Source organism: Danaus plexippus, chromosome 14 (genome assembly GCF_018135715.1).
Source record: "Danaus plexippus chromosome 14, MEX_DaPlex, whole genome shotgun sequence".
Classification (NCBI taxonomy): domain Eukaryota; kingdom Metazoa; phylum Arthropoda; class Insecta; order Lepidoptera; family Nymphalidae; genus Danaus; species Danaus plexippus.
In genome coordinates, this window is record NC_083546.1 from 3,264,412 (window position 1) to 3,336,500 (window position 72,089).

The window sequence follows — 72,089 nt, forward strand, 5'->3', positions numbered from 1 at the left end:
TTGAATGCATTACAATATCAGTTTATGATACTTTTATATATTAGCAGTTGAGTTCAAAACTGGAAATACTGATCTTATTCTCGCATAAAGAAACCTAAAGCAAAAAAACATTATACCATAAAAAAATATCATACGATTAATGTTTATGTTAATGTTAATAAAAACATTAATAAATAATCTTTTAATTGTTTTATATATTTCATACACTCATAAAATATATACAATACTTCGATATGAAGTGAACGATATTAGTGTTTAATTAATATCTAATATAAAGTATTAGTAAAATATGAGAGCGGTATAAAGTATGCGAGCGGTAATTGCTAATTTTAAACAAACATTTGTATCCAGTTAGGGAAAGACTTCCAGCTTGTCAACATTCATAGAATAGCGTATAAATATTTATGCATCGGTATTATTATTTTAAGCAAAAATTGTGTATCAGGAAATTAAAATAAAATTTGGATAGCTTCTCTTCGCACATTGTAAGTTCTTACACATGTCATGGACAATTTTTTTAATATTTATTTCAGTTACGTATAATCACATTGATATGAGACGATAAAGCTTGGACCCGAAAGCAATGGGTAGTTAGAAAACCTATTGTATTACTTCATATTCAAACAATACAATATTCAATACAGCGAAATACGTAAGAAATTAGGTATCAGATATAGTGTTGAGGTCTTTTAAGTAGCTATTAGTTCTTTCTCTTGACGGATTGACGGATTTTAAATTTCAAGATTTTACGTCAATATGAGTTTGTCATAATCTTCGAAATATTCTATAACTGAGTCGTGAAATTTGTATTCAAATTATAATATAATATACTGTGTATTTTATATTTTATGTTACTTGACATAAGAGACCGTTTTCCTTTTTATCATATAAGTAAGAAGAGTAAATTTAACATCTAACTTAATATGTTTTCTGTGACTTGCATTTTAGAGTACATAAATTCGAAAATGTATTTTTTTTTGTTAGAATACTGTGTAAACATCTGTCGCTATGTGTATCTGATAGTTTGTAACAGTCAGTTCTATTTTATTTTTTTAATTTAGTTGAACTTCAGTTATGAAAATTTTAAAAATATTGTGGACAATAAAAAATAAATTGAAACGCAATAAAAATGGTTTCGTAATATAGCTGGATTAGACGCTTAGGTTCATTTCATAGATACTGAGGCAAATAAAAATGTACATAATGGAATATACTCGTATTTAAATGTAATAATTACATAACTAATAAGGACCTGACCTTTCCTTGTGTCTTATCTAAATTCTATTGAGTTTTTGGCCCACTTCAGTTTTTTACTAAATGTTACATAATTCCAACTCTACCGGTTAATAGCGCTCATTTTCAACATTATTATAATGAATAAAAAGTCATTACTAAATGTTTCTTACCTCAAGAGTCGTACGAGAAATCCCCTTGGACCACTTTGATTAATGTCAGAAACGCAAACCACATATATGTTAACCGTCTAGAATATAAATGTTTGTACAGATTGAGGACTTTGAGCTATAAAAATAAGATTTTATCATAATTGAATAATGTTTTATATATAAGACCATATTATGATATGTTCATGACTTTTTATATAAAGTAGTGATTGTATTGTATGTTTTTACCACAGGTCTTACTAAAATATGTTTAAATATGTAAATAATTTAAGGACAATCCTACATTCGCTTTAATTTCATTATTTACGTAACCTGATTTACAAAATAAGTTAGTCACTTTAATGGTCATTACAATCTATAGCAAACAGTTAATTTTAGGTATTACGCAAATAAATTACCAGCTTTTTGATTTTTATGTTAATAATATATTGATTTTGATAACACTTCATCAATATTAAAAGTCAATAACCAAGAAATATTTTGTATACTTTGTATTTGTGCATAAAATCTGTCAGTTAATGTCTGATAAACATAGTACTCGTTTCTCATAACAACGTTCTTCCAACTATTATAGTTTGAATATAATTAAAAGGAGACATTGAATTCTGTTCTTAAGATCACTTGATATCAGAGATTCATAACTGAAATTTATATTGTTGTTCTCAATTAACAATTCGTATTTAATTTAATGTTAAGCATTTTAATTAACATTTGAAATTGTTTTCAAAGTTTAAGTTCAAGTTTTATTTTTATGTATTATATAAATGTTTATAAATTTATGAAGGTATTATTTACACAAACTTATGTCATGTATTGATATTTAGAAGAGTAAAGTGGTTTTTATTGTGCTTATGCATCATGTAAATTTGTCAATACAAAATCGAATATTTAATTTTTTTTCCTTTACTTGTTTAAATGTAATTAATTAAGGCCTTTATATAGGTATAGGCCAATAGATAAAAAAAATTGACCTGAAAACGAAAAAAAATCTGTAATGATAATAAATTTAATATACGTCTATTAAAAAAATACAGAACGCAAAATATTCGTGAAATTAAGTAAACGCTCAGTAATAACAATACATAGTATATTTCACATTTTAATTTACAAAGAAACAGTTTTTAGTGCTTTTAATTTAAACATTTATCCTAATTTCAAGATTAAGCTTTTTTGGTAATGGAATACTCACAAGAAATGTTTTACAGACGGCGCATGCGTGAGAAGTATTTCGTGTCTCTGTTTCAGTTTAGTCTGAGACTTTAAGGTTAACAGTCCTGGTCTAACGATTTGAATATGTGACGATTACCGCTACGACCATAGCTTTCGTAATAATATAATAGCTGTATTAAAGAATTTAAAACGTAAAAATTTCCTCAAGCCTTTGTTGACCAAAAGTTATCGTTGATTTTTAAACTCTAGTTTGGAGAAAATCGAGTGTTTGTGTCAAAACTTTTTGCTAAGTGTATTTAAGTGAAGATAATATTTAAAAGAGTGTTAGAGATTAAATCATTTTCATATATATAAATAGTTTTCAAAAGAACTTGCTATCGTCGTTGTGTTGGTAAGAAAATATTACTTCAATATTAAAAAAAGTTTTAACTATAAATTGGTTTTATAATAATAAGTTTTCAATATATTCAGTACTTACATATATATAAAAATTTTAAATTCGCTTCTTAAAATTTACATTTGACATGTTTTAGACTTCTAAATATTTTTTTAATGCTGTTCATGGATTTTTAAATGACTTATGTTTTAAATCAGAATTTGTTTTATTTATATCTTTCCATATAGATAAATATTTTATTTACACTTTTAAAGGAATGTGTTGTAATTAGATTTTATAAGAAACAATTTTTACGATATTTCTATCATTATAAGGTGTTAGTATATGCGAAGAGCTGGAAATAAGATCTTGTGACAACAACCTTGTTGTAAGTTTGACATAATTTGAAAAGATTTAGCTTAAGCTACAATAACAGAATTTAAAAATAAAGTTAGCGTTAAAATTAGACAGGAATCTCTTTTAAAAGAATCATTACTAAAACTTTTTCCCTATCAGTAGTACACATCGAGGCTTTGAAGCATGCAGTTATGAACTTATCTGTTCTAGTTTTCCATGGCCTATTGAAAAGCAATCGGCAAATGGACTGGTTTCCGTATGAATAGTTTATTGCCCAATATAAAATCCAGTCGTATTAGTTGTATAAGACTTTTGATATTCTACATCAACCGACATGATAATGAGAATTATCGTGACCTGCATTACAACATTTACTATCTTCGTTTCATAAAAAAAACACAGGTCTCTTGTGTATTATTAAAAAATACTTGTATTATTAAAAAAAAATGTATATTTTTATGACAGTTTTACTGTATAAACAACATGAAAAGCCTTATTTATGTAGTACACGCGATGTTATAGTTACCAGCGATATTTTAATAAATGCTATCAAATAACGATTTCAAAATTACAAGGATCGATTACTTCAGTCCAAGGTTATTTATTAAAGTAGAAATATTATAACGATTTTATTAAAATGTTTATTTACATTTTTTTTTATTATGGTTAGGTTTTAAATCACTTACACTTTTAAGTTAACAAAAATATCAGAGATGAAAATATTATATCTCTATAACTTTGATATGAAATTTATTTCTAAATACACATATTTATTATATCTAAATGTTATTATTTTGTCTGAAAAGCAGGTGAGTTGGCGTAATTACTGGCCTTAGGTTATCAATCTTAAAGAAAAGAGGTAGAACAATATGCCCACTTATACTTAGACGAATTTCTTGTCTATATTGCTGAAGTAAATACTTAAACGAATAATATTTAGACAAATATAAATATTAGTACTATAAATATTCTTTTAAAATTGATTTCTATTCTCTAAAGTTTGATGAAATAAAAAAAAACCTTTACAATTTATTGTCATGTATCAATTCTACTGACGTAGGAGTCATTTTTTTGAGTAATGTAGAGTAGGCCAAAAATGTCTTACATAGTTTTGAAACAAAGCTGATATATCACTGGACCGAAATTTACCCAACACAGTTTGAAACCATCGCAAGAAATGTTGCTTTTAAATGTAAAAAATCTTTTCTGAAACAGATACACTCACACTTACATAAACACGCACGAGCACAAGCACACGCGCACGCACACACACTTATCGACGTCTAATTTGTAACACCTTTTTTCTTGCCTCGGGGGTTTAATGTAAGCTACTTATATATGGCTACGGTAGTAACAGTTCCTAAAAGATTTTATGGCTAATCATCCACTGAAAAGAAGAAATCTCACCAAAAAGGAAAAATGTGTTTTGTATGAATCGTATAGATTAAGAATTCTATACCACCTAATTTTAATGTTGTATACGCAAAACATGAGCAGCTAAAAGGGCTGATCATTTGTTATAATCTTTCACCAAAATTAAGAAATAATTAATAAAATAAATAATTTCATGAAAGAACAATTAGAACAACATATATTTAATTTTATCAAATAAAATTCAATCTCTCTGTTCTATGTAACATTGCATATTTTATTTTAATGTTAATTTATTGTATCAATTATAAAAATAGGTATCATCTCTATACCTCGTTTTTATCGTACCACTAAATTAATGAACTTTGTATAAGGAAAAAAAGGGGAAAAATTTAATTAGACAAGTTTTTGTCAGATTTTTAGGTTATTTAATTGTAAATTATTGAATTTTTTTGTTGTTTTCTCAAAGCAATATAAAGTAATAAAATTTTTATAGTCTTAAAATATCTTAAATAAACATATAATACTCAAGGTAATTCTCACGTTTACTTATTTTAATTTAACCCTGTTGTGAGACACGCAACCTTAACGAGGTTGATAGTTTCTAATTAATTTAATCTTTTTGAAACTTAAAATAAGAGCAGGTTTGCAAATAATCGATTTGCATGTTTTCATATTTTGATCAATATGCTTACAGTCGACTTCGTCATTAATTTTTAATAAGTAATCCCACCGACTGCTAATATACTTGTTTCTTAAGTAAGATGCGATATTTATTGTAGATTCATATGGTAACATTATTTTCCTAACAGACCTATATCTAAAATCACTTAAATTTTTAGAGAAAATTTTAACAATTCAACCTACGATATTAAGTCAATAACATATATTTTAGTTCAGGACTTTATGATTCTTTCGTGGCTGAAAAGTAATACAATTATAATGGTTAATTTGTTTTGACAAGAGTAAATGAGTATTTATATCCAGAGACACGTAAGTGAAGGAAGGGTGTGCTATACCCATTTATTTTAGTGTTCGGTATATTGACAGCAGTATTATAGAACAGTATACTTACTACTTGCTTCCATAATGTTCATTGTTCCTTGTCACACAATTTATCACATTATGGAATATAACATAATATGGTGACGCGTGTTTGCCCCTTCAATGACTCCTTTGTTTTTATAGACAGACACGATAGGACAGTTTTGCCACTCGTTTAGGTAAATTGTTTTCTTGACTTCTTCTGACAACTTGATAAGGCATAAAAGCATCCAATAAGCATTCCTTTTCAAATTTATAAGAAGTATAATTTTCATACTTTTTTTATGTTTCATTGCAAATTATTAGATATGACTAAAACGACAAAGACACGGATTAATAAAAGTCACATAGTCTTTGCTTTAATTTAATTAAAATACTGAAATAAATAGAGCTTAATTGCTTTAGTATTCGATATCTACTAGAATCTGTAGGTATTAAGGAAAAAATACTGCATATGATAATTTGATAAGCTTCATAAATTCTCTGTCATTAATAGAGAATTATTGATATCCATAGAGTGATTATTTGTGAAAACATTTACAATTGTGAAATTTAATAATAATAAATGTTTTTGCTACTAGTAAGCGAAAACATAAAAAGAAATATTTTTGATACAGCAAGCTCTTCGGGACGTGTATATGTTAGATCCCGTTAACTTTTTAAGAAAAAACTGATGTACTCGTTGAGACATTATGATAAAATGTACTATATTTTTCATATGAGGATAATTGAAACGAACTACTATTTTTATCTACGAAACTCATCGAGTAAGACAACAGAGAAAATGGGTTAGCGATTGGTAACAATGAAAAATCAGGAACATCGGGTTTAGACGTCAATTTTAAAATTTAATAACAATAATAAAAGTTGACTAAAAAGTTCATATTATCGATATAATTTAAAATTAAAAATCCTACTTAAAAACACTCTAAATAAAAGGATAGAATCCAGATGAAATAGAATTAGCAGTTGAAGGCGAAGGCAAAAAAAAATTAAAGTAAAACATTACTTAAAATAAAATAAGGCTTATCTGGGCTTTTCTCAAATGTAGATGTAAAAAGAACCTTTGCGTTGGAAAAGGGGAGCCTGGTGATCATATTATACATATGTAATTTGTTTGTAAAATAAGTTATTTATATATGAAAGAAGAATTATATTGTAAATATAACGATTATATCGTTACTCATTAACAGACTCCAAATTGAGAATGACTTCTAAAAGACCTAATTGAAATTTTTTTTTTTTAAATAAAAATATTTTTTAAGCATTCTTTAATATAAAGACGGACTAACAGTTTCAATTATACAGTTATGGAATTTAGGGAACACCCAGATTAATATCAATTATTTACCAATCTATAGAGGACATTATTTACAAGTATAATACTTTTGGAGTAAGTAATCACAAAAAAGCAAATTTTATTTATGTTTACACTGATAAAAAGCCAATGTATGAAAATGTACCATTGTAATTTGACTTTATTGCGAAGCTTAAAGTGCATAAAATATGCAGTATACTTCTAGGTTTTTTCGTATTGTTTTTAAAATATATATTTTTTAAATTTTTCTGGAGTAAGATTTAGGGAACATTAATTATTACACTATATATATTTTGTTTGTTTATAATGTTTACTCCCATCAGCATCTAATTAAGATTTATCAGATTAGCATTTTTATTAGACAAATGTCTAACTTCACCCTTTTATTCAGTTTTAGTGAGATAACTGCACACTTGGTACTTCCCGAGTTTATATTCAGCCCATGAACTCATTAAATTTGAAATGCCGGATATTTGCTTTGATAGCTTTTAGCAACAAAAGCTCTGGTATGTCATTTTCTTTACCCTTGACGGTATAAATTGATTTTTTTGCCTAACTGCGAAAGTAGGAGGGTCATTTTCCAGTGTGTTTTTATTGGCTTTTGTATTTTTATATTCTTCTTAGTCATAAGAGTGGTGTTGGGCACATGAAAATCTAGAAGAAATAAAATTAAGTTGAAAGTCAAAAAAATATATGTTTTCGGAAATACATACATCGGGCTTGGTAATAAAAAAAAACAATTTGTAACAGGTAAGAAATTTTATATATTTTTTTAACTTATATTATGTTTAACTATTGTTTTGCTATGGATATAATGGGAATGCAGTGTGCAAATAAGAATTAATGTAAACTTCCTGCAAACAATTGAAACAAGAAGTTTGTTTTTCTATATTTACATTCTTCGACGTATGTATATAATAAATATGGAATATATTGTTGCCTTTGGCAGCAATAGATCATTCGATATTAATTAATTTACAAAATGAAATATTTCAAAGGGCTGTTAATACCCTTACTATCACAATAGTTTATAAACGTAGAACACTTATGTATGTCATAAATGGCGTATATTGTCAATAACTTAAAAATATTATAATAAATGTTGCCATTTACTACATCTACCCTGTGTTGTTTTGTGGCTTTCAAGGGACACTATCAATGAATAAAAATAAGAATATATACACAAACCATTTTGCTATATTACATTTGGTTTTAATAAATTATAAATATGTTTTAAGTGAAGCTCTTGATTGATTTGATATAGAATTAATCTTAAATATCACGGAACAAATTTATAAATACTAAGATAAAGGTCAAGGCGTAAAAGCCAAGTATTCGATCATAATCTCTATTGAAGGATTTTGCTCGGAGGCAGATGATAAAGACGTCGTCGGTATTTATCGCAGCTAACTTTGGTCTCAAACAAGTGACAGGAACAGAAGGATTTATTGCGCTGTGTTTATTCATTGTGAAAGTTAACGTTTTGAGAATTTGTATTTTATCTGAAAGTCAAATTCTTCAAAAATTTATAGACTTCTTTTGTAAAATTTATTATAAAGGGGTAAAATATGACGGCTTTTCACGGTTACTCATGTGTGGACCGATAAACACTCCCGATATTTACTTCAAATTTTATCATCATTAAAATCTTCTTAATAAATTTCTATGTAAATAGAAACTCTAATTTTTTGGTAAAAATTAGTGATGTTTTGTTTTCTATTCTACCACTCATGTTAACAAATTAAAGGATATGTTCAAATACTATAAGAAAAATATTGAAGAGTTTTTATTAAGTTAATTAATTAAAATAATATTTTATAATAACTTTCTATTATGTTCACATTATTCCCGTTATACCAACATACACACAAACCAATGTGGTATTTTTCTTTAATCTTTATAGATAGAAATTACAAAAATCCATTCCGCATTGTTTGCAGGATTTAATAGGGTAGGGGAATATTGCACAGTCATCCGTAAGAAAGGACCATATCTATCACGATAAAAATGATAAAATAGCAATTTTCGTATCTATTAACAACAATAATTTCCCTATATACGACTAGAATTATATCCAAGAAAAATATTTTTTTTTAATGAAGATTCTTGTTTTATTAACTTGAGGTTAATTTTACTTTTCTTGTAGTAATATAGAAATACAATATATTTCTGTCATGATCTCAAAACTATATTATTCAAACTAAATGAAAAAAAAAACAAACTTTTCCTTTGACGGACATAAAAATTATACGTTTTAATTATTAAATACATTTACAAATACATACACCATCTATGGTGTTTAATAGTAGTTTAAACTAGGGCGTCTCTTGCAATAAAATAAAAATCTGTTTTCATTTGCACAACAACAACACTACAACAGTTTTACAAGATTTTTTTTTATTTATCAATGATACTAGCAGAGGTTTTTATAACATCTTAGTAATATTTCAGCACGTTCATTATTGAGAAGATCTCATAGAGGATTAGCATACAAATATTCATATTTGTTTTTTTAGATTTAAATACCCTTTAGGACATAAAAAAGTTTAAAAAATTGTTGCTGCTTTACTTGACGTTATAGAACGTCGACCTATATACCGCGTTCTCTTTCATGACTCACTATCGTGTAAGGTTGCCTATTATATCCGTGACGTGGGGGAGCTTTATCTATTATATAAAACTGGCTTTAAAAATATAACAAATAAAGGCTTATTACGCGCATGTTATGCTTTGATTTATTCTTATTTTAAGAAGCTTAAAAATTATGAAAACCCTTCTAAACGAACAAATTAATTCTGGTATGTAGATATTTTTTATAATATTTTGTTTTTGGGGCTTCAATAATAACTAGTAATAAAGTTCTTTCAACCACTAAGTATAATCAAAGACATAAGCTTATATAGTACTGTCACAAAAAGGAAAAAACCGTCACTCTAATGCACATAATTTATCGAAGGGGATTCTTTTTATTGCCTTTTCGTAGGTTTTAATCACAAAGATTCTCTTGAACCAATTTATCTTTCTTGTTCAATGTTGGCATGAAGCTTGGGAATTTTTTCTTCATAATACTTAGCATATATATATGTATATATATATATATGTATATAAAAATGTTCTTAATACATTTTACTATTACCTATTTTATTTTATTTTATCAAGTTAATTCTGGTAAATCGCTTGCACTTAAGATGCAGCATTTATCAATATTTTCTCCCATGGCCGAATTTTTTGTGACTGACCTATTATTTTTATAACCATAAAGTATATTATGATGGATGAAATTGTTTTCTATGGAAACAGTTTTTCTCAGTTAGAGTCATAGTAAAATGCTATTAGAGGTTGTTCTGTAGGTTACATTCCCGATATGGGCGAATATTTGTTTTTCTATTATACTTCAAAATTATAGAATAAGAAAAGCTCAAACTACTGATAAACAAACTTCTGATAAATTCTATATTTTCGATAAAGGTTGTCAAATATAGTAATATCTTGTTTATTTTCTTAAGCAGATTATCCCCATCTCATCAAGGTAATGGACTTAAAAATCTATAAGTTGTGTAATGTTAAAATGTTTGTTTTCAAAATATATTAATTGTTAATGTTTTTTGCTATTTAGTACCTTTGTGCAATATTTTGTTTGTATGTATACTGCTGTATAGGTATTTGTAAAATTTCTGAAATATAAATAAATCAAAATATATTCGTTTATAAAAATCTCAATAGTATTCTACAAATGTAATTTAAATTAAATATTTGACAAACTATTAACTGACCGAGTTGTTATATATATGTTTAATGTGTATTATGTAGGTACGTCATTATTATGTAATTTTGAAGTATCAATTTGTCATTTTGATGCATATGTGGCCTTTTTTTTCTCGGGGAGAAATCCTCTTACAGACTGCTCACTGCCCTGGCTCGACAGTGAGTTTTGTGTGGGGGTCGCCCAGCGCCTCATGGTATTGGCACTGGTAATACCCACTAAAACTCCCTGGCTTCCCTTCCTGCCCGTATTTAGGGTGATTTGGGACCTGCTGTAGCAATTCACCAATTATGCATATGTGGCCTAAATATAATGTTATTATACAAATAGCACAATAATTTAAAAAATTCGAAGTCGGTCCTACTGTCAAAGACAGTTAACGAACAGTGGAATATTTTTAAAAATTTTATGCCATAGTCGCATATGAACTGTATTAAGAGATTATGGTTAAAAACGAACAGCATTATTTTCAATTAAGATAAAAGGAATTTAAAAATTGTTATGTGAGTGCCAGTTTAATAAAAGATATTAAAATATATTTTTTAATGTGATAAATCATTTTAAACAAAGGTTAAATTATAATATCTTTTTATTACTGTCTCTTAAATAATCTAGCCTTAAAAAGTTAAGTTATTTAGTTTTCACAATTATAATATTTATTATAACTGAAACTGTTTGTCTTAAAGCTACAGCAATTAACTTTAAAAGTTATAATTAATTTTGTTTTTTGCATATAGTTGAAGAGAAAGTATAATATTAAGTTTGATTCTGTGTAGATGTACTCTCTTTTTTATTTAACGTTGGATAAAATGCATTACTGCACACCATCCGGCCAGACGCGATGTCAGATCGATGAATGGATGGATGGAATGATGTGGGCCTCCCGATAAGCAAGCCAGACAACTTAGTCCTTCCTGCATACATGCCGATTTGTCCATTAAAAAAAAACAAACGGTTACCCTCAGCGCTATAGTCGGACATGACCGGATCGTTTTTAAATTCCCCGAGCTGCCACAGTGGGATAACCAACCTTATGAAAGCTTATCGGGAAAGGAAAACGCCCTAACAAGGTAGCTCTCGGTCGATGGAAGGGCTCGTGGCAATCCTCCGAACGGACCTAAGCCTGGTAGAAGAGGCGGTAAATTCACTCCCGCCACCTTCTTCCGAGCTTGTCCCTACTAAACGGGTCAGCGGACGAAACCGACTCCCTGAGCCGCTTCACGGTCTACTTTTGCGGCAATTACCTGCTTTTACATGGAAATTACAGCGTAGCAATTCACCCACTTTCTGCCCATGTAGCGGATTCCTAAAGGATGTGGGGAGAGGTCACAATGATGGCAGGCGGGATTCTCCTCTCTTCTAGCAGTCTTGTGTAGGTAACTGTCGAAGTATCCATGTTTCATACTTACACAAGTTGGAATGTCAGCAATGTAATGTCATGTAGCTTCCCAAGGAATGTTCACCCAGGGGTGTGATTGGAGTAAAGCTGAAAATGTGATATCCTTTGATCACCCTCATCGCAATGGATCTCTGCGTTTTGAAAACGCTATCTTTGAAACTGTGATATAGCTGTGAGAGCTCCCAGCCATGTAGAGGCCGCCTAGATGTTCATATTCGAGGTTTGAAAAGATGGGCTCCAAAACAGAGACCAGTAAAAAATAACAGGTAGCTGTGCGATGTTGGACCGCTCTCCGCTTGCCGAATGCCCACAGTATCTCTCTGTTCCATAGGTAGACCTCCTACAGTTGACAGAGATATCGAGATATTCCATGGTACTGTAACACCTCGACAGGCTGTTGAAGGCGGTGGCAATGTTCAGAGATAGCTCCAGTAAGACATTCCTCATAGGTACAGCCACCTGAGTTAGAAATTTTTTGAACTGTGGCGTTCATCGTCGATCTAACGGCTCTGCAGATGTACTGAGAGTCTTAGAGACCAGGAAACACCTATTTGAAATGTTGAGTGAGATGGGCTGTTAGTATTCACTCGAGGAGATAACCCGTCTCATCCTGCAGTAAGATTGACCTGTATCTGTAATGAAAGTTGGAAGATTGATCCACCTTTTACAGCAGACACAATCTGCATTCAATGCAGACACTGTCATGTCTTTGGCTTCCTGAGCCCCCTCGGAAAGGACTCGCAAGACAACTTTCACTTAGGCAAAATCATATCTAGGTTTCATAGATTTTGGGAAGCGTCCGTAAAGAGAAGTGCTGCATTTCGTAGTATCAAACAGCTGAGGTTCAACCTCAAACGCATCATGTGAGATTAAAATGGACAGAAAAATGCCATTTCCTGGTCACCGCGACTTCCTAATCAGATCCGACCTTTTCTGAATTGGAGTCAATCATCAACCTGCCTCGTTCTTCAACTCTATAATTAAGCAGCTTTTAGGGCTCCCAAAATCTTTGTAGAAAGCCCTCCACGGACGTGTCCGCCACCGCTTTTCAAATGCCACTTCTATTTTTAGGTTTAATATTATAAGATTCTTAATCCGGGTGACGCTCATTTCTTTATGGTTCTTAATGGTATCATTACTACTCAACATACCACTCTAAGGGATTCGTTGAAGCAGAAAAGTAAAAACCACGAGGGAGAAGGCTCACAGGCCCAGGGATACCCTGTAGGACAACACTTAAAAATATATATCTCCAGAGATCCTTGAAATACGTAAGCCCTCCACCACGACAAGATGATAACCCCCCCCCCTAACTATATTATACTTACATATTTTATATCTTTAAGAGAAAATTTAATATAAAAAAATTAATATACCAAAACAAGGAAACTTAAGGCTTTCGTATTAAAATTTTTATTATTAACTTATTCTGGTGCCCTTCCATAGATAATCTTAAGGTTTAATTAGGTACTGTTTAAGAAGCAATAATAAATTCCATTAATTTTCCATCATTGTTTTACTTGCGATTAATTTTATTGATATGCAAAAATTTGAAAATAAATTAAAAATAATTAATATTAATAAGGGTCTTGGAGAAAATTAAACCACACTGATTTGAGTATTTTAGAAAAGTTAAATGTTACTAAGAAAACTAAAGATTATCTTTCTTCAGCTCGTAAAAGAAATCGGTAATATTCGTAAGTGAAAAGGGTATGGAGAGTTATTTTACAGTTTTACATAGTAAGGTGATCTAAAAAGAAACTGAATTTAAAGCAAATTATTATAAGTCTTTTGTCTTTTGCAATGTATTTCTTTTATATAATAATAACAGATAGAAAATTTTACTCCAAAAGAATTTACTAAAGTCAAAATATGATATTTACTCTGTTGAGGTGTTTATATTGTATTCTATAAACGCTTCAAATTTATTCTTCAATATGATCAATGTCATTACGTTTTATTCATAATCGATCGTCAAAATGATTTGCGGGTTTCATCATTGTATGCAGTAATCGTAAAATAGAAGATGAGGCTTCTTTTCCAGCTAGTATATATGTGTAGGTGAGAATATAAACTTTTTATGTCACGTCTTGTTATACGTGACATAAAAAGTTTATATTATGATAATGTTTGTTTACAAGTCGTTCTATTTACAGAAAAATAATTTTCGTGATTTCTAACATTTTTCTCATAAATGTCACAACCACAGTAAACGAAATCAAATATAATTTTAAATTAAGTCACACTATAATCCCTTAGTATATTTAGTCGTTGTTCGAAACTAAATCTATAGTTATACTAACGAACTTCTCTAAACTAATCCTATTATGTGATAAGATATACCGTAAACGAAATTCATCTTGAAGAGTCGTTAATGAAATACTATATGCTACTGCCACCAGTCAAATACACAATTAATTATTTAATGTTATTAAATAACTATACTTGTACTCTAACATGTGTGTAACTGTAGGTATGGTTTTAAAAGTTTTTTATGTAATAAGAGGCTTATAAGTCACATGTACCTCTAAACTATACGTTATTAGTTTATATGATAATGTGTAATTCATTCGAATACACTAATATGTAAACATCGGTTTGATTTCTAATTCTATTGTGTTATTCAATTTCAAACATTATAATTATGTAAATAACAAATTTCAGAAAATTAAGCTTATGTTTACTAGAATACACTGTTTTATATAATACATATATGTATATATAATTTACTCTAAAACTTTTATATATCTATTACGAGCCTGTTCTATTCATTGCCGGTAATTCCAAGTAATACTCAAGCGAAATCGCTAACAGTATGAAGATGCAATAAAGAAAAAAATACGAAAATAGTTTCCACTATAAAGATGTGTTCATTATTCCTTGAAAAAACATATTACTGGCAGTTCTAGATAAGAACATTAATCAGTAGAGAAGTTGAACCATAGATATGCATAAAAAGTAAATGTAGGGATAATATATATCATTTCAATTTTAATTTTGAAATTAATTTCTTAAGTCAAGTATTGTTATATTAAAACATACTCCTATATTGGGTAATAAAGATGATTGTAGTAAAGTTTCATTCCTGTAGTCATTTAAAAATTAAAAATCTGACATACTATCATAACTGGCTTTAGTTTTTTTTACTTTACCTACCTTTGTTTTCATGTTTTTATAATAAGAAAGGTGTTCTAATATTTATATGAACGCAATCCAAAAATCGTAAATTATGTACACTCTCCAGATTTTATTTTTTAAATCGTTTTGTTTCCTTTCAACCCATTTTCTCGGAAAAAGCTGGCGGTATTTATCTTTAAATTATATCAAATGTCTTTATAGTCCTGAAAAATAAGAGCTTTCTACAGAATTTCTGCACAATAAAAAGGACGCCGAAGATATGGCTTTTTTGTAATTCTGGAGGATAATGAAGTCATTTCCAACATCACGTTTATTGTAATGTAATTTATTTGTCAAGTGTAATTTAATAAACAGATCGAACATAAAGAATAAAAATATGTCATTGTAATATATTTGACGGCTCATTTGTAATTTTAGAGACTAAATTGATTATTTTTACAATACATTGAGGGTAGTTTTAGCGATTTAGTGAATTGAATGTCACTGACGGAAGGATGGACGCCTTCAAATGATAGTCCGCTTAACGTAATTCGGGGGACTGGCGATATCGTGCTTGAATCGGTGAATGAGTCCGGTCGTATGAGGCGCATAGGCCACGTTGTCCGCGAAACGTCGTGTGATTTCGATTAAAATTGAGTCCGAACTTTGTAATTGAATCTTGGTTATTGTGTTTAGATAATTTTAGTGTGTGTTAATTAATTATTTAAATTATAACGTCTTTTACCTATACGTCAAGTGTTAATTATTTTCTTCTCGCAAGATAACCTACGCCACTATCGAACAAAGAAATAATTCTGATAAATGTCAAGTTCCTATATATTAAAATGTTGTGTATTGTCATTTATGCAAATACATTATTATTGTATAACACAGTTACTCAATCGAGTTTGTATTTATGTTTACTTTTGAAGTACTTATTAGCTAATCCACATTAGCTAATAAGACTAAGTAACACAACATCCCATCTAACATATTAGTTTAACAGAGTTTCATGATTACAGTTGAAGAATATAACTTTTAACGTATAATATTAATAGATGATTACAAATATATCCCGTATCGTAATTAGCATTTCGTTTGATTAATAGCGTTATGTATTAACAGAGGCTATATAGAAAGCGCATATATTTTAGCAATCATTGTTGGAATTAAAAGCAAACATTACTCGGACATAAATTATACTGTTTGATAAATGAGAGTTCATTTTTAATTCATAAGGAGGCTTTTAGAACATCTGTTTGTGTAGGCATTTAACGTATATTTTTAGGGTTAGTTGTAAAAAGTGGTGTTTGTTTAAGTATTTTGTATGCGGGTATCTGTCCAGATTAAATTGTAGGAAAACCGACAATGCCGCTCGAAATGCTTTGTCTCATCTGCTTTCTTATTTACATAATAAATATATTTATGTGAGATGAATTTAATTTAAGATACCTTTTTGTAACATATAGTTGTAATTTAGATTTTTCAATAATTTATCACAATATCGTTAAACAAAGCTCAATATAGAATGATGGCCTCAATTTACTCATTATTATAATAGATTTACGTTCCTTTACAAAACCGATATCAACTATTGGTAAATATATTTTTTCATAAGAAAAAAAATATATATTAAAATTTGGACTTATAAATAGGGTATGGTATAGTGAACTCTCAATTTTAATGATGAAATTTCTAATAATTTGTTACTTTCAATATAGTTGTACCGTATCTCTACAATGAGAAGTTTGGCGAGGGTAGTGAAAAGCAACAATCATACTATATAATGCTGTAGCTATATTTCCACAAAACCTGTTAAATAACTTTAGTAATTATCTTTCATCACCTTGTAAATCTATAAAGAAACTTTATTGGATTTTATCCAGAAAAGCTTTGTAATATTTCAGTTTTAAAATTTAAGGATACTATTATGAAATTATGCATCTGTGTAATTCTACGGAGAATTATAGGTGCAATAGTTTAATTTTACTAACTTACATATAATAAAGGATTATTAAAAAAAAAATGCATTTACTGATACACATCTGAATAATTATCAAGTTATAATCTTTACTCTATAAGTGTACAATTATATCGTATCCAATTTAATTTTATCTTATCTAAAACACTTCTATGAAAAAAGCTGGGAGGATGAAAGTAGGTGTTAAAGATAGCTTTGATTTTCTATTTTTAGAAAATGTTGATGACACTAGTGCTACCCAGGAATGAAATAAGGTCAAGTCTAATTTAATGTGACGTGAGCCGTAAAAAAGAGAGCTTATTGGAATAGCTTAGCACTAATTTAAAAGTATGATTTTGACGATTCATATCTAATTTAATAATAAAGTATTAAGTTGTAGAAAATAATCATAAGCATTAGGAGAAATATAAATGTATTTAAAAAAAAATGTATTATATTTTATCATGGTAGTTTACTGTATACATGAAATTTTGAGATTTCAATTAACTTTTCTTTAACTTTATGCCGCAGATGAATAGAGAAAAATATTTTTTTATATTGTTTAAGGATTGTTACGTATGTTTTATTGTAAATAATACAAATAAAGAAATTTTATTTAATTACTTAGGATCGAATGGTTTAGTATAAAACTTTTGGTTTCAGTGGTGTCAAGTGATAGAGTAATTAATTTATTTTATTGTTCATAAGTGTTATCATACAAGCCTGTGGATGACGAACTTTCTGTTTGACATGTTTGAAATAAGAGAAAGGACAACTCTTCGATTTAGACCCATAGTTAACTAATTTGATTAGGGCGTATTTACTCAAACTTCACTGGTGAACTTGCAATGCAACTTAATGCAAAGCAACTAATGTTAACGCATGTGTTTATTCTTTAAAAAAATCATCATAAGGAATTTTAAACAGCAACCCTTTAAGATTTTTCTCTGTTTTTTATTTCATTAAGTAGAAAGTACATAAAGAAATTTGTAAAGCATACAGTTGTGCTTCAAAAATTAGTCAAAGAAAGTTTGTGGTGATTATATTACGGAGAATAAGTTTAATTCTTAATTAAAAGTTAAAATAGATTAAACTCGTTAAGTTTATGAACATTGGAAAACTATATTCCTTTAGATTTGTTCTAACAGGACACCAGGACTTTAATTATATAAAATGGATGGTTCCTTAACATTATGGTCCTCATAATAAGTCCTCCAGGGAGCAGGGGTTATGCTTGAAGCCTTTTGATTAGAACACCGCTTTCCTTAATTTCCTTTCAGAGAATTAGTAGCCCTTTATAACGTTTTGGGTATATACAAATTTGGTGAAAGTTTAATATTTATATCATTATACATCCACCGTTTGTGACTATAAATTGTAATTAATATATTAAACCGTTTGAAAATAGATAAGTTTAAATGTAAGTTATACCATATTCCCTTAAATTAAATTTTATATTTATAAAAATATTTCGTAACTACACCCGATCTCGTTAACTGACCGCTTATCTTGGCTCTTAATAGGAATGGGTTTTTCATGAATGATCGTCACAAGTACGGAAAGAAGCTACAAAAGTATAAGAGTATGATAATTTTTAATTCCGTAAGTATATTTTTCTGTCTTACTTTCGATTTTGTTCTTGGAAAGATACATTTAAATATATATGTAAGTGAGGCGGCTGATGCTTAGCTTCCATTTTTCACATTCTTGGCACGAAGCACCGAAATGGAGTACGCTAGTTGTGTTTACAGTCAAAATCTTTGTTGAAATCCAGTTAAATCCTATTTTACATTTAAATTAAGATAGAATAATTTATCACTGTCCAACTTTATAAGGCGTTTTCTCTGTTTTTCTGTTTAAGTTTTTTTTTAACCTATCTTCTATAATTAAGAAAACTTCAAAAATGTTTGTTACTAATAAAATAAAACTATACTAAAGTACAAAGAATATTAAAAACTATCATTCGAATATTTTTTGGATATTCTTAATAAATACTTTAAAGATCACGTTACACCAATTAGTGTATTATCCTTTGTTACTAATATATATTTGATAAGAGTCTACTAGCAGTAAAATAAAATAAACTTTACGATTTTCTAAAACAGCTACTAGTCGTTGTTGAAAAACATAAAATAAATAAATTAATAATAGGGGGTTCAAACTTTTCTCAGAAACCAGCCGCCCGTTTTTATTTTAAAAACTTTAACAAAACAACACAACTCTTTAAGCAAACCAGGGAGTCTTAGATAAATGAGAAGTGTATAGTAATAATTTTTTTAAACTCAAAAAAAAAAACAATTTGCATAAAATTTCTGTTTGAAATAAATATGTTTAAACTAAAATGACGAAACGTTTATATAAATTATACCAGATATTCTTGTCTCACAATAGTTTTACTTTTATGGATACATGGATTGCTTTCAAACACTTTCAACAAACAGATCCTATACTTAAATTAGTTGTTAAATCGTATGTACATTTATTTAAATATCTGTACATTGAAGGTTATTCCCTATATGTAAAAGATTAACATTCAATTGATACTTTGACAATGAATCAGTTCGTTTCAATATAATAAAGAAGAATGTAATAAAACTAAAATTTGATGATTAATAAAAGAAAATATGATCGTACTCTTTATAAGTAGCATAGAAGCTAAGAGACTATAATACGCAGCTGCGTTAATGACGTTAGTACACATTATCCTCAGCGACACTCCTGAGAGGGTAATATCTTGTATAAACAGGTCTAAGATGTTTGGTTTTATAACATGAAAATATATTAACTTTATTCATTTATTTCATACCTTCAGCGTTTTAATGTTGTTTATTTTATGTATGTTTTAATGTTGTTTATTGTTTTTATCATAAAAAAAATCTTTATTATTTTAATTCAGTATGCTGTATAAGTCAAATAGAAATAATAAAAAAATACGAGTTTAAATTAATGAAATATTTTAAATACCATACAATTATTTTGAATGAAAACCATAAATTAAGATAGTAATCTTTGGCATGGAAGACTTATGTTTTATTTAAATGCGATATTTGTTTTAGGGTGGTTATTTAGTAAAATAGATAAAATACAAAATCTTTATATCATTTGTAGAATGTTTGATTGAAATTTTGTAACTCTTGGGTATATTTTTGAAGTTTTAGTATTTAAGTTGAAGAATATTTATTGACTAAGGTCCAAATGAGGACAAAGCTTTTAATGTTGGAATTGAGGGAGTAAATCAAAGTTTGAGTTCGTTTCTTATTTGCTTATTATACCTGTTTCTTACAAAAGGCTAAGTAAAACTTTTTACTCATCTTATTCCTTCACAGCCTTTGAAAAGTCGAATCCATCCTAAATTCAAGCGCTCGATCAAAGGTAACAACGAATTATTCAAAATCCTGCGTGTAGACGAATCTTATCTTTTATCAAAGGAAATAACGCAATCCCATTTAGGATGAATGTATAGGATTTGCGTGTAAACATATTTTATTACCTCGTAAAAAATCTACCAGAATCGTTGATTTTAGTAAACATTTAAAATTTTTTGATCTTAAAGTAAATTTAAATACAAAAATACTTTTAAATATTACGAGCGCATCAAATCGATACAAAATCATTATTTTATTGCAAAACACTATCATTAGCTATAATATGTTAGACTCTGACGTGGATTTATGAGGGTATGCCTTTATTGCTATGGTGATAAATGATCTGAAATCCAGATACTGAAATAACGTTCACCCAAGACCTTAAACCCTATCTCAAGTAGACGGTGAGAAATTTTGGGAAATAAAATTTAAATCAATTGTTTTATTTCCATTCATTAATTGTCTTACCATTTCATGATTAGCACAGTAACTTGGAGTCGATTCAATGTTTTTATTTTTAACGACAACTACAGCGTTCTTTGATCATTGCAAAAGTGACAATTTTGCACAAATTCTTTTATTTCACGAAGTACCTCAGTATTACTTATGGGAAAGAAATTCATTTTCTAGAAGAAAATGTGGGCAAGATGTTGAAGGATATCCTGATATAAAAAAAGACAATACTTTAGGCCGTGTCTACAACATTCATCCAACTCAAACTTAATGTATTTCTTTAAGAATGTTACTGCAAAATGTTCGCGGTCCAATATCATTTGAGTATCTAAAGACCTTAAATGGTGTTATTTACTAAACTTATCAAGGACCTTGCAAGGAGTAAGGTTTACTGGAGGGAGATGAACATTGGAAAAACACAATGTCAGATGCTGTGATGTCCGAGGCAGCCACAAAATTAAGATTTTTTTTTTACCATTATCCTTATATTTTGCCAACCATCTGATCCCTTAGAGTTATTGTAAAAGTTTCGTAATGCTTCATGTGAAGATATTATATTAAACAGAATGAGAATCAGGATATGACATTAGCATATAATGATATTATATACAATGATGGACTAATCATAATTGAAGATAAAATTCATGAGATTTACAATAAATCACTAGCCGATTTTGGGCTTCCTGTGTCAAAAGAATTCATTTACTTAATCATCTGGATCCATTAGAAGTAGCGTTGCGTAAACCGTATGATCTAAATGAATTAAATTATTTAATGACCAGGTGCCCGTGTACAATTGTGTTATGCGAAGCGTTCGTTTTTGTTTCTTATATTAGCAAAAGTAAGGTCCCAGGGAAAGCTAGCTTTGGCAGTAGCGCCGTCAGGTATCGCTGCAACTTTATTAGCAGGTGGACGCACAGCTCATTCCACTTCTAAACTGCCCCTAACTGTTTCTCTACATAAAGATAGTGAGTGCTCTATACGTAAAAATAGCCCTTTGCGAAAAGTTTTACAAGATGTCAGTTTAATAATCTGAGACGAATTTACCATGATCCATAGAGCTCATGAGAGATATATAATAAGAGAATTTATCCATCTGAATCTAAATTATCATAAACTTCTGCCATGTCTTGTTCTTCTTCTCTTTCTGTTGTCTTGGTCTTCTTTCTTCTTCTTGTATATCTTCTTCATCCTGGGTGTTAGTAAAATGATCCAATAATGATACTTCGCATGTCTCTTCGTCAACATGAAATGAATCTTCAATTGTTGGCAATTCAACAATGGAGCATGACCGGTCTTGACAGTTTGTATATGCTACAGAATGAAACAGTCCAACTTTTATGTTACCATATTTAAAACTATATACCTATTTATAGTTGCAAAAAATGGTATTACCAAGCCACACTTGAACTTGGTAATATATCCGAAAAAGATGTTGCTGAGCAGCCGCTGAGGTTGGAGGAAGACATGCTAACTGCACTTGTTTTTAATTTCCAGTATTTTTAACGAAACGTGCATATCTGCACTTATCTAAGCTCGTAATTTTTAAGGGCTTAAGAAATTGTCATATTTTATATGTGTGGGTTACACTGACCGATAGAACGATATTTTTGCTTGAATTTCGGCTTAACTGATGTATAAGATACGTAGAGTCTTTATATATATTATGACGATTAGAACTCTTTCAACTTTTTGAACGGTTATATCTCAAAAACACTAGCTCTTAGGAAAAAAGTGTTACGACATTTTTTATAGATAATTTGATCTAAATTTTTGTCTAAACTAACTTTATGATAAAACCGTTATGCTGAAAATTGAAAAAAAAAACATTTTGTGACCTTTGAACCCAAGTAAGTTTTATTGCACGTACCGGATCTCTGAGGACTTTTGACATTTCTTTTATGATAGTGTTTTGAAAAATCCTACCAATATTCAGCCAAGTCGGAATTTTTGTAACCTCAAACCTATTTTTTAGTCTAATTTGACCGCATTATTTGTAGAAAATAAAAAATATGAAACTTAGGTATTGCAAAAACCACTAAAGTTGGCCAACGGTTTCACAGTTATAAAGTGAAGTAGTTCATTTTTTATACCAAATTTAAAACTTATAATAACAAGCTTTAATTTTAGCTTGAAACAGTACCCTAATTAAGGCTTAACAAGTTTCTGAATGGCAGACTAGCGGTCAGAGGTAACTGGGACGAAGTTCAATGAATTGACTACCATCTGAGGTTTATAAGTGAACCCTTAAGTGACATATATTTAGAAACATATTATTTCCAAGAAATTTTGTTTCCTTTTTTTTCAAAAAGTAGTAAATATTATAAAACTGTGTTTGTAGTTTACTTCTAATGTTGTCTTAATTCAATCCTGTATTTTATTTGTTTTATGAGGGTAAATATTGTTGATTAGTAAGCTAGAGCTTTCATAGGGTTGATGGCTAAAACAAATATTACACACCAATAAAAAAAAAAAACATCATCATAAAAAAACAACATCAAAAAAAAAAAACAATCATTTTTGGTTACTGAAAATAAATTAAAGTTTACGGAAAATACATAATATATATTATTATTTAGGAAATTTATGTTATTCAAGTATCACTAAGTAAGGATTTTAGATAAAAATTTAGAATATTTTATCCGGTACATAAACATCACTTGATCTATATATCAAGATATTTTAAGTTAATTAAAAATGAAATCTTATATACAAAAACATATAAAAAAATATAAGACCATATTTTTATTTACCATCTATTTATTTGACGAGTTACAAACAAACTTACTACTCTCTAAGAATAATTTATTGAAAATTTATGTTGTTTTTTGCAAGAGTGGCTTTCATACGATGTATCCCATATCCGTGAGTAAATTGCTTCTTTTTACAATAGCCAAAATCTGAATAAGAAAAAGGTTCATAAGAAAATACATAGCAATAAACTTTTCGGATAATGGTTTTTTGTTCCTTTATAAATATTTGTACTATCTTGGAAAATAAAGTTTTAAATGTGATTGACAAGCTAATAAATAATTTTGCATTTTTACTGTATTATGAAAAACAAGTGAACTAACTTAATGTCTTTAAATATTCCTATAAGCATACATATTTTTTACTTTTTTTAATAATTAAAGATAATATTTTTTCTTTTGGTTATTTTGGTAGAGCATTAATAAAAAATATATTAAAATGTAATTGAAAAAGCAAATTTTATTATTAAAATCATACAGATACTAACAATAATTATTTAATTAACAACTGAAAATGTGTACATATATATAGAATACAAAAGGAAGTTGAATTTGTCGATAACACTGTAATAGTACATTTCATGTGATCAGGTTGTAAAGTGTAAAATAATAGATTGGCAGAATTATGACGTAATTTAATTAGTAATTTAACTTAAAATCAATTAGCTTCCACTAGTATGATACTAGCGCTAACATTTCATACTTACTAAACCTTTCGTTTCTCAACATCATTGACCCTTTTACCAATTTTATTTTATTATATATATATGAATAAGTAAAATAATGAGAATAAAAAATATAATTACCACATTTATATTTTGACAAATTTAAATTAAAGTTTCATTTTATTTCTATCTTATATCTATTTTTATATAATTGTGTAATTATAATGAAACTAATATTTTCGTATTGCTTCGCGTATTTTATTATTTTTAAAAACTACATACTTCCGACGTTTCGGTTACTTTGCAGTAACCGCGATCACGGGCAGAAGAGACGTGAATGCCGGTTAGTTGGTCTTGTTATTTATCATCTAACGCCAACGATTTCTTAATTTTCTGGGATGCTTCGCTACAAGAGTGAAGGAACATGTCTCAGACATTAGAAATAGGCGCGTGTCGAATTCAACAGTGTGTGAACATTCGAAGGCATCCGAAGTATACGGAGTCATACTACTTCAACACAATAGACAAACCAGATTTACATTCGAATTGATAAACGACAGATCTTTACCCGTGAAGACAAACACATAACGAGGTTAATCCGCAAGGCTATTGAAATTAAAAAAAAAACAATTTCAATAGAGAAGATGGCTGGAATCTATCGAACATCTAGGACCCCATCAATAAAAATATAAAATCCCATGTCCGTGACTACATCACAGGACTTCGTGACACCGTAGGTGCATTCTGCCGGCATCCAGAGCCGTTCGCCAGAAAATTAAGAAATCGTTGGCTGTAGATAATAAATAATAAGACCAACTGACAAACATTCATATCTCGTCTGCCCGTGATCACGATTACTGTACAGTAACCGAAAAATCGGGAGTATATAGTTTTTAAAAATAATTAAATACGTGAAATAATCCGAGAATATTAGATTCATTTAAATGAATACTCGCGAAAGTCTTAGATCTCATTACTGTGTAATTAATTAATTATAAAATTAATTATAATTTTTGATGCTTCTTTACTTTTATAGCCGTTGCACCCTCGTTACTTGTATATGAAATAACAATTTCCAAAAAACAGCAAATCAGTTGTGACCGTTTTATAAAGCGTCAAAATATAATTAAAATTAACGATGCTTTATTATAAATATCGTGGTACTGCTTGTCACCTCCAGAGATATGTGAAAGCAAGACGGGAAAAGGAAACAAGACAATTATCTTCTCAGTGACTGACAATATGGGTTTCACTGAAATCGGTAAACTGGAGATCATATGGTAAACGTAAAAATTTATAGGGTCAAGCATAGCATATAGCATATTCCCTGGTCTAGCTACCTAGATTTCTGATCTTCTGGGGTACCGTGACTTCGAGCTCGAACTCGAGTAGTTGTTATTGGTTGCTCGTCTCAGCCAATTGCGGTAAGTGCTAGGGTTCCTTAGGGGTCTGTTCTCTCCGTAACTCTATTTTTGATGTACATTGACGATCTGTACCTTTACCAGGGGTTTTTGGTTAGGTAGATGGCTGCATAGATGTGGAGTGATATCAAACTAATCACTCCACATCAGTCAGGATCAATTGGAGTCAAAAAGAGGCCATGGTAGAGCGTGTTAATTTCACACTTCAGGTAGGTTCCGAATGGGCCGATGCCAATTTGTATAATTTATCTCCACCAAAATGCAAGCGTGTGTTTTTACCTAAAGGAGGGTCCCTTCACCTTGACTCTAACTTTTGAAATATATCCTTGGATAACTCTGACTGTCTTTAGATATTACGTATTGAGGTATACTCAAACATTAACTTTGGGCATTTCTTTGAGTCCAAAGCTAAGGCAGCTCCTTGGTGAGGACAAGGAAACTCCTTGGTCTTCGTAAAAGTGCAGCAGTACTTCACTGTATGCCACAACCCCTTTTCTGGCATCGAAGAACCAGACGCACGATGGGTCTCTGTCTTCATCCCATCCTGACGAAGCAATACGCTTCTTCATTCCTCATGCAGACAGCACGGGATTGAAACAGTTGGCCTTCGTTTGTGTTTCCACACGTACGAGATGTTGTGTCCACACGTACAACTTCATTTCCACCTTCCAACTTTTTGAATGACAGTAAAGCACTATCCAGTCGAAGTAAAAAATGAACAATTCTTAATATAAATCACACTGCCGTCGATCACCCGATTTAATATGATTTGTAATAATTGCGATGGTTGAGTAAAAAAATATTCATTTATCTTTATTGTTTTATTAAGCTCTATGGTTGATAATATATATTCATTTCAGCGCAATTTTTATTCGGGCCGATCGTCGCTCTTGAAGCCGCAGTAAATTGTACGTAAAGTCATCAATTGTACAAGACAACAATAGCTTCTATTAATGTATGCATGACTTCAAAGTTGCCAGATTTATGCTTTGGTAACTACAAGAGTAATTCTAAAAATGTAGTCAAATTGAAACATCCCTTTGCTTTAAACTCAGAATGGGTAAAAGTACGTTTTACCTAAATTTAAAATTGTGATTATGTCGTGTCCGAGTTCAACAAACCAAACAATTATTTTCAAATGTATTATTTATGAAGACGTCTTTGAAAAGTACTTTAAAGAAAAGATGTAAAAGATTTTTATTGTCTGTCTTGCTTTCAGAAATAACAAAACCTTTACGGAAAATGAAATAACAATAGCAATTGTTGGTTACTTCATGTTATGGCTAATGGAGACCTGTTTGTTGCACAATGTATTAGAACTTACACAATTATGTTCGTTTAAGAAATCTTGTTGACTTTTATTTTTTTTATGACCAACATTACATTTTTTTCTTAATACTTGCAACAACTTTGTAACAAGCTATAAAAGCTTTAATCAATTTGCCATTGAAATGTGACCCATTTGTAATATGTCTGATATACCCCAAAATAAATGTTAAAAATATATTGTTCTAATACTTGACCGGTAAAAAGATGTAATGTTTTGCTATGACGTGGTATTTATCTAATTTTATAAAAAAAATATTTCTTTTTATTTACATGAAACATTATTTTAGAAAAGTCCCATTTTCAAAATATTTAAAATAGAACTGAACTTAAAGAAAAAAAAAATCTCGTACCAAATTTGAAAAACGTTGTATGTTGTGAATTCTTTCATAAATTTGATTTGAAAACTGACACTAACGGTTTCCATATAATTTTGGGGATTTGCATAAGGAATTTAACTTCTTTAGAGTTTAAAATTTATTCAGAAATTAAGAAAAAGTTTATAAAGACTTTCCTATAGTTAAACGAAAGCTTGAACGTAAAGAATGCTGCAACGATATGCAACAAAACAGAAACGATTAAGGCTCTGAGAGTCTAGTACTGTTTGAAGTTGAATTGAGCAGGCTTTATTGCAGTCTCTTTTGATAATCGTTAGACGATTTAAACGAAAAAGTCAGCAAACAATAGATACTTTTTTATTCAAATATGTGCCTAATTATGTTCTTATCTCTTTATGTTTATACCTATCCGCTCAAGAGTATCGCTGGATATTAATCTTCCACCTTTATAGATTTCTTCAATATTTATAAGTGAACCTTTTATAGAAAATAAATAAAAGTCTGGCCCTTTAAAGTATGCCAAACTTTGCTCAACAACGTCTGAATCATTTTTCATAACCCTATTCAAATCTATAATGGTGTGAAGAATTAGGTTTGAATGAATTTCCATGTAAGTTAAGTCACCATACTAATTTAGCTTACAAAATATACGAATAAAAACATAATGCTGTATAGTATATAATGTATATATATACTTGTGTGATTTTGTCTATTCGTCTTAAATATTAATTTTCTGAGAATTGTAACAAAATGTGAAGTCAATGTCTAAGAGTAAGTATGACAATAATTTAATGTTATATAAGAAATTAAACACACTATATATTTTATCTTAATTTTCTACTTTAAATTTGTCATCGCAATTCTATTCTTCGAATATTAACAAAAATGTTGTTAGTATTTTAGAATGAGCATGAGGGAGCCATCTAATTAATACATAATATAGAGTTTCCTTGAAAAAGCTTTAAACTCTATTTAGCTAACAAGAAACTGCAACCTCAATTTTTTTTATTGCTTTAAATAATTATATCATTATTCTTATACTTACTAATGATATAACGCCTGTGCACAGTTTTACGAGTTGAATTGAATTCGTTAGAAGCATTGGTTTTGAGCTAAATATTTAAACAAATCAAAATAATGTTTTATGTACATATTCTTTAAACTATTCGACATATTTTCTGAACTACTAATGTCAGAGGAAAAATGTTTATAATTTAATTCTATTCCATCACTCATAATTACAAAGTTATACACTATCAAATACTACATCTAGAATGAACTTATTTTTAGACATTTTTTTTCACATAAAAATCAAACTAGTCGCGTTTGTTCAATGTATATTAGAACAGACCGTTACGGTTGCTTGTATAAATTCAATGAATTCCATAAACGCACAGATTAATTTTTTGTCGGATAATTATTGTTTTTGTCATTGTAGAAATATATATTGCATTTATTTATTTCTTCATTCATTTGTTCCTGCGTTCGTCTCATACATTTGCTGTGAAAACTTAAATTAATATTAATTTATAATCGCGAAGATTCCTTACAAATGCTACTTCTTTTTGTTTTTATAATTCAATCTTTCCGAATTATAAACACATCGTATTTCTCGAGTTATATATTTAGTATGTAAATAATTAATTTCGATTTTCATACGTTGCTCCTATTTTATAGATTTTGTAAGGGATAATAATATTATTACTTTTAAAATGAAATTTCAACCATATATATTAAAAATTGAAGGGTGGGAATAGTTATACAGTCTTAAGGCTGGTCGCAATTTCGAATTGGATTTCATATAGGTACATGTCAGTACAGAATGTTTGTCGGCGCGGACGCGAAACTAAATAGAAATTTCCGAACGTGTGCGCCGGCACAAACAAAATGTATACAAGTGCTGAGTTCCGCATGACGTCATTAGTTTTTTCGAATAGGTTTCTCCAAAATGACGACGTGTACACGAAACGTACGTGCGGAATTTAATCCGTTCAAAAAAAACGAAAGTGTGCGTCAGTTACTGTATTTTTACTGATTTCATGCATTCAGATGTCCGAATACGGAAAACGAATTCAGAAATCAAATGCGGAAGACGTATGTATGCGGTCAGCCTGAAAATGTATAACCAAGAATTAAAAACAAAAATTTGATCATAATTTTATGTATGATAAATAAGAAAAAATGAAATTAAAATCATAAAATATAAATGTCCATCATTCACGAATAGTATTATTTGAATACTATTATTTGACTGTATTATTTGAATTGTCATCAGTATCGTTTGATTATAAATGATACTGATATAAAAAATAAGTGGCGTCAATGAAAAAACATTCAATGCGTATGGATTAGAGGAATATTTAACAATGAAATTCCTACACAAAACGTTATACAAACTATCAATATTTGTATATCTCATACAACAAGCAAGCTGTTCTGCGCAATGGTGCCTTAAAACCCTTTGGGCCACGCGCATGAGAATCAAATAAAAAATACGTAAAATAAATATAACGTGAGGTTAGCGGTTATAGCAAACCACACAAATGTTCATAAAAAAATATATAACCAGCATTCTTAAATCTGGGGAAAGAATTTTTGCTGTCGTCATTAACTAAATGACCATTATAAATAGGTTGCTTGTTACCGCTAATGTTAACCTGTTTTCTATTATATGTTATACATAGATCGATCATCGATGTTAGGTGCCGGTCGAGTTGATATGCAATCACAATAATATTTGTCACCTATGATGAAAATGTAGTCAATATCACTTTGGCACAATGAGTTTGGGTGTATTAGATGAAAAGAAAAGCAAGTAACTGTTGCAATAGCAGTACATTGTCTGCCCTGAGATTCGGAACTGAATCTTGCATCACCTTGATGATATGAACCATGCAAAATACTTGTATTGTTATTTAAGTGCTTAAAATTTTTAATAGTTCTAATTGTTCTCGTTATTGTCTCTGTTTCTTCTTCATGATCAGGTAGTTCACCGGCTACCTATATTGAATCCGGAGTATCAATTGCATTGCTAAAATAAGGTAAAACATTGCTAGACATTAACCAACTTAATGCATTTTTTTAATTTATCAATATCAACCATGAATTCTTTAAAACGTTGAAGATTTTATAGACTTTCTATCATAAGTATTAGTCCAGCCTGGATTGGGTGAAGTTGTAGTTGTTCAGCTAACTCTAGGACATCTTTGGCAAATAAGACTACTTGGCCTTTACACCAATCTTGGCTAAATCAAATCTGTAATTTTATTATTTTAATAAGTGGGATGACTCTGCATAGAAATCTTTTTTCAATTTCGTTTCAATCGTTTAATTCTTGTGGCACATTATCAACAACTATATTATTCCAATAAGCTTGAGATAGAATTTTTCGTTTTTTTAAAGTGTTAGGGCAACGAGAACACGTTATTATTCTAACAACTGCGATTAACTCTTGAGCACGGGCTTCTTCAGTTTCATTTGCTAATTGCTCACGAATCAAACTGAGCTGGTGATCACGGGCTTCTTGGGTTTCATTTGATAATCGCTCATGAATCTAAGAATAGCGATGGTCACGATCTTGACTTTTGTTAGTCAATCTATTCGATAGCTCTCATAGCCAACAATCTATTTCTGCGCTCCTCTGGCGTTTCATTTGTTCTGTTCTTATAAGCTTTTTCTTTAATTTTATTTAATCGTTTCATTCTTTTATTTTCCGTCTCAAGTCATCTTCTCATTTGAGAAGCGTCCTTGCTCGATCTACTCATTACTTAGAATTGTGAAACAAAATAATTTTTACACAAAAAAAAACCGACTCAAAGCAGTGAACTAAAAGCAAAAAATTTTTTTACTTCGTACAAAGTAATACGTATTTTCATTTAATTAAATAGCAAATAATATTAAATAATTATTATATTATTTTTGCTATTTCTTATAGTATGGTAAAGCATTGGTATTACATGTGCTAAATTTTATGCAAATAAAATATACTGAGTCATCCTTACTTGTTTTAAAAAAAATCTTTACGTAACTGAATCTCAAGAATGGCACCTTGGGACTGAGCTGTTGCAAGACTCTAATCTTATTACCTTTTGGATTCTCCGTAAGTTGACTAGAATTAAAATATTTTTTTAAAATTTTAATACTAATTTTATAAACTATGTATTATATATTTACACATAGCCTTGACAACCCACTTATTCATTTAAGAATATAATTGTGACCAATTTTTTATACCTAACAGCTTGATCGAAAGTTGGAATTAAGTAAATGTTATAGTAATACATCAGAAACAATAATACATAAGTGTTTCCTGCTTTAATGGGAGCAAGCATTGTATTGTGTGATTTGTAAGCATTTGCAAAACTATTTAGCATTTACAATATAATTTAAAAATAAGTCTTAAAGAGTTTGAATGAAGAGTTTTTATGTTAGAATCTCATTTCAGTTTAAAATTTTGTATATGATTTTGATGACGATATATGATGATTACGATTGTGTAAATCAAATTTGAGCTAAAAGTTTTTTGTTCTTGAGATAAATGTCAACATATAAAAACTCAACATATAAAATGACAGATAAAATGCTAAAAGAGTAAAATCTTTATCAAAAATCATTTATAAATCTCCTCCACTGTGAATTTTAAGAACAAAAACTTTGAAGTGACTGTAAGTAAACTAGGGTGTTTTGTTAAATTTCTTAGTTTTGTTGTGTCTATTTTGTAAAATAACAAGTTCTGCCGCCACCGCTTCCACGGGGTCAGAGATTTCAAGAATAGTACGAAAATTCTTAAACTTATATATACAAATATATATATATATATATATTTTTTTACTAAAAACTATATTTCTAAAACTTTTAAGTTATATATTACTCGTATATCTATGACTTTATGATTGTTTGCATGGTATCTGGTATCTTCTGTTTTACACAGCAAGGTGTTAATTGTGTGGAGACAGTAGCGTCGTTTCCAATATGATTTTTATCCATGCAATGGTATTTGCTCAATTTTTTAATATTTGTCATCAGAGTTTGATTTTTATATTAAATTGATTTACTTTTTAAATGATTTACAAAGAAAGATATTTCTAAAATCTATAGCTTTTAAGGATCTATAGATTTCATTACATACAGTTTTTTTAAATAATCATATAATAGAATAATACAAAGGATATCGAACCTACAAGGAATACTGAAGTTTTAAGGATTACAAAAATACTAATTAGGGTGTGTGTATGTGAAACACTCGACACCTAACTAATGCTGTCATTTCCTAGAATTTATAGCGAAGACCGAAGCTAATGGTCAAGAGACAACCGCACCGTAGGTTGGTTGGTGGTCATACCCATAGAATAATCTGTAGAGATATATATATACGTGCTTTAAGTTAACTGACTTGTATTTGGCAGCGAAATTTAAACTATAAAAGTAAAGTATATCTTGGAAGAAATTCCGGTCTTTCAAAAACTATAATATGATTTGGTCTGTTGTGTATTTCTAATGGAATTGATTTTACAAGTTCTCTATTTTACCATAAATTACTTTCAGGAACCGATCTTAAAAATCGTTCAACAATTATTTTAAGTCAATATTAATATTATTAGGTATTAATAAATTTTTCAAAATTCTATTTAGCCGTAGCGACTGACAGACATTTTCAATTCCAAAAAGCTATATATTTACATAGCCTTTTATTTGATGATATAGACTTTTATTCTAAGCGATAAACAGATATCATCTGTGACGTTATTTCACCGTCAGTCGTAAGAGTTACGTCGTCATGACAACCTTTTACCAAGAGTTGAGTGTGGGAGTAACAATTGAGTTCTTGATAACACTCGGCCATCCTGTGTTGGTAGTGCCCCACGGCCCTCATGTTGCGGTTCAGGACGAAAACCGGAGTGCTGGAAAGAAAATATGACTTAACAGTAACTTGTTGTTATGTGACTATTATTTCATGTCGCAACGCATTTATGTTGTTTATATAATTTATATATATATATATAATTGCAGACAAATGTATTTAAGTATTTCAGTTGTTCTAAAACTTAATCACGTATGTAGTTGCTTGATAACATCATTCTACTATTATGAACTTAATCGAAGAGTCATTTGTATAGATTTGATCACAAAGCAGTCTTTAAATTTCTGCACTTACGAGGATGAAACTTGATCATTCAGCCGTCCCAACATAGACTTATAGACAAACATAGACTTGATGACATATCCATTTTTATATGAATAATATATATACAAAGACTTGATCACATTGCCGTCTTTAAAGGCATTTCTCACACAGTTTAGTTATAAGTAGGTACGAGTAATTATGTCTTTGGATAAGTAAGTATAGAGAAACAACTAACTTGTATACTTACGGATTATTAATATAATAAGTTTGAACTAATATTATATGTTACTAGTTAGCATTAACTAATATTATACGTCCCTAGTACAATTACAAGTCATACATTTAAAAAGATCTGGTTACTTAATTACTTGTCTAATATATCGGCGTAATAAATATAGGTAAATGTACATCTTAATTAACTTTTTAAAAGATTAATCAAATAGTCTCTGTCTTCCTTCCGATCAATGTCTGAGTTCTCATCCTTGGATATTTATAGTTCATTTATATGGCCGTGTGAGTCTCCCCGCAAACAACGTTAAATCTTCCGTAACTCTTCATGTCCTTTATACTTGTGATTGGTTACCGGTCTAGTGAGCTATCAGTTTTGTATATTTTATAGAAGCCTGTATAAAAGCCCTTTTAGTTTTTTAGTAATCCCAGCTACTCCATCTTTCCAAAGAACTAAGTGATCTACGGTATATTTAATATACATGTTCTTACCGTAATGCCTTTTTATGATAGTCATATTTCTATCGATTTGAAGTTTAAAAGTTGCCCTATTAGCCTCTATTTCATTCAGTTGAGTTTCTGAATGAGAAGATACACCTGAGGGGAATGATGGGTATCTAGATTTTTTGAACCAAACAAAAAGTTGAAAGTTGATAACACAGTGTTTCTATTATTGTGTTATTTATTCCCCAGACTACATAATCTTATTAGATGATGTAGTCAGAAAGAGAATGTACATGAGAAGATAATTTTATTGTTCCATGTACATTCTCTTTTTGACGGGAATGATCGGCGTGTAATGTATACATAGGTATTGCGGGCTTGTTGATTCGATGTAATTCAAACTCCAAACTACCAAAGTTGCCCTTGTTAAACGCACATTGTAACGAAGAGTTTATATATTTCCCAAATAAATCATGTCATACCTTCGAACCAAAATGAAGCTTTTGAAGCCTGAATAGGAACAAGAACTTCCACATTTTTCAAACCCGGGGTGTCCTATTTGGTGATGAAGTCTCTATAGTAGCCCATATTTGGCTGATTTTGTCAAAACGTTAACCAGAGACTGTTTTCTAAAAAAGTAGGGTATTTTTAACTTAGTAATTTCTAGATAAATGTTGGTCGGTATTGTCATGGAGTCTAGTGATAGTGCTTTGTATATTGTCATCTGTATTAATCTCTAGAATGCAGCCGGAGCATTAGCTAAACCAAAGCTGCATTTTTATAAAAATTGATATTGGCCTGACTGGATTATAAATGCAATCTTCTGTACCGAATCTTCATCAAGGCCTACCTGATAATGGCCTTGAGCTAAGTTTAGCGTTGTGAAAAAGAATTATAAGCTTTAGTGTTGGCTATCAATTCAATAGGCAGTCCCCGGATTATACATGCACTGGCATCTTGTCCCGTGATGTTGCATTTATTTAACAAGATAATTTCTCATTATAATTCTTCGTCATAGTCTCCTTATCTTCTTTAGTTCTGGCTAACATGCGTTCCAAATTGTCCAAGTAGTTGGTAGATCGTGGAAAAGTGATCGGCAGCATGTCCTTCCCTACATTCCATGTCAAGTGGTAGTTGTCCAGATCATCATACCAGTTTTGAGCGAGCCACGTAGCCGTAGTTACATTATGAATGTGCGATCAGTGTAGCCCCAATCATAGACGTCTCCCAGCTGGTCTATTTTTCGAAGCACCCTTTATTACGTTACTATTATCGTCCTCCAGCCGAAATTTAGGTATGACGTCAGCATCGCTGGGTGCGACGTGTCGTTTCTCGTAGTGCAATAGGTGTGTATTACGGTAGTCAGAAAAAAAATCGCTTTTATCACCCTCCGTTTTCTCCGAGCTGCTCAGTTCGTAGTGTTTTCGTTTGTGTTGCCCCAAGCCGTCCAAATATAGGCCAGAAATCCAGAGATGCCACTTCTGAAATGATAGAGCCTTTTATTCGATGTTATAGACTTTTATTCATTTACTAATTTTATAGTTATTTCATTTCAACTGTTGAGTGTGGGAGTAGCTATTCATTACTTGATAACAATATATATATATATTCTTAGAAACAAGGTCAGAATTGACTTTTTTAAAAATAATATTCAATACAATTTCATTATAAAATTATATTTATACAAAACTAAAAACAATTTTAAATTAATAGCTTTCAGCTATCTTAATTTAAGCTTATCGTAAAATGAAATCTCAATATAACAGAAACGAAAGCTTTAAACACACTCCTAAAAAACTACGATCGATTAATCTATCACACTAACGCGCGTTACGAACGAAAACGAGTCCTAATCTCTTTTGACAACTGCTTATTGTGGTTCGCACCTTTGCTACCCTCAGATATACCTACAATATATATAATGATGATTTCTTTACATTACTACAATTCTTACACTTATCTCTTTAAAGGATGATAGCATCCTTTAAAGAATTATAATATAAATTGGAATATTTCTAACTTAACTTTCAAAATATTATGACAATATATTTGTTGATCATGAACAAAGTTAAATTAAAAATAGAAAAAGTTAAAAAGACAACATTACATATTACACTGATTAATACACGGCTTATTTAAACTCGTTTGCTGTATCTTTATTACTTTTAAAGCGATTCCAAACATAAATCCAGCGATGTAATCGTTTTTATAGTCATTATAAACCATGAGGGAAAATATAATGTCTTCATTTATTGCTCTGTTTTTTATGTCGATTTTCGTAGACTAATGTTAATAATAAAAAGGAAAGTGAATTAAGAAATAGGCATATTATATTATGTAAATAGATATTTTATAATGAAATAAATATTTTAATTGTCAAAGAAACCTATTGTTGTCCTTGAAAATGAATATTCTTCATCCGGCAGTATAAAACTGGGCAGTTAGAATCAAACTTTTATTTCATATCAGATTATAGATGTAAGGGTGTACTTTTTATTAAATATATTAAATAAGAATATTTTTTCGTTAACTAGTGCATGAATGGTTATATGTATTTCTTAATCCATACAGTTTTAGCAAAATGTTAACATTGGTGTAAGTACATATAATAAGGTGAGCAGTTCAGTTACAGAGCACCAAACTCGGTTTCAGAGTAAATAATAAATGTGAATATGAAATTTAAATTAACTTCAACATTGAGTGAAGCCAAATTTAAGTATTCTTAAAAAAAACTTTTATTAGACAGATATAACCGAGGATCATTAAAAATATTCATCTGTTATCTTTAAGAGCTTTCTTTATTGAAATTAGGATGATTTTATTAATTTTATCGCTTATATTTTCTTTTCCTACAGTATATAAGTATGAAACAATTTTTCCGTGATTAATTTTAATTATGGAATGTTTTTAGCTATTGTAAAAAATAATATAAAAACATTTACTAAACATTTAATTTTTCTTGTATCTATGTTGGTTTTATGTAGAGGCTGGCGTGTCTACATACCTAATTCTTATGGTTTTTGTTTTTATTTAACATTAGAAAATGTTATCAATAATAAGATCTAAGATTTTCGCGAGTTTTATTCATTTAACTGTTATCAACAAAACAAGTTTAAATAGATTTTCAACAAAATCGTCATAAACTATTTTAATTACAGTGATTTATTTATCCATTAGATAATGAAATGTACTAACTGTCCCGCTTACATCAAGCAAGAGTAGTACGTATACGAAATAATGTAGATTAACTTTCGTGTAAGTTTATAATATCGTATATTATAACAAAAAACCAAACCAAATATTATAACAATATTTGAACAAAAATAAAAGTATCTTTATTAAAAATTCACTATATATTGCATGTTCTTATTAACGCTTAAACCGTTTATATAGTTCAAGCAATTCTAATTTTTTTTCTTTTTTGTTTATTTTTTGATTCACTTAACCGTTTCATGTACATATATCAACGTTGAGTTTTTGAAGTTACGTCTTATTTTTTGAGTAAATATTATTTCTTTACAAGATTTCAATTCATACCTCATGTACGGAACGTCATTAGATTTATAAATGTCTGTGTCATATATTTAAAAATCGTTGAATAAAATGTCACTAATTATTTTTACTATATACTACCACAATATGCTGCAAAACAACAAATTGTTTTATATTTATTAATCGATTGAATTAATTATTTTGATGCTTAAAAGTAAATAAAACAAACTCATATTTTAGCAATTAGTATGTTGTTTTTAAATTAGAGATGCAATGCTTAAGTATCTTACTTATGAGTTTAAAGATTGTAATATTTTTTTTTTTATAAACACTTTCTTAATCTTATTTGTTTTTTATGCTACTGTTGAAGTATCATTTCATTTTTAATAAAAGTTTACATTAATAAAAATGTAACTAATTTAATATTTCTCAGAGCCAACTTGCTTCAAATCTCTAAAGAAATGGGATTAAAGCCTTGAGTCTGCTCAATCTCAACTTGGCCTTCTTAGGAATCAATTACATAACGATTTCGTAAAAGAAAAACAAATGAGGGTGACCCAAATTTTTTTTGTGTACAATTACTAAGGATTTGGTAATCTTTTAGAATTATATTTTAAGTGATGATAAATATAAACGACTTAAAGTTAGAAAAAGATTGTCTCACTACTTAACGTAATAGTAAATAGAATATTACGATAATCATTGCAAATGTTTAAGGTGATTAAAGAAATGTGATATTTTTATATGAATTAGGCTGCCAAATAATTGCATGTATATTTGAATGAAAAAAATTAACGATGGTGGCAGAATTCTACCGTATTGTCTGTTTTAATTCTCGCAAATTTTATTTATAAGAATTTAAATTTTTATAAAATTATTATTTTAAACGATTACGTGTTCTAAAATGTTACCACTAATATGATAATTAAATAGGGAATCTAGTCCTAAAATGCATATTGTGTTCTTCATTCAACCTTAACTAAACTAAAAACTATTTATGCCTTCGTTCATCTTGCTCACAAACTATTTTTTAATATTACATTTGCTAATTCATTTAATTATAAAACGTGAAGCTAAAAAGGTGGTAGCTATTTACAACTAATATTAAATTATCTTAAAGAAGGACCACTGTTCTAACTTTAGATGAACCTTTAAATTAGAAAACTGATGAAGGATCTTGCAGAAATTATATCTACAGTTAAGTTTTCAGAATCTAAAACCGTAATAAATTTATTTTTTTACATTGTTGTCTTTATCTCATATGTAACATTTCTTAACGGCTATGGGTTTTTGGTACAAAGAATTAAACGTAAAGTGGATAAGTTTAAGGAGTTTTGCAAACCTACTCGGTTGCCCCAAAACAAAACAAAAGATAACATCTATGAATGACGATATGAAAATAACAATTGCCTGTTTATCTTGCATTTTCCCACTTTAAAAAAAATGGACTGAAATAATTTGTTGTACACAGACAATTTTCAATTCACGGTTTTTTGATAAGATTAAATATTAACAACAACATCTAAGTCAGTTTTTTATTATTTTGTTGTAAGGATTTAATTTCAATTACTTTTGCTAACAAAGTTCGTTTCTAGTTTCAAATACATTTTTTATAGCACTGAGTGACCTAGATCAAAACTTAACGCTCTTGGAAGTTGTATCAAATATAGTCGGAAAGATAATATGTTTCTAAAATATGGCCTATATATTTAAATCTTAATTATTATATTTATTTAAGTTTAAAGTACTTATATTTTTTTAATATATGTTTGAATGCAAAAACATTACATTACACTTTAGTATATTTGCTTATTGGTTATTATATTTTATAGTTACAATACAATTAAGCAGTTTTTTTTTAAATGCTAAACCAGTCTTTACCTACATATTACCTTATTCTGATTTCTTTCTTAAAAACTTTATAGACACACTTTAAAATTAAACGGAAGACTTTACCCAATTTCTTAGGTGCATAAAAGTTTAAAATGGACCCAGACAGTATCTTTTGGCTATGCTATTTTAAAATCTATACTGATCATACCAACTGCCACCATCTACGAATATAAATTTTAAATAAACCTATGCTTGAGCTTCTTCAAGTCATTGAATATAGTAACATGAATTTCTTATTTAAAAATAATCAATATTTTTGTGTTTGTTTTATATAACACTAGGAACAGTACATTGAATTATACTATAAAAATATATATATTTATTTAACCTTTATTGTGTTTCAAGATTTTATTCGTATATATGTACATAAATTAAAAATTACACAGAAGCTAATAAAAACTGTTTCCTGAATTACTCTTTTACGCCAGATAACCCATATTAAAAGTATTCCTTCAAAATATTCATTAAATACGGATAACATAAATTTTTAAAGAGTTGGCAAAAGATCTGAAATAAGCGATTTAAATCTATTATTCGACTATTATTAATGAGAACCTATTGCTGATTCAGACTTTTACTTCGTAATAGTTTATTTCCTGAAATCTTGTTAAGGACTGTTAATAACGTTTGTAAGATTAATTTTAATAAGAGTAAAATTATTCTAACGAGTAGGGATAGGATCAAGTAAGAAGGCCAAAGATACGAATATATTAAAGTCTTTTATTGGGCAAAATGAGAATTCTAAATATGGAATGGAATTCTAAATATGGAATCCATGGAGTGAGCTAAGAAATGCAGAACAAGTGGTTACACATAGGTGATTTTTGCATCCCATTAGCACTAAAATGAAGCATCTTAGATCATGATGGGTCTCAACACTGCTAAAATTTTATCTCAGTGCGTTCCAGAACACTCTCCCAGATCAGAGTAATTTAGTAAGATAGGTAAAGGTACCGAAAAAACGTGCTGTATCTGCAGGGAGGCAGTTGAAACTGCTAAGCATTTGCTGTTGGGGTGCAGGGTCATCGTGGATAACGGTCAATACTCGGGTCCTCACGATAGGGTTTTAGAAATCATACGTTAAGCGGCTAGTTTTTCGATAGAAGACTACAAACTAGCTATTAATAGATTTTCTGATAGACCATGCCATCAAGGTCAACAAGTATTACGAGCTCTCTAACAAATTCACTAAGAATTGGTTCTTCGTAAATTCGTACGCAGTAGAAGTGGGAGAGAGAGATATAATAGATAAATCTCTCTACAATAATAAGAGACTCGGGCCTGCCCAGAACTAAAATTAGTTCATTTTTGAGACGTGCGGCAAAGCCAGTCCTAGTAGGTTCGCTTCAAATTTGGTTAGGTAGAGAGAGGAGCTAGGAGCTAGGAGGAGGAGGGTAGGAGCTCGTAGTCGGTCGAGGTGAACGTTTAATACGCGTTGGACAGAGGCTCCTTAGCCTTACACCTGGGTCGTAAAACCCAAGCATTGTTGAAGATCCTCTTCCTGCAGAGCGATGGACCCGGTACCCGTAAGTTGAATCCATTAAATGCTGAGAGGTTTTGTCACGTCTCTTATTAATGTAAATAAATATATGTTAAATTTTACAGTTAAAAAACAACGATAAATAAAGATTAAAAAAAAAATCTTTAACGGACAACTGAAAGTAAATACGAAAGAAATAGACATGTTTTTCTTATAGAAAGAAAGGTACTCGTAACATGATTCATAATTATAAATAACGCACCAGCAAATATTTAAGAATTATTTTTGTCCAAAAACAAAAGGAAGTTTTTAGTATGTATCGGACACCTATAAGTTTCTTTTCTCTTCGAACGGGAGCAGTTAAGATATTGAGCTCTGAAATGTTTAATCTAGAAAGTTTAAAAAGTTAGAAAAGAAAAGGCATGACAGGAAAAGTAATGTAAAGAATGTAATTTCATTTAGGGATTTCGTTTGTGTGGTAAAAATCTTTTATCCGTTGATTAATGTTTTAAAATCTATTAAAAAATTCTTAAAAATATATATATACGAATTGTGACATATAAAATCAATATATTTATATTGATTTTATATTTGTAATTTCTTTAGGAATCAAAAAAAAGTAAATCTATGAAATCACTAACAAAGTAAACAAAAAAAATGGTTTGCTAACTTTGTTAGCATTGAATGGGAGAAAACTTTGTTTGAGACCAGATATACCAATTTGTCCTCTGTGTTATAGATTTCATAGATATAGAATCTTCTGGATGATCCTCTTAACAATACAGGAAACATATAAGAATAAAAAATTAAACTAACAAATTACTTATACAATTATAATAGCATTTAAGATTATTAGAGAATATTATTTTTGAATTACCTTATTTATTTTTATCGTTCGTTCAATTAAAATCTTACAAAGAAGGTAAATACAGCTTAAATAATTAATAGCCGCTATACTGGCGTTTAACTTAAAATCGTAAAAAGAAACATATTCAGAATTTTTATATAATAATTTATATGAAAATGTATAAAAAATTCACGTTATTATTATTTCGTACAAAGAAATGAAAATGCACATAAATTATTAGAATATTGAATTTTGTTGTGTGTTATAATGCATGTTATGAAAAAAGTATATTTTATCATTTCTCTTAATATGCCACCGTATGATGTATCTTTGCATTATAATAATTTCCCAACTTCCAACATTTTCCCCTCAGGTGTGTTGACAAACATGAATATTGTTTGTGATATTGCTTCAGATAAAGTATGTATTTCTAGATAAATTAAAGTTTCTGAGTGAAACGTTTCGCTAGGGAAATATTTTATTTTGAAAAAAACATTGCTTTGAAAAATACATCCTTTGCTTAATAGAGTAGATAGTTATATTTTTTTGGTTTGTTTTTAATTGAGTGTCTTAGTTTTTAGTTTTATTGTTTATATATGAAATAGTTTGACAAACAATGTTTTTAATTTTTTCTACGTTGAGAGTAAATTAAATGAATATTAATTATTCGTTCATTAAATTTAAGAAATATTAATTTTCTAATCAAAGGATGGCTAGAAAACAATAACTGTAATTAACTCAATTACTATTTGTTTAAGGTCTGTCATAACAGAAAACAACAAAGAGGATTGTAAAGAAGATAAAGATTGAGAAGTGTGGAAATAAATAAAAAGCCTTAGGTGTTTCTGAAGCCTCAGCACCGATGAAGCTTGTCAACCATGCTTGCTTGGTGCTGTATCGTGATCATGATGTGCACGATCAGCACTGGAGTGTTATCCCCTGCACCGATAAATGCTGAAGTTAAGGAAACATATGGTACTTGTGAATTTTATTTTTAATTATGTTTTACTAGCGATTTCCAATAAAATGGCTCCAATTACGGGCTTTAAGAAACTCATATTTTAATTTTACTGCCACTTACTGAATTTTCATTTCTACTTAGGTACCATCAGGTGGAATAATTGTCAAGTGTTATCCAGTCGATATTTATATAGAAAACGTAATAGATTGTTATTCAACAAATTAGAACCCCAATGTTGCTAACAACCTTTTGTAGTATTTATTATAAATATACATTTCCGTATAATATAATATGAGAAATCGCTGTGTCCATACATTAAACAAAATCGAAATTTAGTGGAAGCAATGAAATATTCAAAGTAAATACAGCATTTATATTTGTTACATTTGTCCCTCTATTTATACGAAGCTCAAAAGCTACTGAATATATTTTGTAGTACACTAAAATGGATTTAAAGGATATGTATAACATTAATCATGCAAAATAAATATTTTAAGCGATATTAAATAGAAAACAACTGTATTAGTTGTAAGGGTATAGAGAACATTCTGAAATCTATACATGTAGTATATTAAATTTAGAAATATATTTTTTGTAGAATTGTATGAGGTAATGATATTTAAGACTTTTGTGTGTAATCATTAAAATTAAATTAACCTTTTCGGATACTATGCGTTTCTTATTTGGTAACTACATAGCGAAATACTTTCTCATCTCATCTGCCCGTAATCACGGTTCTTTTAAAGGATTATGTAGTTACAAAATATTAATACCGTGTCGTATGCGGAAAAAATAGTTTCATTTAATTTTATGAGGTGTTAAACATCAATTTGATAGAAAACTCTTATACACCGCGATGAGGTTCTATTTGCATATAGATTTTGTAGCAGATTTTAAATTCGCCGGTTAAGTATTAGTTGTTATTATAAATAAAAATATTATTGTCGAATTTACTACATGATTTATAATATCTTTTTTACATTTTTAATTAAAAATTATAATTTCAATAGAGAAGATGGCTAGCTGGCCGTGGTTTCAAAATCTGAAGATACAAACATACCGAGATTAAACTACGAGGCTATTAAAATTTAAAAACATTATTGTTTAAATAAAGAATATGGCTGGCAATTCATTATTTAAAAATGTAGATCCCCTCATCTGAAATAAAGAACCGCCCGTCCTGTCCTGATGTCCGTGACCGCTTTACTAGAACACAAGATACAGATATCGCATTCTTCGTGCATTCACAGCAGCGGAAGATATCAAAAAACCATGACTGACTGACAGACGCCATCATTTAATCTGCCCATGGTCACAATTGCTTTAAAGTAATCGAAACGATAAATCGAGTAAAATGTAACATAATAAAAGCCATAGCAAATCTAAAAACGAAAGTTTTATTTAAAAGAGGATTTGTAAAAACCTTAGATATTATATTATATGACATTATGATTACAGTTATTAATACAATTTTATGTTATTACAATATTTTATTTCCAGATCGACATTACTGGTATGCAAAAGCACAGGAAACTCTACAAAAACGCTTGCAATACGCATCGGAAAAAAACCCAGTGGCAAAGTAAGAAATTCTGAATCTTTTGGGTATAAAATTGGATTCACTCATATGTCTTAGTTTGTAAAAGAAGGAAACATGATACTTATGCTTTTGAAGAATGTTTTATTTTTATATTGATATATTTTCCATAGTCCTAATTAGTCAATGAGAAGGAAAAGAATTTTCGACTAAATAAATAGAATTTAATATCTTACGCATGAAATATAATTAAGGCTTTTTAGGTATAGAAAGAGCATCTAATTTTCTTCATTTAATTTCGCCTAAAGCTTTAGAATAGTGAAAATTTTATTTCGATGAAATATATGGTACACTAGGTACATTAACTTAAAATAGCACCCTCACAAGAAAGAATCGCTGAAAGTGTTTCCATATATGTACATATTAGATGAGATGAATTCATCATGTCTAGTGACAATTTATATTTAACCCCAAACGTTATATTATATTTTTATGTTACTTTTTATCTAAGTAATAACCCAAATATCTCTTCTTATTCAAAAATGTTTAAGGGCATGACTACCACTAATAGCAAAATATTAAATTTTGATACTAAATGAATTGGAAGTATCGACTAGTAATACACATATATTATTTCTTTGATTTATTAATGTCAGCAAATGGTAATGTACGGCCAGTAATGTAATACTCCAATAATGTGACCAATTTTACCTGCCGTCCACACAGAATAGATATATGTATGTACATGCAATCATGTATCGTTCTAGTGTAAAATATATTTGTATTGTCAATATTTCTTCGTTAGGGTATAGATATGCAGGACGGTGTGAGGTTGATTTGTATTATTGCAAACTGGTGTTAATTATTATTTGTAATTATTGTATTAAACGGTTTTTGAGCGTTGTTCTCCAAATCTTTTAATCTACAAATCACGCGAACAAAGAAATCATAGGAATAAAAAAATACTTTTGAATGTATAAAATATAATATAATTAATTTGGCATACACCATATTTATACAATTCTACGTATTGGAAATTTGTATTGTATGAAAAAAAAAATAAACGAGACAACACTCGTTTCAATCTACGAGTACAAATTATAAAAAAATATGATTAATTTCATTGTCTAGAGTAAAAAAAAATATTAAGATATATAAGAGATGGATTAAAAGCTAAAATGCTGTAACTAACTTTCCGTTGTCAGTATGTGGTTTTTCAATTAAAGCGTCTAATAAATCAGACTCTGTTTAGGTCTCCTCATCTAAAATATTTTATTAGATAAATATTACATGAAAATTACTTTATGATTAATAACCCCAATATTTAGGGACTGTTTGTAATTTCAGCATACAGAACATATTGTCTATAAATTGTAGTCTATTAATATAATAAATAAAGATTTTATCTTGAAAATATTATGCTTGCTCCATAAAATTTTCATACCGACGAGTAGGGTTGATATTAAATATCGGAACGTTTGATATTTATCAACTAGTTTTAATATCTTCTCTTTTTTAATCTTATATTGGAGTTATTTAAATACTAAAAATAGAAGTTGATAAAAATTTGCTTTTGAAAAAAAAAACAAACGAGTCATACATTTATAAACGAGTCATGAACATATTGTTTTAGGAACGTCATATTAGTTGTTGGAGACGGAATGAGTTTGACAACCACTACAGCTGCCAGAATACTTCGTGGTCAGAGAAGAGGTCATTCTGGAGAAGACACTGATTTAGTGTGGGATACGTTCCCCACGGTAGCATTAGCAAAGGTAAAGCTAAATATTAATATTGGATACATTATTGCTTAATGGTGTTCTATTATTATTTTATCATTTAAGAGTGGACTTATACATAGTTAAAAGGAATAAATTAACCGAATAAATAAACAAAATAAATTTTGGTCATTCTATTTAGGGACCAATTCTTGACTTTTAACTTTAACAAATAAAAACAATTAAAGTAATCATTACTGTAAGTTAGCTAGTGCTTTCACCATCCACGCCTCTTTTTTTATTTACCAACATTTTGAAAGATAGCCGAGAATAATCCTATCTTTAATAAAAAAAACATACATATGTATCTACGTGTAGTATATTAATTTATATACCATAAGTTTTGTTAGATGATCTGGCACATATTAAGATATGTTATTTATTACTCGAGGTGCTCCTTAATATCTTTGATCCCTCAATAATCTGCTTGGCAAACAAATCATCAACTATAATTGTATTATAAGGATGGGGTCCGGCAAAACAAATAAGGACGACCTCTTCAGCTAACTTAATGAAGACCGATAATATGTGATGTAATCCTTGAATATACTCGTATGTATAGGGTTTTCCATTAAGGGCGCTTGATCTTTGAAATGCAAAAAAAAATACATGTAGGAAAGATATTTGCAAATTTTTTTTTTTATTTGGAAGGTCTATCGACCCCATTATGTATGGAATATGACATCATTCAAATGACCGCCACGGCTTCGGTTGGTGGCGCGCACACGAAAGGTCCAATTTTCGATGACTCTGGCGCACAAATCGGGCTGTATTTGATCGATGGCGTGGCGTATGTTGACTTTGAGGGCATCGGTGGTTTGCGGCTTGTTGGCATAGACCTGCGACTTAAGAAAACCCCACAAGAAAAAGTCCAGCGAGGTCAAATCGCACGATCTCGGTGGCCAGTTCACGTCGCCTCCGCGCGAGATGACCATGTCCAGAAATTGCTCGTGCAGAACTTCCATCGTAGCGTGTGCTGTGTGGCACGTAGCGCCGTCCTGTTGAAACCACATGTTGTCCAGATCCATATTCTCGATTTCAGGCCAAAAGAAGTTGGTTATCATCGACCGGTATCGCTCACCATTGACGGTGACGGCCACACCATTATCGTTTTCGAAAAAATACGGACCAATCACGCCTCCGGCCCAAAATCCGCACCAAACAGTCACTTTCTGCGGGTGCATTGCCACTTGGTGAACCTCGTGTGGATTGGTCTCGTCCCAAATACGGCAATTTTGCTTGTTGACATAGCCATTCATCCAAAAATGCGCCTCGTCGCTGAAGATGATTTTTTTGCCAAAATCGGCGTCAACTTCCAACTGCTCTAATGCCCAGTCAGCGAACACACGGCGCTGTCTATGGTCATTAACCTTGAGCTCTTGGGTCAGCTGGATCTTGTACGGGTGCAGGCTCAAGTCACAACGCAAAATTCGCCAAGTTGTCGTCTGCGAAAGGCCGAGTTCCTGTGCGCGACGCGGAATTGACTGCCGCGGGTTTTCGAGGACACTGTCGCGCACAGCGGCGATATTTTCGGCAGATCTCGCGTTACGTTGACGCACGGGAACCGGCTGATTGTTAACTGACCCGGTTGACTCGAATTTGTCCACCAATCGACGGATAGTCGACTCGGCAGGACGATCACCGCGACCGTAAAACGGGCGAAGTGCGCGGAACGTTGCTCGAACTGAAGACCCATTTTCATAAAACAATTTTATGATTTGCACGTGCTGCTCGACACTGTAACCTGCCATGGTGGTTTGGGAGGACGGAATGAATATAACACACCGCATTTGACAGCTGTCACTCAAACAACATGGCCGCAATCAGCTGTCAAAGTTTAAGCGTCCCTATTGGAAAACCCCATATATCAGAATAGACAGACCAAATAGACTTATTGTACGTGTATCATAATACACAGCATATTGTCTACATCTTATCAGCTTTTAAAATGGAAAGAAAGTCCAAACATAATTTATTTCGACAGTCCAGTCCAAACGTAATTTATCTTATTTAATTATATGAAAAAACAGAGCTTAACTTAGCAGTTATTATAAAATAACTCTGAATACATTACTAATAACTAAAGATTATACTTAACAATATTTTCAAACAGACATACAATATCGACGCTCAAACTGGAGAGTCATCTGCTTGTGCTACAGCCCTCTTATGTGGAGTAAAGGCGAGATACGAGACTCTAGGTCTTGACTCTGGAGCTCGTTTCAACAACTGTGCTTCAGCAATAAACTCTAAAGTGACTTCTCTCATAGATTGGGCTCACGAAGCTGGTAAATAATATAAAACTCCTTAAAATTTTAGAAAGTTTGGGATTTCGATCTTTAGAATTTATTTTTGTCAAGTTTTTAGGAATAAATCGAAAATTAGTAAAATTTACGATGCTAATTTATAAACTATCGACTTAAATTATAAAGAATTGTAATTAAATTATAAAAAAAATGATTAAAGTTATTTAGATTTGACAATTATTATTCTTTTAAGATAAAGGAAAGATTGGAAGTTTTCAAGAAATAATCAATATTTAGAAATCGTTTTATAAACTAAATAAAGCTTTTGAGAAAAATATCACTGTCTGTCTAAGATTTAGAACTTCCTTACAAAGTTATAAAAATACTATTACAATATTGTTTTTCTTTTAATACTTTAAACAAGCTGACTTTAACAGGTAAATCTAGTGGGATAGTAACAACGGCCCGTATAACACATGCCACACCTGCGGCACTCTATGCCCATGCTCCTTCAAGGTATTGGGAGGATGACAGTCGCGTTCCTCCTACAGTACGACGAGACTGCAAGGACATAGCATTGCAGCTTGTTGAAAATGATCCCGGAAAGAATATAAATGTAAGTCTTTTAGTTATTACTTATCCTGTTATATTTGTTATTATAAGTTTGTTATTTATGCAAATAAATATATTACAAGGCTAATGATTATAAAATAGGAGTGCCTTTGGAAAGTATAATACTTTACGGGTGTTAACAGTGTAATATGTAGTTTTTTTAATATTAAGAAGATAAATATGATTTTAAAGTTACATCGTTTTAAACATTTTGTTGTAACAAGAATTGAGCTTCTATCGCTTTCGTTAGAATAATGAAAAAAAATTAAATTAAAGCAAAGCCACGTTCTCAAATTAACTCATCTGAATCGTTAGGTACTTTAGAAATACATGGGCCTTAAAATTAACACATCTGAATAATTTATGCAATTACGTGCTTTGTTATATGAGAACATACTGATATGCTATGAATGTAAAGTAACTGCTTGTCAGCCAAGGTCTCGAACCAAAAAATATCCAATTTCTGACTTCTTATTAAGAAAATCCAATATTAATTTTGCATTTTATTTGTCATTCATAATATTTCAATAATATTTCAGTTTTTATTCAATTAAATTCTTCATAATATTTAAGAAAATATTAAAATATTTCAATTTATTTTACTTTATTTTTGGTTATATTAATTCATTACGTGATTTAATACTATTACTGTAGTTATTAATACATATTTCTACTTATACATAATAACTGAACTAAATTTAAAAAAGGAATAATGTAATGAAAAAATCACCGACGTTAAGATAATCTTGATATATTTTCTGTCTTATCTTTCCAAATCTGTTATGGTAAACGAATGGGAACAAAAAATATTCTTAGATTTAAGTAAGATTTCTAATGTATCATATTAAGATGCAGTCGTCTTAAATGCAGTAAGGAGAATTCTATTGAAATTTAACTTGGTTATTTTATGTAGTTATAATTGAAACCAAATATGACGTTAGTTAACTAAAAAAAGTACTGAAAACAATTACAGTTTTATATTGTTTTACCCTTATATCTATTGTAATTGTAGGAAGGACAACAGTTTGATGTTTTTTTTTTTTTATTACAAAATACTACTACTATAATTTATTTATATAATAAAACTGATAAAGATACATAATATCTATTAGCTAAGCTAGTTTGTTTTTCTCCTAAACATTGGAGCAACGGAAAGTTCTTAGCTTTGGTCGATATTTTTGCTCCCATATTGCTCCCATTTTCAAGGGTTGAATTAATTTACTGTATTCAATTGTTTATTGTTGGTACAGAAATCCCGACAATTTCATTAAACGTACATACATACTCATATATGTTGAAATTAGTTACAGTACTTATCAAAAGTTGTATATAAAATATATTGATGAATACAACACAAAATAAAAAAGATCGTTATACTTCTTATTATTGTAAGTTAATTGAATTTAATGATATTTATTAATAAAATAATTTATGGAACCAAATCAAACGAAAAGTTTTTAATAAAAAAACCACATTTGTTAAAAGTTCTACGAATTTGTAGTCTTTACCTGGCAATAATATAAAGTTTTAGTTTAGGTGTTGACGCATATTTTTAAGTCAGATAAGTAATAAGTAATTATTTTTTGTACTTTAAGCAACTAATAGTCAATTTTAAACCCTGGTGTTGGAGACATTGTGACGTATTTGGGGATTAAGGATTCGCATATAAAATTCATTATAAAAATTATTTACAGTTCCGTTTCTCGTTTAACGTTTTACATTTATTCTGTGGCGGTAACAATTTTACTTTATTATTTTGGTCATTGTTCTGGATAAGATAATATAATTTTCCCATTTTAAGCGTATATATTTTAGTATGCCGTATATTTAATAGTATCTGCTAAACTGAAATTAAAATAAATTATTTTGATAATAATATCTCTAATGTGGATAAATATTACATGTAAGAGGAATTTAAAGTTATGTTGTTTTTATTTGTATTTTATAAAAATAATTAAATACAATTAATTTTTTATTACAAAAGGTAGTCTATTTTTTTCAGATAACTTCAGAAATAAAATTAATATCTGCCTACAGATAGCTCCTACAAAATTTCTTTGATAATTTAATGTGAAAAATGTACGTAGGCGGTCCCATTATGAATTGATCTATGAGCTAGTGAAGGAACTGAAACGAAACCTATTTTATTTTTTAATATAATAACCATGAATACTACGAATCTCTGATACAACGTGTCTAAACCTTAAAAAAAATAATGACAATTTTTATCCTCGAAATGACCAAAGACAGCTACCTGCAACTCTTCATTGCTTGAAAATTTTGTTTTCGTTCGACAGTTCGGCAGCAAGCAGTTCAGCAAGTTTGGCATTATATTTGGAAATAAATAATAGTCGAACGGGGCCATGTCTGGACTTTAAGATGGATATTCCTTTTTTCTTTATTTTTTCGCGTCATTTATATATTAAAAAAGCATAACATTCGTTGTTCACGACTTAATACGTTCTTTCAAATCCACAATATACAAGATACATAGTTTCTTTACAATTCACTAGCCGCTCGATCACAGTCTTTGAATTTTCACCACAAAGATCCAAAAATTCCGAAACGTAACGGACCCTTTCCCGTCTCTATACCGGTGAAAGAAGTTTCGATACCCATGTGGAACGCAGTTTTTTCATATGAAGATGTTCATAGATCGCGCGATGATCGGCACTTTCAGAGGGCCTAAGCCTAGCTGCAATTTCTCTAAACTCCAAACGGCGGTCACTCAGAACTTCTTCTTCGATAAGAGCAATTGTTTTGGGAGTAAGCACTTCCACAGGTCGATCGTCGTGACCAAAGTCTTCGACGGTTTCTCTCCCGAGGCGAAACTCTTTCAAACATTTTTTTACTGTGCTATAGGAGGGACAGACTCCTTATACATGTCATCCAATTGTTATTTTATTTGGGCAAGGGATAGGGCACTTTGATAGTCAGTTTTTGGCATTTTAAATAAACACGCGATTCTCATTATTCAAGTGCCTGCGAATCTAAGACTAAGACCCTGTTTCACCAAGCTCTGTTTGTTAAATCTAAACGAGGAATTTTTCTTCATATGAAAAAGAAAGTATAATTCACCTTATTAATAAATACAATTAAATAGTCGAAAATGCCAAAACAGATGCTGTTAATATGGCTATAAAAATAAGGGGTGGGATTGGGCATTTCATTTTTGACAATACAATAGCTTAACAGTCCGTTAGCTATTTGACGGACCTCTAGAGCAGGAGCTACTATAATGTCTTGTTAAGACATTTAAATAGACACAAGTGCGTGGTGGGGCGCTTGATAGATCTAACAGTCCATCAAACGCCTTAACAAGCCGTTATTTATTTAACATTGATTGGTGAAGTTGGGTGTAAGTACACGATAAACGTACTGTTTAAAGCAACACCCTATGTCAGTCCAATTTATTATCGGAACGACTAGGTATATTAATAAATATATCTTCCTAATAATATAAGGTAATCATGGGTGGCGGACGACGCCATTTTCTACCAACGGTTACGTCAGACCCTGAACATCCCAATAGAGAAGGAAGAAGGCTCGATGGACGAAATTTAGCTGAAGATTGGGCTAGAGAAAAGAAAAGACGACGTTTAAGAGCACAATATATCCACTCCAAGGAGCAATTAGCGAAACTGGATCCAAGAACTGTAGATTATGTTTTAGGTATGTAATTTTTTTGCCATTAGTTTTAAGTAAAAGCGTTTGAAGTTAATCATTATTATTCAATCGGAAAGAAATTGTATAACGAGGGTTTTTATATCTCAAACAACAATTTTAAATTAAGCTTATAACTTTTACAGGCGCTATTATTCCTTGTCAATTGTTATAAAAATAAAATATTCAAAACTGTCCTGAAATATAAAAAGGATAGGATAAATTGTAACAACAAAGAAAATTATCAGAACTGAAGTTTTCCTAAGGATCTTTGTGTTATAAAGAGATAGAGAGAAACGCTTTTCAACTATTTTGAATAAGTTCCGAACTAATAAATGAGTGTTGAATTATTCATGCTAAACAAGGAGAAAGAAATCTGAATGTTCAAATTTTTTTTAATGGTAATCAATTTCTCCTTCTTTATAAGCATGAAGATGGTAATGTAAACAAAATACACTTAAACATATTCTATAAAAAAACAATATTATCATAAGCCATAACTAAAAAGTATGTTTTATATCAATTAATTTAATACTTTATAAGGAATCATCAAGTTTATTTTCAGGGTTTACTTATTTGGTATGTTCAAGTCAAGTCAGGGTTAGATCATGTCTTTCGTAAGTAACAATTTGCAGTTATGTGCATAGTATATTTGTAGGGACTTTGACACAAAAAGAAAATATTGCCACTTACCGAAATTAACAAGCTCTGTAAAAGTACATGTAAATTAATATTTTAAAACTAAAAAAATTTCGTTTTGTCTTCCAAAAATGTAACGGTTAAGAAAGCAGGTTTTATAGTTTTTAAACTTTTTTACAGAATAGATTTTATACATGATATGAACATTTCTACTTAATTTCTGATCACTTCAGGAACTTTTTCATAGAATTGTTTTATTTTAATCCTTTACGCAAGCAAAACAAACTTGATATAATTTTTACACATTTGCTAGAAAAGTTTTTCCAAGAATAACAAAGATTATTCTACATTACAATGGGGTTTGTAGAGCTAAAGTGAGGGGAAATATACACAAACAAGTGACGTTTTATGTTGATGTAGTGTCTTCAGGGACTTTTTTTTCTAAAAATTGATGTAAATTTTTATTTGAACGCTAAAAAATAAATGTATATACACATATGAGATATGCATCTATCACTTATTTACCTTCTGGTATCTAGTAATAAAAAATAAATATATTAATATTATTTATTGTTATGAAATATTTATCAGTGTTAGAAAATTATGGATAAAAATAAAAATTACCATTTCTGTTATTGGACTCACAGCTGATTTTTCAGACAAATATCTCTGATTATTTATAACAATAATTCTTTGATTCAGGATTATTTGAATACTCTCATATGGAGTTTAATGCGGAGCGAGGTGTGGTATTGGATACAGACGAAAATATAGGTTCAAGTTCAACAGTTAAAGCAGATGACCCGTCACTAGCAGACATGACCCGTACTGCATTATCAATTTTGTCTAAAAACGATAAAGGATTTTTTCTGTTATTAGAAGGTGAAAAATTAAAATTTTAATATCAATGTAAACAATTTTATCGTGTAACTTCTATTCAACAATCTTTTTGAACAGGTTAAAGAGTCTCAGGTAAATTTTTATTTGTTATATTAATACTATTAAGCACTGTTTGTCCCAAGGAGGTAGAATAGACCACGCTCATCATTACAATAATCCTTATCGGGCTCTTGATGAAACTTTGGAATTGGAAACTGCACTATTAGCTGCCTTAGAGAAAGTAAACCCAGCGGAAACCCTAATTGTGGTGACGGCTGATCACGGCCACGTAATGACTTTTGGTGGTCAAGCTACCCCTAGGGGTCATCCAATTTTAGGTAATTTTCTTTTTATATTAATAATAGCTTGCGTTCCCATGATACAAGAACAGTATAATTAAATTAAAAGTCAGGTTTCAATTAATACATAATATTAAAACGTTACATCCATTTATCCTGAGTAATTTGTAGCTCACAAAGGCGTAAAAGTATGCTTTCATCGATAGGTGCTGATACGGTAGTTTCCGACATAGATGGCTTGCGATACACGACATTGTTGTATGGAACTGGACCGGGACACTCGGAACCGAGAACGTTGCCATTGAATGGAACTTCAACAACTCCGGCTGATGCAGTGCACGCGGCAGCTGTGCCAAAACAATGGGCTACTCACGGTGGAGAGGACGTACCTATATATGCTTTAGGTTTAAACGACATATTTTATTGTTTTTTTTGAAAAACTTTAAATCTTCAATTTCTTATTAAAATATTATGTAAATAGGTCCCATGGCAACGGTATTGTTTGCCGGCGTTGTAGAACAAAGCTACATTCCACATGCCATCGCGTATGCGGCATGTTTAGCTCACCAGTCTCATCGTTGTCATGAAAATATGTTAAACCTTACTAAGCCGGAGGTATGTATAGAATTTATTATATAAAGGTTTTGGTCATTAAAGTACAAAATTTTATTTTTTGTTTTATGCAGGTAAAACTACCAAGTTGCATACAACCCGAAGTGAGTAGTGTATCCGCAGACGAAGCTAGAAGTGAAAGTACTAGCGTTCGAAGAGTCATCGTAGCATCAAGCGTTATGTCAGATGAACGTTTACCAAGGTCATCCACTACACTCTCCTCTCCGCTTAAGATGTCGTACTACCTTATAATTTTGATGTTTCACTCCATTGGATACTCTACTATTAGCGTTTCTATCGCTAGTAATATTTGATGTTGATATTTGACTGTTTAACATTAATTGTACAGGGATCGTTTTTAGTTTCGGCACTATATCACTGTAAATATTACTATAATGAAAACTGTGAATAAATATTGATTTAAATTTAAAACTGTTTTATTTTTTAGAGAAAACAGAATTAAGACAAAGTACGCTAGTTTTCTTTATTTATCAGAATTTAGTAAATTTTTATCTAAATAATACACTATAACTGAGAACACCTCGTGTATTTTCTGTGATACTGGTTAACACAATTTCTAAGTCTAATTATTGTAATTACATTTTTCGTTCGTGCGAATTTAAATTATTTAGGGAAGGAATTTAATTATTTTTTTCATTATTAACTTTTACAATAAATTATGTAAGTCGTCTATTAGAAATATTTAATTTCTGTCCATAAAGTATTGTTTAAACTTTATACAATTATATAAATAATTTTAGAGTAACTATACTCTTACTTTCTGTATATACACTTCTGGATATTCTTATAATAAGGCAAAGACGATTTATTTTTATTAAATACTCTGTAATAAAAAACCAAAATAAATCTTTATAAATTAATCTTTTTACTTTTTGAATAAATTTACTTTATTAAATATGACACTGAATAAAGCTGACCAAAGACTTTTTTACCACTGACATTTAACTCTACACGTCAATGTCACAACAAAAATGGCAGAGGATATTAATTATTATTATTATAAACATCAGACAAATATTATAATTCAGGTTTTTGAAGAAAACAAAAAGTGAAGAAATTAAGGAAAGCTTTTTTTGTGAAAACACGCTCGACAAAGAAATAATATCTTCTAGAAGAAACCTAGTTTATTTTTGTGTTCTGAAAATCTTCTTGTAAAATTTATGAATACGCTCTATGCCATACTCTTAGGTATTAAATTAAAATGGTACAGTATCTCTCAAGAAAATGAGGTTATTTCCTGTTGTGCGATGAAATATGAGAAAGCTGTACGCAGTATCGCTTCCATGAAAATATTTAGCTTTGCACAAAACGGAGGCATAAATTCAATTATGTTTGTCTCAAGGAAATATATATAGCTTTAACAAATTTTACAGTAAAAGGTGTAAAATGCGAAGGTCTTTATAATGTTAAATTACACTTTTTTGAAATAGGTTTTTTTTAATTCATTGATGACTCACATTATTAAAAAGAAGTAAAACGTCAAAAGAATAATTTTAAATGCTAAAATCTCAGTTTGAATTGTTGTGAAGAAGCAGCTGCCAAATTATGTTAAAAGCATTTTTAATACATTTGCATATTTTACTATACAAAGGCTATAACAAAAATTATAAAACCACTTCATTCATGTAAAACATTAAATTATTGAGCTATGCGTATACAATCTTTACAAATTTACTTCTGGTAATAAAATTATTTTTTTTGTTTAAATATTTCTGCTCAATAATGCTAAAAATTGATCCTTTCAACTATCAAAAAATGTACGAGTAGTGTTGCGTAATTAATTTTAAATAGTTCAGTGAAACTATTCCGTCACTGTTAAAATAATGAGGTCAATATGTATAAACAAGTTCAAACCATTTAATCCCTTTTTAAGTAGACCCTTATCAACGAGAATACAGATCCCTTTTCATATCACCAGAGCTGATTTTCTAACTTTTGCTTCAATTGCTGAGATTAGGCACGAGTTTTATTAGTATCGCTTATAGAGGCTTATCGCGAGCAATATACTCTCAATAGCTGTTTACTTAAGACTCATATCCGGATTATAAATATTTTGAGCGAAAGACAATGGTAAAATTTAATCTCTTCTTTTTTATTTTAAAAAATAACATAGAGAATCAAAAATAATAACGGTCATTTTATAACATAAGTTTTATAGAAAAAAAAAATTGGCTAATAAAAATATTATAATTTCACGTGGAAAGTTATAATTAACGTTGCTTTTAAATGGAAAATCATAAACGGAAGGCATATTTCAATTCAAACTTTTATAATGAGCTATTAAAACGGAAGTCTTAATTAATAGAACTGGCCACAAATATTACAATGTATCACTTATATAATGTCTGTACGAGAGATGTATAATTTATTATATATATTTTATATTTATAATAATTTGTAGCAAATTTGATCACGAAAAATTAGATAAGAAAACCAAAAGATTTTACATTATACCCACGGTGACAGTATTTTATTTATAAAACAATGGAATTGAAATGTATTCTAATATTTTGAATATCACTTTACCTTATAACAATTTACTTCGTATAACAGAAAAAGAAATTTTAATTCTCGACCAATAATAAATTTCTTAAGAAGAGTTAATTTAAGGAGAAATTAAGTAGTTAATCTCAAAGCAAACCCTCTTCCTTTTCCGGTCATGAATCACGGACTACTCTATTAATCTTCGTCAACAAAGTGCTACCCTTATGAAGATACAGCCTGTATAAAAAGATAAAGCCGCCACGGTTGCCGAAAAGAGGTCGAACGACGTCACCAAGGATGTCATAAAATAAATTATCTGGACGTACATGAACATCAACAAGATACATACTTCATTTTCAGCGAGAGCGAGAGTGAATAATATCCCTTATGAATTTTTTACTAATATCAGAGTTTATTACAATGTTTTGTAGTTATTTGGTAGGTATATAACGTTTCATTTTAATGCATAACCTCTTAAATCTTTAGAACTTAAACCTTTAGAAAACTCTTGAAATTATTTTTGTTATATAAATTTTACAAAATATATTTATTTTTTATACTATCTGTTTAACCTTAACCATATATCACTAAGGACGAACATTTTTAAAATAAATATGGGTGTGAATATTTGAGAAAGAAAAATTTTCGACAATGAATATTCGTATTAATTATCCAATTTTATATTGTACTTAATGTTGACATAATTAATTGTTGCGGTCGACAAATTACTAAATCAAAGCTCAAAATATTGTCATTAAGTCTAATTTGATTGATGGTTAATAGACCGTGCTGAATATTATTTATTACATATATGTAGATCCCAGGCTTATCATTTAAATATGTAAGCGGAAATAAATTTATTTATATATTAATAAATAATAATTCCTTTCTCTTAAGACTGATTCCATCGGCTTTACAGCCGTACATACCAAAGACAATGCCTACAACACTACAGATATATGTATCCAATATCAATATGAGAAACTAGAATATTAAACTAGAGGTTCTGTTCATTTATGAAACATGGAATATAGAAAATCTTGTTTTACCTAGTCGTTATAGACTATTGGGGCAAGCTCCGATCAAGTTATGGCTTGGGGTCATCTAGATTTCAACATCTAAAAGACTAAAAACTTGTTAAGGACCTACATGGTAAAAAGTAGTTTTATTTATCTGTACCAGAAAACCTTTTTTGTAAGGCAGAAAAAATATGTATTTAACACTTATTCAAATAAGTGTTAAAAAATTATGATTTATGTTATTGATAAATAATTTCATATAAGAATACACCTTATATAATACATCAATTTATTCAAAACTGTGTAAAAAATTTGACTCTATGAAAAAGTAGGTTATTTTTTATGGTTCGTCTTAAAAAGAAATTTTAAAAATATTTGTCTTTTATCATAAGATTTATACTTTTACAACTCATAATTGTTAATTATTTTTACTCATTGGATTGTTTTTACTTCTTAAGATTTGACAAAAATATTATTAATTTTGTATTTAATTGAAATTTGAAATGAACAAAATCATACACGAAAATCACATTTTGAACCTATATTTCAATTATGACAAAACAGTCACAAAAATCTAGCAATTTTACTTAAAATTGCAAAGTGCTCCATCAAAAATTCTAAAAGGTTCTAGACAGACAAAGGTGGACGCTAAAGTGTTCTATTTTGTGAATTCAAAATACAGCGTTTACAAAAGATTTAAACCCGAGTCCGTCTCCTTAAACAACTTTGCATAATTGAACATATTTATAATTTTATTTAAAAGTTCAATCATATAAACTATTAACTTCACTACGGAATATTTTTATTACTTGTAAATGACCTGGTTTTTCAAATTTATTTTATTTATACAAATCTGATGAATAAACTCGTATTTAAAATTATTATATGTATAAAATCGGTATAATTTACAATGGTAATCATCTGATATATTATTTTCTCGTTTAAAAATTCTCAAAATAATATTAAAACTTAGTCTCTTTTTATAAAAAAAAACGTTACCTTACTTGATGGTTTCATTATATTATTGTCATTAAAAGTAATAACATATCCAAAGAATGATTTTGCACTTGACTATTAGCCAGATAGTCTTAAGATGTGAAAACTCGAAAGCTACCAGGTAGAATCTTGTTAATGACTATTTTATTGTATTTAATTATTAGTTATTATTTTAATAATGACTCCTTTTATTTCTAATCAGAATAAATACACATGTCACATAGATAAGCATTTTCTGTGGAATTTTTACACATATAATGAATATTTCTGAACTTACATGTCATGAATACAAAAGCGAATTGATATTCAATTGTCTTTTTATAAAGTATCCAAAGCAATGTCCCTTTTAAATGTTTTATAAATCACCTTCTTTATCTAACACATTTAATTCTTCCAGTCCAGCAAATACACTAATTATCCTCATCTTATTAATATGTATATAACATATATATAACAATATTAAAAAAAAAAAAACAAACAAATTTATTAATCCATTCTTTTATTAATTAAAACTATTCTTTCTTTTTTATAAGTTTACTTATATTTATAAGAAATTTTCATAATATTTTTTTTATTACAACAAACATGAAATTATAAAACTTATGTATTCAATTATAATTCTTAAAACACCCGCAAACAATAACTCGTGATTAGTGCTTTCATTCCTTCGTTTCTACTAAGTTGTGTTTGAGTGTTTCTTCTTGACCTATATTCACAATTCGTTATTCATATATTCTTTTATGCTTTGGATTGGTATCTTTTTTCAAGAGCATAAAAGTAATGTTCGGCCATTTGAATAAATAAATATTTCAAAGATGTTTTGATTTTAGTAGGTGTGTCTAGCTAAAGGTCAAAACTGAATAGGATAATTGAAGATCTAGATTAGAAGATACTGCGATCTTGACGTGACGTTCTGTTTGATTAAAAAAACTATGATGTAATTATTTTCTGCAATTGTTTTTCTTCTAGAATTACATTTTTTTTCTCTATACTGAGATATGAAATGTGATCCCCGTATCGTTATAACGATAAAAATATATCTTGATATGCCGTAATACACAGTTTATTATTTTGGTTAACATTTTGGTTCATCCATTTATATTTGGATGTACATATATTTACATATATCTCAAATTAAATACTAATTGAGTTCGGTTTTAATGTCAGGGATTTCTTTGACGGAGCCCGAGTCGTTATTATATAAGACAAGGAAACATTTAAAATGGTGCAATTCTCATTTATAAAAGGAAAGCAGTAAATATTTTACCACATGAAACGAAAGAATTCAAGACATATATAATAGTCATTTTGATATGTTTTATTCCGCGTTTTAAACGACGTGGTAGACCATTTAATATCATTCTTAGAATATGATATTTACCCACCAATGGGAATGAAAATTAAACTTCTCGTTCGGAGAGTTGTAATAATAAAATGACTAGAGTGTTCATATTTGTAGTTTAAGCATATTTGGTATTATTTTGGAACTGATGGATATTTGTCAAGAATTATTAATACATTTATTCAATAAGATTTCATTCGCAAACAATAGTTATGAGTATAGAGCAAACACGTTACAAACAAGTTTATCTTAAATAGACCTTTATCTTATCTCAGATCTCATCAAGTTTATCTTAAAATTTTAAGTTTATAAAATGTTATTATTTTCTTAATAAATTTGACAGATTTATAATAAATATGTACTTGTACATATATAAAATTAAATTTAAATTAATTGTGTCCACTCTAAATGTACATTCTTGTACTCAAATCTACTGTTTTTTAACAGAATTTATACACAATTCAATATACTTTTCAATAAAGCCATAGGTACAAAAATATAATACATATTTTTTTAACTATTTTGTTAAACTAAGACTTAAAATAAAGGTCTTCATTCGAAGATTATTTACTGTAAAAGCAAAGCACGTTATCGTTAATAATATGACAATGTAGAGGCATTGTTCAGTTTCATTGAGACGTGTCGAGATTGTTCGGAAACCTTCTAACAAAGTATTAAATTCAATGATGTCCCATTTTACGATAAAATTTATTTTGGTATAAACTTTATATGGTAATAAATATACTGCAATACAATATTGAGATAATGCTTTTCCTTCAAAACCAATGTTACTGAAATTTTGCACTACAAAGTTTCAAGCAAAACATAAGTGGTAACAAAATAATTAATCAATAAACAACTTACGAAACACAGTTTACAAAGTAATTATTTAAATACTTGAACATGAAAATATTTTCTTGTCTTATATTTTAAAGACAGAGTGCCTTTTTTTCTTTTAGGTACGACCACTTGACACGTTAAATATTTCCCAACTTTTATTTGCATTTCAGCCACATTGTTTGATTAACTAACCTAATCTATTGAAAAAATGTTACATAATTTTAAAAATATTTGTTTTCATATTATTCTTGTATTGTCTATAATATTTTAAATTAACTTTTTTCATATGCAATTTAGTTTAGCATGATTTAGTGTTTTTAAAAGATACAATTTATACTACAGCAATTCGATTTTATAAAAATGCAAAATATTCTCTAACGATATTGAAGAAAGGAATCGATTTTATTGCCTTTTTTAATAAAAACTTGGATGATGGAAGGCAAAAATTTGTTAAACTGTAAGTTTACCTACTTGTGTATTTAAATTCCGACTGACAATAGAGTAATGTTGAAACAACTTGGCTGCTTCCCAAAATAGCTTGTTAAAATTTTCTTCCTTTATGGAATGCGCTTTAATTATATATTTTAAGTGTATGTTTTTAATCCCCAAAGCAAAGGTGTTGTAATGTATTATGTCGATGAGCGTGTGCGCTTGTGCGTATGTGTGTGTGTGTTTGTGTCAATATGTTTGATTCACCTATTTTAATTTGAATCTTTTATATTGAAAGACACTTTGGTTATGTTTGGTTAGTATCAGATAAGCAGTATTTTTTTGTGTCGGGTTGGAATTTCCTTATGGAGCCTCTCTGCCTTCAAGGAAGGACGAAGGGGACTGTCAGACTCTTCCTGACTAAAAACCGAACCGTGTTCGTCGTGGACCCTTGTGTCAGAGGGGAGGGTATCGCCGAAGCATTCGTCGCCACCAGACAAGCAGTAAAATTCTTTTCCTCATCAAAGTCTCTCACGTATACCAGCGTAATTGTTAAATTAAAGTCAATATGCAGGATTGTTTAAATAAAACATATTTTATTTAGTATTATACAGTTTTTAAGGCAGGATTTTTTACGCTTTTGCCTTCAAAAGAAGAGGGGGTTATCAATTTGTTTTGTATTTGTTATCTAATAACGTTCGACTGGAAGAAGCAATTTTTATGATTTTGTATAATTTGAAAGCTGGTGCTTCCCGTGTGGTAAAGTCCGATACTGGCAATAAAGAGAAAACCATTTAAGTCTTAATTTATCATTAAGTATGTGCGCGACAAACGAACGAGTAAATTCAATGCCTCCCCATTTCTCGATTTATTTATTTATAAGAGTAGATATCACGGATGGTCTCATGATGATTACAACAAGACCTGATTATGGAATCCTGTGAAAATAAACGAAAATCCCTTAAAATGTGTATTATGCATACATCATACCAATCAAGTAATGGCATTACTTAAGGTTTATTATGTGTGACATTCGATGTCGGAAGACAGATTTCGTAATCTTGTAATTATCTCTCTCTCTCTTTCGTCACGTCTTCATGGCGTGATCATGGCGGGTTGGTCTTGCTGCCGCAGCTCTCCAGGCCACATGATTTTTAGCCAAGTGGATATTGGCCTGTATTTTCTTCCCTGTGGCCTTCCCAACTGCTTCGGTCCACCGCACGGGAACACGACCTTTACTTTTGATGCCTCCCATGTGGCCAGTGAGTATTAATTTCTCTAGAGAGTCTGATCTACGTTTAGCTACATGCCTAAAGAAACTGAGAGTTGTTTGCAGATTGTGTGTATCCAATATAGATATATCATGCCTAGTTAATACTTACAGGTACATTAAACTACCAATTAGTTTTTGATATGGCACATAACTTACACCTACTTGACCTTTACTTAAACTTAATTTGACCTCCATCGGAGTGTCAAACGTCTTAAAATCATTTAAATTAAATTTATTCAAAAGTTTTTTCAATATAAGTTTACTGACTCAAAGTTACATATCCTTTACTTTTTTTGAACGATACATTAATTCCAAGACACAGTTTAAGTTCTTTAGGAAAAGGTAAGCGACTCTGCTTGCATCTTGTTCAAACACTGGCTGTTGACATGACCTAGACGTCCATACCATACCTCACTAGACACCATCATTACAGCTGATGAACAATATTCAGGTTTGTTTAATTTATACATTCCATTCAATAAATTCTCTGTAGCTACCAGTATTCCTTTTTGGTTGAAAATCTGACAACCTTCATTATTGAATGAAACTTTGTTTACTTTCGATATAAGTTGACTAACAGACAACAGGTTTATAGTCAAATTGGGCATGTATAGTACATCTTCTACTTTAATATCGTATTCACAGGCGTGCGACTTTGTCGTAATCTGCACATGTCCCATACATATTACAGGTACTTTATCTTTGTTTGCTACGACAATTTTATTGATCATAACATCCTGCAACACATTTGACAGTCTTTTTCGTTCGCGATAAGAGGAACACTACCCTCGGAGTCAATATACTAATCGCTTTTGCAAAATTCACCATTGGGGTACACAGCGCTAAACGCATTACTCCTTGCACGTTCATTTTTATTTGTATTCGACGAGTTTTTTGTCGAAAATGAACACTGATTGCAATAATGTCCTGTTTGTTTACATTTACAGCATGTTATAACTTTTGGTTTTGACTTTGATATCTGGGCATTGTCTTTGGTCGCCGTGCTACAAACATTCCAATTTGTCTTGAAACTCACAAACGCGCCACTGTAATTGACAGCGCTATTGTCGCCTCCATTTCCGCTTTTTCCATACCTAATATCTTGTTTTTAACGGCATCTGCTGTCAATGGTATACCCCAATGCTCAATCGTCATTATCATGGTGGAATATTTCTCCGTTAATCCCACCAATAAAAGCTATGCGCCCCACTCATCATTAATATGAAAACCAGTTCCGCTAAATTTTTGGCTTGTTTCGATGATTTGTATCAGGTACAAAGTCATTGAAACACTATTTTCGATTCGTATGGAAATCAAACTCCTCAGTAAATTGATCCTTCTCGTAAATCCTGAGTCATCCAATAGGTTTTTTAATTTTTTCCATAGATTATGGGTTGTTTGTATACTTTTTATGTGCACGTACAGTGTCGAATCATTTGTCAGAATCAGTTTTTCTTTAGTTCTGGCATCACCTGCTGCTTCTATTTCTGACGGTACAGTCACCGATTTGATGCAATCAATCAGTCAATCTCTCCAGAACTAAGAAATCTTCAGCCGCGAAAGCCCACTCACTATAATTCTCCCGTCCTTTAAATTTAGCCACACTGATAAGGTAGCTCGTCGTCATTTTCACAGACATAGCGTTATTTATAATTTATCTCAATCTGTAAAATCTATGTCCTCTATGAATGTCCAAGAAAATTGTGACGAAAACTAAAAAATCTGGGCGCATAACCTATTACAAATTGAACGTTTGACTGACAGATGGCAACTTATTTTATTTCAAAGAATATAAGTATTACATATTTTAGATGGTGCTACTAGTTTGTAACATATGATATTGTCGATACAAAATAGACATAAAATAACAATTACCCATAAAACTGTAAATCTAAGGCATATATATGTATATATTTCGTTAGGTATTAAATAACATTGTTAAAAAATAAATAAAAATAGTGTTCGTTTATCTACATCCTAATGTAAATACCTAGGATAAGTCGATTTTTGTGCAGATATTTAGAATTTATTATTAGATTTTTAGTTCCTATGTTGTTTTTTTTAAGATGGCTTTATTTACTTAAAATATTTTATGATACAAATATTTTTAGATACACATCTATTTATATTTATATTTATAGAATAATAAAACTTGTATCTAAAAAATTGCCTTCACATAAAACAAATATTTCTTAAAATAAATTTTCAGTTCATCGCAACTGGAAATTGCAATACCGAGTTCTAGTTAAATTGGCTGTAGATCAAGAACACACTTATTTCACGGTTCTTTCAACTATACACTTCAATGTTTGGTTGTTTCAAACTTTTTAACAAAAAAAAAATTGAATTGTTTTATATCAACATTACCTCATTTCGGTTGAATTAATATTGTAATAAAAAAATATGACACAAAAGGAAATACAAATACATAAACTTCTTTTATCAGCTTTTTAAAATACTTTATTATATGAGAACAGACAGATATTCTTCTTACACTTTTCTATATATATATTTAATTTTACAAATAGCTTGGCGATGAGAAAATATTTTGTCAAGCTGACAGTGGAATATAACGTCACAAACGGAACTTGCTGGCTGGTCGGCTCGCGAACCGTTAAGCGATTGACTGTCATGCCATAGCTTTGGCTTTTATAAGATTCGACTTGGCTTTCTCGTAGTTATATATTAGATATGATTTAACTTAAAAATCTATATCTGCAAAGTCCTTAATACGAAATTAAAAAAAAAATGTGGTTCTATTTAACAGCAATAACTACTTTGATGATTCAGTTAATTTTTTGTGCCTTTTGATAATTAAGATTGCGACAGATTTTATATGTATTTTTATGTAATAAATTACGTTCTGGAAATCTAGTTATATTATCTCATGGAATGAATATAAATTAGTGAATTTTTGCATCGTTTAATATATGTAGGTTTGAAGAACTAAAATTTATAGGTCATTATAAGTTATTCAATTTGAATGAAACTTTATTTATGAAAAGTTTTCAAGAAGAAAAGTTAAGGAATTGTAAAATATGATGGTGCAAATGGATAAAACTTTGTTTAACTAATTGTAAAAAGTCTTCAAAAATAGTTCGTTAGGAATAAAATTTCTAGTTATTCATGTTATCAAGTAGGAAGGAGTTCTAAGAAGTAGTTTGAAATTAAAATGTTTTTAAATATGTTGATTTCAAAAATTCTAAATCCAACTAAAATTCATATTTTCTCAATAATAAAATTTATAAGATTTTAAATTCAAAAAGAAAACTTTCAAATGAGATTAATGGTTGAAAGATTGTTTACTTTGATATTTGTATTATATGAAATATAAATTTTTTTGGGTTTAAGTTAGTTTGAATTTTGAGCTACGTATAAACCATATTTTCGATGTTTGTTATGTCGTGTGACTGTTTTTGGTCATTTATGGCAGCTTTATCCGAAAATAGGTGATTTGCTAACATATCATAGTCAGTAGAGGACCTAATCAATGGGCTAGCTACTCACGAAGGCTTGCCCAGTCAATCGTGCTTTATCCCGGGGGCTCAGTCATCCAGACAGTTCAGGAATCCCAGAAATTTCTGTATAAAGCTTCCACTGACACTCTATTTACAATGAAATACTATTAAAAATCAAGTTTTTATCCAGGTTACAGCTATTCTTATTTAAAGAGTATATTACTAACATCCAAAATCTGTAGTCTAATTTCTTCCCACTCTGCACATCTGATCATTTTGATATTTTGAGAGGCATTAATGAATATCACTGTGTGTAGTAAATACAGAGGATAAAAATTGAATGAAGCGGTTTAATTTTTACCCAACAATACAGCCAAACTTGCTATACCAGTGGGGACTTGGTTTAGATACTGTGAGAAAGCCAGAACCCTTCCTTAGATCTCCATTAGGTCTTCCATTCCAGGCACCAATTAGCATCAATGTACTACCCGGGAATTATACATAGTTGGCAGTGCAGCCTTTCATGAATGGCTAGCCCCCTAATAGTATCCCCTACTGATTGCCACCAAATACATCATTACTCTACATCATAAAATCTCTGCCAATAAAATGACCAATCATTGGTTCCTTCGCACCAAACAGATTATTTACAATCCTTAACCCTAATAAAACGCAGATCGACAACATTAGCAGTCCAAAAATGAATATAAACACACATATCACTGAGACCTTTAAGCATTTTAGTACTCTTATAACCTTCGCCCTGCAATACAATATTAGTGGGACTACAATATTTTCTTTAAAAGTCTAGTAAATTGTATCTTGTGGTGGCTCATGCTATTCTTTTTCCATGTAATTATGATATTTAAGGATTATTTACATTATCATTATCTTTCAATATATATACGTATGTATGTAGTATGTATGTATTTATGTATGTGTATATATATATATATATGTATTTGTATGAATGTATATATATGGTAGAAATGAAATATTGCACGAAACCAAAAAAGGTTAATCGGTTAGGAAAAATCATACTCGTACATATTTAAATTTGGTTACACTGAGTATTATAATTCGTGACAAGGTATATATATAAACAAACAGAATGGGCTCTTTGGAAGCAGTGACATAAGGTTCAATAATTTCTCGATTGTGGTAACATAAAAAAGAGTTTCTATAATTTTAAAGAATAATTAAATCATCTTATTTATTTATTTTCCTCCTTATATATCTTCTTTGCATATATAAAAATGTTGCATAAAAGGCGAGCTTAAGACTAAGATGCATTGTCTACCGGCTAAACTTGTAACATAAAAGAACGTATACAGCAAGTACAAAAATGCAGATTTAAAAAGAATATAATTTATATGTAGAATAATTTAATAAATAAAAAAAGTATAATAAGAGATGAAATTGCAACAATAAATAGTTTTACATATTGAAAAAGAGAAAAAAATAAGCAGAATTTATTTTTTCAAAATTAAACTAAAGATATTAAGAGAAAATAAAAATTGTGTTTTAGAGTAACATTATTTAGTGCAAAAATTTCAATTGGTTTACAGAAATAAAATAGCACGAAAAAGTTTCTATAAAAATGATTTACGCTCTTTTTATATTCTCTTATTACATACAATCTCACCGCATAGCAATAAAATGTAAAGAAACGATTTTTTTTAAACCTAAGACTTCTTATTTCAATTAATGTTGGATGAAAATATATTTTTATTTGAGTTTTCAATATTATTTCACGTTTCGTTAAATTTATTGAACTACTAATAAGAATCCGCAAAAAATATATAAATAATTTGTTATGTTATAATTGTTTTTTTTCCTAGTGGGCACTTAGCCTAAGAATGATTTTTTTTTTGCAATTTTAAAGGAACATATTTTTTTTGTTAAACCTGAAATTCAAGATTAAAAACAATTCAGCAACATTTCTTTGATATCCTCCGGGAAAATTGATTGAACTCATTGTATAACTTTCAATGTTGTTTATTTTGTTAGTCGTATTATTTTTACGTGAACGTAAAAATATGTATTTTGAATCAAAACAATATTAAATTTTAATTTTACGGTTTAATAGTGTACTAATTTATTTTGCCGTACGGTTGATATCTTCCATGCGAAACTTTAGCCATATTTGATTAAGCTTCTTTAGTTAATGATTTACTAGATAAAATGCCTCATTTTAAAACCAACTTTTATACGAACTTTTGTACCATTCGTGCAATTAAATTGTGCAAAGATTTGCCACTTAAAATGCGAACGTCGAACGAACGAACAGTAAATATTTTTAAAAACTATTAAGAATTATTATCGTTTATGAGAGGAGAATTAAATAAATTTTATTCCAAAGATATGTACATATATTTTTTAATATTTTTTTTTGTTATGACAAAAGGGAGCAAACGAGCAGACGGTCTTCCTGATGGAGGTAGTGACCGTCGCCCATGGACATCCGCAAAATACTTTTTCGAATGTGTTGCTCCCCTTATTTGGGGAAGAGGAAGAGGAAAGTTTGTGAAAAGGGAAAGGATGGGAAACACGAAAGGGCAACCGGTTCTCTCACTCATCGGACGAAACGCCATTAGAGACGCCGATCTTCTGTGAGAGGGTGGTACTTCCCCGGTCGATCAAGCCCAGGTTCAAGATGTAGTAATTTGACCACAGCTAAGCTCTACCACCGTCAATATTTTATTATATTTATATTTCACGGTTTAAAAGTGAGTAGAAAAGTTCACTTTTTTCATAAAAGTAAGTATAACGATTTCAATATACATGATCTTATACTTACAAGACAGATTTTGTATTTATAACTGTTACCCCAATGCCAATTATAATCTCAATAATACCTTTAAGAGTACTTAGCAACCCATATACCAAAGTACTTATTTGAGAATTTTGTTGTGATTTATATTTTACATCTTGTGTGTGTAATGTGTGAGTTTACTCGGATTAATTTTTGTGGATTTTTGTTACATATAACATGGGCAATTTTAAACGTTTCATTCGTTATATGTACATTGAAAAGAATTTAATTGTTCCTTTGTACAAATTATTCTTTTAAAAAATATTTCCGTATGCCCATATTACTTACACTTTTATAATGCTAGGACATTTTTATATGTGGCGCCGAGAGGATCGTCGTATCAAAAAAAATCCTTTTTGCGTATTCGTTCATTATCTAGTGGTAATAATTGTCATGAGTGAAATCATTATAATTGTTTTCAAAGTACCCACTTCATCGATGTAAATAGTTATAGTAGTACATAAGGTGATTAGTCTTGTTTAAGTACCCACAATTGTAATACAGAATTTACTATATATTTATAGTTTTCTATAAAATATATTTTTTATTCACATAATATGTATTTTTTTAAATATTTCTATGTAATTATTTATTTTTTATAGATTCTTTTCCAATCCATTATGACTTAAATTTTTCCTCACGTTTTTCCTGGGTTTCCCCCGGCAGTCCTCATCAACGGGATAATTCTAAGCGAAATAATATTGAGTATTATTGTTTATTTAAAATGTTGTTTTCCCAGCTACTGCTTGTCTAATTATATTTCATGTTTAGACCTCTGTTCAGGATCTTATACAGTATCAAGGGTGATTACTTGAGGACTAACGATAATTAGAAATTGCGTCATTGTTCACATAATATGGTAATACATCTTCGAATTCATTATTTTCTATAAATATTGATTATTTTATGATGTTACTACAGCTAATAAAGGTTTTCCGTTTGCTTTCTTAAGATGTTTCTGTAAAATTTTGATCAAAGAAATAGCAAATTCACTTCTCTGACTTCACATAAACTTAAAGATACCCGTGTATAAAACATAACAAATAATTCACTGCAATCAATAACCCGACCAACTATAAAGCTTAGATTAATAAATACAGTGAATTTAATCAAAGTAGCGGGAACTATTCAATAAAAAACCCTCTTCAACATTGTTGTGATATTTTTTGGTTTTCAATAAAACAGCAAATGAAACGGTTATAATGAAAAATAAAACACTTCTAAAATTTGTTGTCAGTTTCGTTTTGTATATTTTATTGCCTATTTTAAAAAAGTTACCTATAAGTTTTTATTTTAAAAGGCTCAATAAAATAGTAGTCCAATAAAATGTCAAGAAAAGGTAATAACTAATTTTTACAAGGAATAATTCTGCTACAGTTATATTTGGCACAATACCTTAACCGTTGTATTTATGTAATATTCAACAAATTTCTCATACCTTAAGGATAAGTTTTTTCGGGAGGTATAGTTTTGCTTTTCAACGTGCGAATAAATTTGTAGATTTTTGTTTTGTTTTGTAATTTTTTCAAATAAAAATAGTTAAATTGTTATTGTTGCTTGTAATCTACAAAGTTTGTTATCTCCAATGCGTAAAACATAAAACGGCTAAGTGAAGAAAAGGGACTGCAAATGACGTCTGCTATCCATCATAGCTTCGATAATCCCAACGACGCCAAAAATATCGTCCTTCCCAAAATAACTGCTCCCTCTTAATCTAAGGCTCACAATAAAAAATAAGGAGGTATCTTTTTATTTAAGACAATAAAGATGAGATGTATTTTGAAATGAATTCTGGGTCGACAGAATTTGTCAAAACATTGCACTGCGATTAGTTTACATTTAAATAATGTTGTCATAACATTCAGGGGAATTACTAAATAAATATTATCACTTTACAAGACAAGCATTGCAACTTAGGACGAAAAATATAAAGACTTTTCAACTACTTTAAGGACCTTTAAAATCAAAAAGAGGTGCTCCAATGTAATAATACTTTTAAGATGACATAAGGATTTATTTAAAGTGTTCTTTATTGCGTTATATGTTTCATAAGTTTCTTTATCCATAGCAATTTGTGTCATT

The 72,089-nt window shown here is 29.6% G+C and overlaps 1 protein-coding gene across 1 annotated transcript; it reads left to right on the plus strand.

The window, feature by feature from the left end:
• The first annotated feature begins 2,693 nt into the window (after positions 1 to 2,693).
• LOC116769797 (alkaline phosphatase-like) lies at positions 2,694 to 55,705 on the plus strand. The gene is made up of 12 exons (XM_061522639.1): positions 2,694 to 2,964; positions 42,863 to 43,079; positions 44,566 to 44,647; positions 46,236 to 46,377; positions 48,494 to 48,668; positions 49,064 to 49,242; positions 52,703 to 52,910; positions 54,243 to 54,422; positions 54,563 to 54,757; positions 54,925 to 55,122; positions 55,200 to 55,333; positions 55,405 to 55,705. The coding sequence occupies exons 2-12, from the start codon at positions 42,983 to 42,985 to the stop codon at positions 55,642 to 55,644; spliced, it is 1,830 nt and encodes a 609-aa protein (XP_061378623.1). The 5' UTR covers positions 2,694 to 2,964; positions 42,863 to 42,982; the 3' UTR covers positions 55,645 to 55,705.
• The last annotated feature ends 16,384 nt before the right edge of the window (positions 55,706 to 72,089 follow it).

Coding starts and splice junctions, on each gene's coding strand:
- LOC116769797 (XM_061522639.1), top strand. CDS start 42,983: ATGCTTGCTTGGTGCTGTATCGTGATCATGATGTGCACGATCAGCACT. Junction 52,911..54,242: donor AACTGTAGATTATGTTTTAG/GTATGTAATTTT, acceptor TCTTTGATTCAG/GATTATTTGAATACTCTCAT. Junction 54,423..54,562: donor ATTTTTTCTGTTATTAGAAG/GTGAAAAATTAA, acceptor GTTTGTCCCAAG/GAGGTAGAATAGACCACGCT.